Source organism: Oncorhynchus mykiss, chromosome 13 (assembly GCF_057628025.1).
Source record: "Oncorhynchus mykiss isolate SJ-2025 chromosome 13, ASM5762802v1, whole genome shotgun sequence".
NCBI classification, from domain to species: domain Eukaryota; kingdom Metazoa; phylum Chordata; class Actinopteri; order Salmoniformes; family Salmonidae; genus Oncorhynchus; species Oncorhynchus mykiss.
This window is the reverse complement of record NC_143034.1, coordinates 32,626,810-32,698,898: the sequence shown is the minus strand read 5'-3', so window position 1 is coordinate 32,698,898 and position 72,089 is coordinate 32,626,810. Positions and strand designations below refer to the sequence as shown.

Below are 72,089 nucleotides of genomic sequence, written 5' to 3'. Positions count from 1 at the left end.
GGTTGCCATTTAAGACGCGGCCTAAGTATTACTGCCATGTAAACACATGCAGACGCCAAACAACCCCAATCCAACTCACCAATTGTTGACTTGTAGGATCGTTAACCCTGTGTCCTGGGCCAGTTGTTTCTTCTGCTCTTCCGAAGGGTAAGGATGCTGTTTCAACGAGAAAAAGAAAAAGAAAGACCATATGAATATAAAGGAAATAGTAACTGAAAGAAAACCCAAAAATGCCTTTTGTGTTGTTTGTGTCGTTGTGGCTGTGCTAGCAGCGGCAGCTGCTAATTAGCGTGGACAAATGGAGGTGTGGCTCCAAAGACTCATTAGGGCAATATGAAATGGAATCATAATTAATGGTGTGTGTGTGTGTGTGTGTGTGTGTGTGTGTGTGTGTGTGTGTGTGTGTGTGTGTGTGTGTGTGTGTGTGTGTGTGTGTGTGTGTGTGTGTGTGTGTGCGTGCGTGTGTGCGTGCGTGCGTGCGTGCGTGCGTGTGTGTGTGTGTGCGCGTGCGTGTGTGAGCCAATTAAAGAGTTTACCAAAGTGGAGAAACAGCTATATTAATTAGGGGTGATACTAGTGCTTTGCACACACACACACACACACACACACACACACAAGCACACACACACAAGCTCCTGATACGCCCTAGAGTAGGTTGAGCTGGCTCTCTTAGCAGTGGGGGGGACATAGATACAGGCGTGTGGAGTGCTTGTGTGTGTGTGTGTGTGTGTGTGTGTGTGTGTGTGTGTGTGTGTGAGCCAATTAAAGAGTTCACCAGAGTGGAGAAACAGCTATATTAATTAGGGGTGATACTAGTGCTTTGCACATACACACACACACACACACGCACACACACACACACACACACACACACACACACACACACACACACACACACACACACACACACACACAAGCACACACACCTGATACACCCTAGAGTAGGTTGAGCTGGCTCTCTTAGCAGTGGGGGGATATAGATACAGGCATGTGGAGTGTGTGTGTGTGTGTGTGTGTGTGTGTGTGTGTGTGTGTGTGTGTGTGTGTGTGTGTGTGTGTGTGTGTGTGTGTGTGTGTGCACGTACGCAGGTGTGTAGAGATGGGAGTGTAAGTCACACGGGAAGAATCCCAATGCATTTAACAGCGCTCCCTTTTCTATTTACTTTCCCCTCCTACTCCCTAATCTGACAGAACTGGATAGGGGAGCACTATGTCAGTAACTAAACCAAGCCTATGGCTTTCAACCACCTCCAGACCTGTCAAGTCAGTGAGAATAAGGGAGCTACGATATAGGAAAGTAGGTCAAACTATGGGTTGACCAGAAGAGGAAAACATCTACTGTCCCAGCCCTTCATAGGCTGCATCTACATCCGACCGTGATTGGGAGTCCCATAGGGCAGCGCACAATTGTCCCCAGCATCGTCTGGGTTTGGCCGGTGTAGGCAGTCATTGTAAATAAGAATTTGTTCTTAACTGACTTGCCTAGCTAAATATAGGTTCCATTTAAAAAATGTAAACAATTAGATCTACTGCTATTTAACATCAAATCAGAAATCAGACCTCCACTGTGACCAGTTCCAACCATCTGAGATGCCAAACACCCGCAGGCCAATTCCACATAGGCACAAAGCTAGAAATGACACACTTTACACCTGGAGAATATTTATCTACCACATCCTTTTTTTTGTGGCGACAGGGAGAGGGTCTTTGATGTTACTGAGTTTTTTCCCCATTGACACTGAATCAATTGGTAATGGATGCCTTTCCCTCTTGTTTCCATGTGATTTGATTGTAGGTCATTGGCCTAAACGGAGTCTAATTCGCCACAGAAAGTGATAATCTCAGTGTCGCCTCATCAAATTGTCCCTCGCTGTCTGTCGGCCATGTTCCATGTTCCTCCAAGTGGCCTTTGTTCCTGAATAACGTGGATAATTCTATCAACTCAGAGAAGGAAAAATAGCAGCAAAACATGTTTGAGAAAATGTGAATTAAAAACTTGCCTTGAACCAATCTCTACAATGACATTCATAAGGAAAAACAAGTTAAGATACCATAACATCTTCCCAGAACACAGTCACACACATGCACACGCACGTACACACACTCCCGCACACACACACACTCCCGCACACACACACACACACACACACACACACACACACACACACACACACATGGGAAAGGCTGGTAACCTCAGGCCTAATTTCAGAGTCTCCACTCTGGGCCCCAATCCCGACCCACCCGCTCATTATGAATTATAATCCTGTTAGCAAGGACTAGCGGCTCTAACCGCCCCAGAGTTAAGGCCGGGCCATCCCCAACCCTGTAATCAGCACTGAGGCCTGGGTCCCGTTCAGTAGGGTACCCTGTGGAAAAACGCATTGTAACCGAAAATGTAAAATATGTGTCCATATTGGACGAGTTCAGTATCTCCCCTTTTTGCTCTGTTTCAAAAGCTTTCTCCCTACTGGACATGGCCCTTGGCTCTGACACAAGGAAGATGAAGTTGCCTCTCAACGCTGATCCAAGGTCAGTTTGTGATTTTTCCCTATAACGGTTACCGTTAGGATTATAGCATTTAAAGCTGATCCTAGATTTGGGCCTATAGGGACATTATACTCGGAGCACTCTGGCATGAATGGCGACACAGGTCTGCCGCCAGCTAGCAGCCACTCCATGCTCAGGCAAGAACTGCTCTCTAGCATGCTGGGACAGAATGAAACCATGTCCTCCAGGTGAATGGCTAATAGACACCAAATCTCCAAGGAGACAGAAGACACCAACAGCAGAAAAAGTAGTGTAGAGCAACACTAATACTCAGGGACAACAGAGCTGAGCTAAGGCTTAGCTGAAACAACTAACCTGAAAATAAATGTAACTTGGCTTAGCTTCCAAACAACTAACTTGAAAATGAGCCTAACTTGGCTTAGAATTCCAAACAACTGACTCTACCGGAAACTGAAAGCAACTTGTCTTATCTTCCAAGCAACTAGATTTGTACAAACAACTAACTCTACCTTATAATTAATATAACTTGGCTTAGTATCCAAAATAACGGACTCTACCTGAAAATTTAACGTAGCTTGTCTTAGCTTCTAACACTATTGACTCTACCTCAAAATGAATGTCACTTCTTTTCAACTGTTAGCATGGGATACCGAGACTACCAACAGTCAACAGGCCTCTATTTCCCTCCCTCTCCCTCTCCCTCTCCACTTACAGCCAGCCTGACCACTCCGAGGGGAACACCTCGTCACCATGCCTTTCAGCACCACATTAACAGCAACAGAGGGAAGCGTCGTCAACCAGGCCGATCCTAGCAGGCAGGTCTAAACACATCAAATGGAAAGGGGGCCTCTACTGTCAAACTGGCGAGAGAGTCAGTGTTGGAGGGGTGTTGGTCAGAGGGGTTTGTAAACACACACATGCACATGTGCGAGAATGCACGCATGCCCGCACGCACTCACACATACACACGTGGGCATAATGTACACATATACGCACACACACACACAAACACATCATACACTCTTCCACCCTTCTGCAACACACTACACCACAACTCACATAGTGGGCCCTGACTTGCCTGGTGTCGACCACTAAGTGGCTGCCGCTGGGCTGTGGGTTGTGAGGCAGCCTAGGTGGTGACAGGCCAGCTGTACCAGTCTCCCACCTAGCAGCCATTCATCCAGCCAGGCAGGCAGGCCAATGTAGGCCTTAAACAGGGCCCAAAGCCCCAGGCTACATTCCTCTGCTGCTAGCCCCAGCAATGGAGCACGTCAACCAACCCCATCCCCCCCCCAAACAAGGGCCTCTAATGAGTGGGAGTACCTACTACTGACCAATCTCATTAGTAAACGGCAGTAACAGAATACGTGGCATTTCACGGCTATGGGGTAAAAGAGGGTAGGCAAGGGGGCTTGCCACTCTGTTCCACACCTGCTGTGTGGAGGGAAGGGTTGCTGTGAGCAAATGGGGGTTTGAGCTGCGAGCTCTTTGAGTTCACGACTGAACGATCAGCCCGGGCCAATTCAGGGGACGTTTTGGGAGGGTGATTATGTTGTTTACTGGACCAGTAAACCTGTTAGGAGGTTGTAATTACTCCTCATTTGGAGTGAGGAGCCGCTAACCAAGGGGCGGTCGGCCCAGCGCGCCCACAACCGGACACAGCTGAGTAGGACGGGGGCGAGAGGTGTGAGGTGAGAGGAGCGGCGAAAATAGGGGAGGGTAAACGTACTGTATATGAACCATCATCTCGGTCTGCAGAGTTCACCCATCTTTATTTAACACTACATCCCGAGAGAGAGCACTAGCTTTAGACGGGGTGTAATTGAACTACAGTCAGGCCAAATTCTAAACTTCACAAAAAATTCAAAATCTTAACAAACTCAGATTTGTTAGCATTTTGCCATTTGCGGCATTTTGGCAAGGGCAAAATAAAGATGGGTAAGGAGAGGGACACTCCCCCCAAAAAATATATCCAATGTGTGTCCAGCTGCTGTAGGGGAAAGCAATCAAGACAAAACATCAATTGCGGAGCAACACCAACGAGTCAGGTTTAACTGCTGAACTCGTCTCTAGTGCACCCCCAATCAAACTAAAGCTTCCCCCTGTTCACTGTGTACTGCCATCTGCCAATCTCCTCCAACGTCCTCGGTCCATTGGCCCTCTTCTCCTCACTTCATTATCCTTTCCGGGACTAAACACTGTCCATTTACCTTGTCAGAGAAAAAGGCCCCAGCCAGTGATGTATGTGACCACATGCTGGATTTCTGGGGAGGTCAATAAAGGCGACCCCCGCTGGGCGCTGAGTCCCAAGCCACTGGAGGTCCCTGGGGGCCTGTCAAAAAGGTAATGGATGATGTTTTCACTGCAGGGTGAGGGACCCAGAGAAAGAGCGAAGACCGTCCCCTGACACAATGGGGCGCCAGCATTGGATAAATGAACTCAGATGCCCCACAGGTCTCCTAAAAATACCCTGTTTGGCTGCCCCATCTTTCTGCTCCTCCCTTCTTTGTATGTGTCTCAAATGGTACCCTATTCCCTACATAGTGCACTACTTTTGACCAAAGCCATATAGGCTAGTAGTGCACTATGTAGGGAATTTGATTGCCACTGACTCCAATAATCGTCTTCTCATTACTTCCAAATATTTCCCTGGAACTCAAATAACTCAAATAACTCAAATAACTCAAATGGGCATCGAGAACAAAAATGATCTAAAAGAAAGGTTTAAAAACAGTGGCAAGAAGAACTTCAACTACCCCAACAAAGAGGCGCATTCAGCTAAAAAGGGAGGGTCATATTTTTAGTCTGAGAAGCCAAGACGTGATTATACACCATGTGTAATGTTCTTTATTCTTTAATTGGGTGGCGCCAACGATTCTGAGTGCTTGCTTGGATAGAATTAAGGTATAATCAGGAACCGTAGGTCCCGGGACTAAATTGAATTTACAAATATGAATATGGATAGATGGATTCGTCACACGTACATGAGTGGTGCTAGTCGGGGTGGTTTGGGGTTGGGGGGGGGGGGGGGGGGGCAGGAGAGACCAGTCAGGCTATAGTCAATATTTAATTTGTATAATTTCATGTCCCAGATCTAATGACATCAGGGCAAGACCGCATTATAAATGAGCCTCTGTGTAGACGGGGGGAGGGGGAACGGGGATGGGTATGGCTGGCTGCCGTTGGCATGGGACAGGGATTCCCAGCCAGCGTATATATAGGCTGCTGTGTGGCACACCATAGTTTGCCATGGGTGATTGGCACGTCAACATCCAAGGGGGCTCTGGCAATAAACAACCAATGACGAATGGGTTCAAATGACCTGTCGAACTTTGACCTTTGACGATCCCGGGGCGAGAGAGGATGAGGTCATTCCAGGGGCTTCCTGTGAAACGCTAGCCAGACTCCACTTTTTTCTGCTTAGGAGGGCATTCCTTTTTTTCAGGAAAGCAGGATAGAAAATGTTTCTGCATTGCATGGGTTACGAACTCTAAGGTTCGGGAATTAGGCCATCTCCACCCCACTTCAGATGTTCTCTTCACCTCTGTGTAACCAGAGCATTCCATAACTCACAGATGTGGGTGTTTTTTAATTACAGGTAACTTGACATTTATTCAAACCCAACTTCAATTAACAAAGTTACCGTACGCTTAGCGACCCAGTACAACTTCTTTCCCACCCGTTTCTGCTCAGGTTTGGGTAGAATGTGCTTTCAGGGTTGGAGCACGCGTTATTATTACAGCACATCTGTGAGCAAGAGGGTGGCAAATTAGCCTCTAATTGCATTAACAGGGATTATGCCTTCCACTTGGTTTTTGCTTTTTACATGAAACACTTTGTAAAAAGAGAAGCAAAAACATGTGAAGAAAACAGCACGTTCTGCGGTGGTTTCTCTTTTACAAGCTGTGGCTCCCCTCTCTCTCGCAGGCTTAAATATTCTGTTCACAACTAAGAGAAATTTTTTAAATCTCAAATGAAAAAAAATAATAATAATATTAATAAAAAATGAGGGAACTTGCTAACCCCTCCCTCACTCCTCACCCCGCCTCAGATCCCCCTCACCGTGGTAACGACACGCCAAATCCCAGTGGATCCTCCCACAATGTAGTGGGCATGGCAACAATCTGAACGCCTGGGTTTCGTCCCATTACCCTATCACATAATTACCTTTTCTTTGGGGAGCCCCGTGTGCAGAAAAAAAGCAGAGGGGGCTGTTTCCTAAATGGCACCATATTCCCTACATAGTGCACGACTTTTGATCAGAGCTCGATGGGCCCTGGTTATAGGTAGCGCACTGTATAGGGAATGGGGTGCCATTTGGGACGCAGTCAGGGTCTCCTTTGGGCTTTTCGGGGCAACGGCTTTCGTTTACCACTAATTTCTTGATAAATTAAAAGGAAAAATACCATTTGTGTGAGTGGGTAAAGAGAGGGAGTGGAGGAGATAGGGGTGTGAAAGGAAGAAAAGGCCTGTGGTTCCCTGCTGGAGGGGCAAGAGTGCTGCCCCATTTCTCACCAGGATTCCTGGTACACACACACACACACACGCACACACACATACACACACACACACACACACACACACACACAAACACACACACACACACACACAAACACACACACACACACACACACACACACACACACACACACACACACGCACACACACATACACACACACACACACAAACACACACACACACACACACAAACACACACACACACACACACACACACACACACACACACACACACACACACACGCACACACACATCCGCAGCCAGTTTGCTAGACCACATGCATGAACCTTTACCAAGTCGTTGAGAATCGATACGGTGGAAATGGAAGACACTGTGCTCATAGTTCTAAATCCCACTTAACTGACCATGCACACAAACACACACACACACAAACATTTTACTCTCCAGAGAACCTGGGAATGTCTATGGTCAACCCTCTCTCCCTACCTCTCTTTCCCCCCCCCTCTCTCTACCTGGGTTATCTCTCCTCCCACTCTCCCATATCCCATCTGCTGCAGGCTGCAGCCACCCAGGTTCAGTGGTAGGTCCTGGCAGCCACCTTGACCCCCATCGAGACATCCCGATTTAGCCTCTCCTTGTATGGAGCCTGGACAGAAAAAGGGGGGAAAATGCCTACATAGCAAAATCCTCTCAGTGTTTCTCTCTCAGTGCCTGCTGGCCAATTGACTAGCTTGCTAACTTTGGCCAAAGCTGTAAATCAGATATGTCTGTGTATGTCAGATATGTCTCCCTTTCCGTGAGGCTATGGACACAGATAATATTGCCTCCCTTTTTACTGCTACTACATTCTAGCTCTCACTCACGTCGGTAGCCATGAAGTGCTTTGAAAGGCTGGTCATGGCTCACATCAACAGCATCCTCCCGGATACCCTGGACCCACTCCAATTCGCATACTGCCCCAACAGATCCACAGATGATGCAATCTCAATTGCACTCCACACTGCCCTTTCCCACCTGGACAAAAGGAACACCTATGTGAGAATGCTGTTCATTGACTACAGCTCAGCGTTCAACACCATAATTGCCCACAAAGCTTATCACTAAGCAAAGGACCCTGGGACCAAACACCTCCCTCTGCAACTCGATCCTGGACTTCCTGACGGGCCGCCCCCAGGTGATAAGGGTAGGCAACAACACGTCTGCCACGCTGATCCTCAACACTGGGGCCCCTCAAGGGTGTGTACTTAGTCCCCTCCTGTACTCCCTGCGTGGCCAACACTCCAACACTATCATTAAGTTTGCTGATGACACAACAGTGATCACAGACAATGACGAGACAGCCTATAGGGAGGAGGTCAGAGAACTGGCAGTGTGGTGCCAGGACAACAGCCTCTCCCTCAATGTGAGCAAGACAAAGGAGCTGATCGTGGACTACAGGAAAAGGCGAGCCGAACAGGCCCCCATTAACGTCAACAGGGCTGTAGTGGAGCGGGTCGAGAGTTTCAAGTTCCTTGGTGTCCACATCACCAACGAACTATCATGGTCCAAACACACCAAGACAGTTGTGAAGAGGGCATGACAAAACCTTTTCCCCCTCAGGAGAGGGGATTTGGCATGGGTCCACAGATCCTCAAAATGTTCTACAGCTGTACCGCTGAGAGCATCCTGGCCAGTTGCATCACTACCTGGTATGGCAACTGCTGGGTACAGCTTCTACCCTCAAGCCATAAGACTACTGAACAATTAATCAAATGGCCACTGGACTATTACATTGACCCCCCCCCCCCCATTTGTTTTGTACACTGCTGCTACTCACTGTTTATTATCTATGCATAGTCACTTCACCCCTACCTACATGTACAAATTACCTCAACTAACCTGTACCCCCGCACACTGACTTGGTACTGGTACCCCATGTATATAGCCTCGTTATTGTTATGTTATTGTGTTACTTTTTATAAATGTTTTTATTCCATTTTTTACTTTAGTTTATTTGGTAAATATTTTCTTGACTCTTCTTGAACTGCCCTGTTGGTTAAGGGCCTGTAAGTAAGCATTTCACGGTAAGGTCTTGTTGTATTTGGCGCATGTGACAAATATAGTTTGATTTGATGTGAATGTTAACCAAAGTATTTTATCACAACTCACTTCACTCGTAGCGACTGACAGGAGAGTTAGGGAGAAGTTATCTACAAAATAATTTTCACTATAGCTTTGATATGCCTTGTCAAACAAACACACACGTACACACACCCGCATGACAACTTCGGTGGAGTCAATTCAAAAGTCATTTCAACAGCCAAATCCTTCTAAACCCGCTAGGCAGCAGTGGAAAAATCCCTCCCTCATTGCTACATTTCAGACTTGTCACAACAACCCTAAACACCCGTAAAGTATAACTGAGGCTAAAGGGCATGACTTGGAGCTCAAAATGGCCGCCGGTATTGAGGTCTCCCTGCTTGGTTTCTAAGAAGTGTAATGGTGATCCACCACTCTACTCACCGTTAAGTGCTGGAAGAGCCACGCCCTCATGATGTTGGTGGCCACTTTAGGGAAGATGCCTCGCTTCTTGTTGTGACGATCCCTCTTTTCCTTGTCAGGGTCGTCGTCGTCCCCAGTGCTGGGAGAGGCCACCCCGTTGTCCATGCAGTCACCTGTACAAACAAAGGCGACAGTTTGTGTGGGTGAGTGGTTTCGTTGGGGAGCTAAGGAGGGAGGTTTGGGACATTTCGGCTCCAACCTGGCAAACGACTATCTCCTCTTGGGCAAACAGAAAACAACTGCTAGTTTAGCTTCATAAATTGTATTTTTTTAAACAAATTTCCCCAGGTTGTGTAGGGAATAAGGACGGACCATTCTGCTACAACCTGGCTACCGACTATCTTCTCTTGGACAATAGTCAACTGCTCATTTTGCTTGTTGTGGAATGACAAACTTTATATTTTGCATGATTAGCCAGCGATCGTGCTTTCCTGGCCTTGCTTAAGCTGAATGTGTTGAGTTAGTGCATTAAAAGATAAATGTTTTCAACCAAAAGGAGAGAATTCTGCTGCAGCAATCTTGGGCAAAAGACAGCAACTGATCATGTTTTCTACGGACATTCTACCCTTTTTACACAGTTTTATCACAGCTCTGAACATATGGATTAAACTGCAGGATGCCGTAATAGAGTCACTGCTACACAGTCTTTCAGAATGCGAGGAGAAAGCTCTGAAGTTGAAATATGGATGGATCTGGGGGGGAAAATCTATTTCTCTCCACATTTCAAACGATTGACTCATCAACATCTTCATCCAAGAAACCTTCACATATTTATCAGAAGAGAGTGTCTGAACGAATAGGTTGAGTCTTCAATGTTCCATACAAAACACTCCCATGTACTGCACACGTGATGCACCAAACCTCCCCAGAACAAATATATATATATAAGGATTTATGAATATACATCTCAGAAAGCTTTTAAGCCAGGGGTTGAACTCTCTGACTCACTGTACTGTGGGGTTGAACTCTCTGACTCACTGTACTGTGGATTTGATATGACCCACCCAGAGCACCATCTATCCACCCCCAAAATCCATACAGTACACCTCCAAGATACCACAGACCTCGAGTGCGTCCCAAACGGCACCCTATTCCCTACATAGTGCACTACTTTTTGACCAGGGTCCATAGTGCTGAACTCTGTAAGGAATAGGGTGCCATTTGGGATGCACCCGCAGTCCAAAACCAGCCAATGATTTAATACCCAGTTTGTTCCTCTCGCTGTTTTTTCCTCTAAAGTCCGCCTCTTATGTTTACTTAGCTCCCATCTGGCCGAGGGAGCTACACTGCTGGCCCTGGGTTCACAATCCAAGATGTCTCATTGGAAGTGAATGCTCCTTCGATCTCGCCTGGTCTCAGATCGGTTTGTGCTGCCTTGCCAACTCCTATGGTCATTGTTTGGGGCACGCCGAGGGCTTTGCTAAAGACGAACTGGATGAAATGCTGGATTGAAGGTAGCCTGGCCCTGGATCACGCTGTACTGTCTTGCCAACTCTATCTTAGGAGTTGGCAAGACAGCACAACATATCTGGGACCAGGCTTCCTTCGATCCAACATTAAGTCCATTTCATCTTTAGCAAAGCCCCCACTAACTGCTAACCTCTCCACCCAAATGCAATTACAAATCATGTCGTACGCAGTATTCTTGTCAAGTGCCATGTAATGAGGTTAATTTTATTTAATTCCCCCCCCCCCCTTTTAACAGCAACAGGCAAGGTTAGAGACAGTCAGTTAAAGCCGAGCAGAGCAGGCATATGGCAGCAACTACCGACCACATGAGTATAATACCAGTGGTGACTTCACTAGCTGGGAGGTTGACTTCGCTTAGGCTTCTCCTGCCATTACCTTCACCGCCAAAACAGAGGTGAGATTCTACTGGGACCGACAAGAGTCTGAGAAGGTGGAAATAATCATAAAAATTATGCTGAAGTCCATAAACAAGCTCTCGGCCTCATTAGGGGGACGACGGCGGACTCCCTCAGGCTGATTTACACACCGCACTGCGCCGCGTTGCGGCAGCGTTCTCGAGCCCAAACGCCACGAGGAGAGATATGCCGCCGCTGGGGTGACTTTGGGCCCAACCTGCTAATGGTTTGTGACAGCTCCGAGCTTCACAGCGAAAACTTGGGTAGCGGGTGGAGACGGAGACGGGGGATACGCGCTCTACAGTGACTAGAGCTGCACATGTCAAATCCTCCTCCTCCTCTACATCCAGCTGTGTGTGACTGTGAAGGGGTGGGGGGGTTGTGTTAAAAGACGAAGGAAGGACCAAAGCGATGCAGTGGCTTGGGGAGGTCCGGAGAAAGTGGTAGTGGCAAAGGGAAGTCAACGCTACGCTTTGCTTTCCTGTTTGGCATCCAGTGGAGGAGTGAGGCCATACAAAGGAATGTGTTGCCCCTGGAAGAAAAAAAACTCTGAACATGAAGTCAGCTCAGCTGTGGTTATGCAGCCTTGACCATGCACACGCCAAACCAAAGGATTCATTGCTCACCCTCGCTCTCTTTCCCTCGCTCTCTTTCCCTCTCTCTCTCCCTCTTCTTTCTTTTATTCCCTTTGCCCTCATTCCATTCCCAGACTTTTTTTCTCCTTCTACCGTTCAATATCGCTGCTTGCTCCTTTCTCTTCCAGCGTCAAGGTTAAGGGGCACAAAAATCCACTTGCACTTTTCACGCAAACATTGTAAGTCAAGCTGCCGAAGCTCGGCGCTCGCAGCGGCTGCTGAGCTTTCAGAAGTGCTTGCACAACATGTTATTGGCCATGGTCTGGTGCAAGGGGCCTGGGAGGAGAGAGGACCTTTTATTTTGCACCAGGCTTCCGCCATTGGTCCTTTCTTGCAAGACGCACTTCCCTATAGGAGCAAGGTAGCCATGTGACCATTGTCCATTGACCATTGGCCAATCCAAGGGTCTGTGAAGAACGGCCTCGCTGCTCAGGCCAGGCTTGTGATAACTTCAAGCAACCATAAACAACAAAACACGGACAATGCACAAAGAAAAGATTGAGATGAATTGACTACTTGTCTTGGATGGACTTTCTCTATTGGCTACCTGCAAGCTCAAATGAACCGAAGCTAAATGTTTGACCAAACCGCAGACATCTCCATAGCGATGAACTAAGTCGTTGAAACAGTTTGCCTTCTTTGGGACATTATTTACCAGCTTTCCCTTTGTTTTCTTTCTTCCTCCTCTTTGCCCCGGCAATGACACCTCCCCTCCCTACAGGTGAGAGGTTTTTCTTTCAGTTAAAGTGGGAGATAACAAATCTCTCCTCAGGTATGTAATCAGGTTTTTCCTGAAAAGTCAGAAAACCATGACTATCCAGTGGTAGCTTCTCTGGTCCTCTAGGACTATCTACGAGATGCAAGGAACCAGTGTTAGGTTATCACTGGACGACATACCATAATAGGGATCAACCAAGAATCCACTTTCCAATAGAAGCTCAAACAATACGTTTCCGTCAAATACTACCCTTGATGGAGCCACAATTCCCCAACCATCCAAATGGGGAATAAAAAGGGCATTAGGGGTGTTTGTGTTCTGGGCCTTGTGTTCTGGGCCTTGTATTCTGGGCCTTGTGTTCTGGGTCTTGTGTTCTGGCTGTGTGACTGTATTTGTGTTTGGGAGTTAAAACACACAGATGTCCCCAAAGCAGTCCACCCGTGGCGGTGCTAAACTGAAAATGTATTCGGGAGATAACAAAACCCCTGAACGCTTGTTGCACTTGGCACACAAACAGCACTTTGCAAATGGCCCTGGTAATAGGTGATACACATCTGACTGAAACTATTTGGACAGTGTGGTGGGAGTCCACAAACCCAGAGCCCTGCTCATAAAGACGGCCAATAGCAGAGGAGAGAGAGTCCCTTTAAGTCTTCTTCTCTACCTCAACCATTAGGAGCTAGCCTAGCATTTTGTGTGTGTGTGTGTGTGTGTGTGTGTGTGTGTGTGTGTGTGTGTGTGCGTGCGTGCGTGCGTGCGTGCGTGCGTGTGTACGTGTGTGCGTGTGTGTTGCTCTCTGTTATTACTCTTTCCCCATGTCCAAATAAAAGAGGCGCAGAGGCTGGTATATAAATCGTCGCTCAGTCGACAAGAACATAATGCGCCCTTTCTTCCAGATCCAGTCCCAGGCTGAGCTCAGCACTCACATTTTTCTGTCAACCCTCATCACTCACTCTCTCTTTCTCTGTGCTGTCTCTCTTTCTGTTCAACATTACATCCAATCCAAACTCGACAACACGTGACACTCACTCATTGGCTTGACATCGGATCCGTCCCAACACTGTCTCGCTAACCGGAAAGTACTTGATAGGCCAACACGATAATGGTGGACACCTTTCTAGTATTTCTACCTGTAGGTGAATCTGATCTGTCCCAGAACTCTAAAATAGCTTCCTCGTTCCTCCCACTGATATGAAAGTATACTTGAAAGACAAAAGCAATAGTGATGGACACCTATCCTGTTATCTTACCTATCAGTGAGTCCTTACCTTCTTCACTGTTGTTGTCCCCACTGTGTGACGTGTGTCCCCCACTGGAGGGCCCGGGCGTCCCCGCCGAGCGAACTGATGCCGTGTCATCGTGGTCTCTGCTCCACGAGATCTGATTGGATGACATGACACCAACAATCAGCCAAGAAACTACCGTATGAATACGATTTACCACAGAGAGCGCGTCAATTGTCTATGCGCCATGTAGAAACCAAGGGCTTTAACAGGAGTTAGTCATAAAGAGTAATCCACGGCCGACTGATTCAAAGAGATGTGGATGGAGACCCTAGGTACGTCGGCACGAAAGCCGCATTCTTAGTTTCCTTACATATCATATCCACATTGTATGCAGTACATATCATGTGGAGGGAAAAGGAGAAACACTGTAGCCGCCTGTAGTAAACAGCCCTGTAAACAGCCCTGGCTAGCTACTCCCCTCAGTTGGCGGCGCATCGTGGCCAACTCAATGCTAACTCCAGGTCAGAATGCAAACCCTTATTACTCATAATTGTTTTTGACCAGCAAATGGATAATAATAAGTCCTCTTTGGGAAGGAAAAAAATGATAAATATATATCATGTATTACGCTGCATACCAAGAGAATGCCGTCAGGCTGTGGTAATCTAGAACATATGCTTAGAACACAAATGGTTAAAGCAGCAATGGCCAACTCCAACAAGAGGGGCTCCCAACGAAACGAGCCAGGGGGATAGAAGAGAGGGAGTGAGTACAGGACTGAAGAGATTGGTTCAGTCAGAATGGAACCGCTCCTGAGAGACCGAGGGTGGCAAGTACCGAGACACACACACACACATGTACACGAACACACACACATGCATATTCACACACCCACACCGCCAGCCACCTCCCACTATTCACCCATAATCAGTGTTAGGTACTCCCTATGCAGCCCCACTTGAGAAGAGAAACTAAGTGTGGGATTAAGTGTGAAAAGGGTACACTATTGGGCTAGAGGTGAGGGGACAAAGTGCCTGTAAGGTAGGGTGGGTGTCGGGCGGGTGCTGTACCATGTATGGACTTATGGGTGGGAGAGTAAAGGCTGGTGGGACGGGTTATTGGGTTGACCTCCACATCCAGGGGCTACACTTGAGTGTGCTGCTTCATAACATATGCCATTTAGCAGACACTTTTATCCAAAGCGACTTGCATGTTAGTATATGTAACCCCAGCGGGAATCGAGCCGACGACAGGCTTTGCTAGCGCCACACTCTTACCAACTGAGCCACACAATTTGTTAAATCAAAAGCATAAGTCAAGAGTGCTTATAAGACTCAGGGGACCTGCGCTCATCATTGATCGCGGTGTTTGATCGATCATAAAAACACTCTGGCAGGTGGCAGCACACCGTCAAAGATGACCGTCAAAGTGCAAATCAGCGGATGTGACAGAAGTACTACTGGATGGAAGTCTCCCTATCTGATGGAAATGAGAGGACTGAAGGGGATACGTGTTCATTAGTGGATATATAGTAGTGTGATTCACACTAGAATACAGCATAGACTTGGATAGAGGATCATTTTATAATACAGAGCTTGGAACCCTGTAGTACAGTGAATGGGACACTCAGAGCATCTCAACAACAGGCTGACATAGGCTAGGGAAGCCTGAGTTTATGCTCGTTGCTTTGGTAAATGAAAGGGTGAAATGGTTAACAAGTTGCTGTGTGGCTGACATGGCACTCGGAGGAAGGGATTCCATATTCTTAAAGCCTTGCTCAAAGAGTGGGTGCAACGTGACTTGAAAACTGGCTTGGTTGCATTCACACGAAAAAGGAGCAGACTTGACTCTTCACCTCTTGTCCCTTTTTTGATCAATGGCATCTTTTTTCAAGCACATGCAGCACAATGAACATAATTAACACATAAAAACACCATAAAATTGCATAATAACAATTCAAATGTTTCCCACAGTCCCCCGAAGCTTATTCAAGAAGTTATATAATATAAGCCAAGCAACTGTTTTCTGGGATCCTTACTTCAAACACGTTTTTTCCAAAACATATTAATGTTCATGTCCGAAAAAAGATGAAACAATTTATTATGCTTTGAAATGAAATGGAATAGAAACTTTGTTCTCGTGGTCATTTTGTCAAATGTTAGGCCTACATTTGATATTTGATTTATTTTAAAGTCGCTTACTAATCTATATCACTAAGAGGAGGCCAACAATTTCCTAAATGATATGTTTTCCATTGGCCTATCCATTTTGATTAAACGATCTGGACAGCATAAAACGCGTGCGACATGTTCTCTGTATAGGCCTACAATTCAAATGCACTTAATAGACGACACGTATTAATACGCACGTAATAGACAAGAGCTTACCTGATCAAGAGGCCCAGACGATCTTGTAAAATCTTCACTGTCAGATTTATTTCCACCGTCCCTGTCGTCTATGACCAAATCAATGGGCATTTTTCCTTTCAAGCAGCTGATGTATCGATGACAGAAATTATCGCATAACTCGTGTACCTGCAAACACAGAGGACAACCAAACATGTATGAAAACTGAGTGAGCACTATACCATATGGGAAAGCCCTAAAAAAATAAAATGTAGATGGTGGCAATGAATGGTAATTATAAAGAATAGCCTATCCCTGGCCTTGTGACAGGCCTAAGATACTATTCAAGCACATTGGCTTCAAAAATAGCAGAACTACATTACATCACAAGCATTTTACATTACTTGTAGAAAAACGAATGATTATTTTATTTGTCTTATTTTTTGTATATAATTGAGCGAGAACTGTAGGCTACTTTAGCAACTTCTTCTCCTCACTACTGAAAGTTGCAATACAGGCCTAACATGAGCAATATGGCGACTATTATATAAACGCCCTCGCCTAATATTCTGCAAGCGCATCCATCAATGACAACATTATCAACTCAGGGAACATGAACATTTACTTGGGCAACCAAATATACTACCACCACTATTGCACCTCTACTACGGAGTTATAGCCTAATGATATGCATCGTCGCAATCGATGGTGATAAAATATACCGTGCATGAGATGGGTATGAGTAAATATACCTTCTCCAGCTCGAGCAGATGAAACCGTAATACTTGAATTGCTTGTATCATCTAGAAGGAAAACGTTTGCATTAAAACATTTTATTCACATTTTGGAGCGTTACATTATTATTATCATTACGTGTGTGTGTGTGTGTGTGTGTGTGTGAGAGAGAGAGATCATTAGGATTAAAATAATTAGCATAAAACGCAAACAAACTTCATGACAAGAAAATCGTTTTGACAGATTACGATTACACGAGCGTGTATCTGCTATGACACCATTAATAACAAGGACTGTGATGAAGTCCAATTCACACTAAAGTGTTGGCTACTGTAAACAATTCGTGAATGTATTCATAGGTTTGATACTGTTTCTGTGAAGGGCCTAAAGCAAGTGAGTTCTTACCAAGTTATCAATTTCTGGATTTGATGAAAATATAGGCTTCTCCGATCGAATCTGAAACAAAAGTGTTAGCAGTTCACTGTTCACTGAGTGTCATACATCATTCATAACTATGGTGTTCACATGCATAGGACAGTTTGTCGCTTACAAAGTTTCCACAATGCAGAATGACAAAACATCTATATATGCACAACTGTTATCTACCCTAGAATATACTAATTTTAACTAATTTGAACTTCAACCAAAACAAGTAAATATATATATGTCCAACCTGTTTTGAAAATACTGCTATATCCTCATTAAAAGACTCGGAGGAACACACGTCGCCTCCAGCGACCCCAGTTTCTCTCGGCGTGCAAGTTGCTAATTCACATTTTTCAAAAATCAGAGCTAGAAGTGGGAAAAGAGGGTGCCTAAAAGGAAGAGAGAGGACATTAACACTGTACGCCGCCTTGGAAAGTTTGCGAGTCGGTATAGGCCCAAACTAAGAAAGTAGGTAACATCGGCTTTCACTCACATTGCCTACTGTCTTCAGTTGTAAATTGAATAAATATTGCACCAATAAAACATTCAGAAATGTATCAGCACAATAATTGCATAAAAGTAGGCCTAGTCTTACTGCGTGAAATACTGTATGGCATCCTCAGCTCTCGAGTGCCTTATTTAGAACACGATTCAACATATTAGGACAACGAAATAACGCCACATTCTTCAGTGAGATTAGCTCAGGCAAAAAAAATACTTTTCAATAGAGTTTAAGACTATTAAACTTGGCCTGAAAATAGGCCTATATTATGGCACACACATATAAACAACGCTGCCTATACATTTTTTTAAGTATAGGCACGGTAGTTTGAGAATGTGTTTGATGTACAACTTTTTAATTCTGAGAGTTGGATTTAGAAACACTTAGGGAGTTAGGTTATCTATCTCGACCACTGACTCCTGCTAAAAAATAGGATACATCGAAATCGTTAATTTTGTGAATGCAAAATAACATAATAGTTAGACTGAAAGCCAAATGCAAACATAGCCTATGCATCTTTTTCGAAAACTCAGGGGACAATGTCATAATTTAACATTTCAAAGCAGATATACGTTTTAACAAGCCTATATAGCACCATGCGTAATGACCGAACACAGAAGAGGTTATAATTAGCGAGAATTTCTCAAAGCCTCCCTCTCTCTTAAACTTCCATCGCTCACATTTGTGGTGCTTGATATCCCCAATGGTTATACACTTTATGTTGGCAGTAAAATAAACGTACCCGTAAATGGCATCTTTGTCTCTTTTTATTGCGTCGTTGACTGAGGAGCCCATACTGGGCGGTATGGCACTGGCGTGTGTTGAGTGCGGGTACTGGTGCGAGTGGAACTGGGGCCCGTGGTTCAGGTGAACCGCCTGCATGGAGCGCGCTGCATGAGGGTCCCCGTACATAGTCGAGGGCAGCCCTACTCCGTCCATTCCATAGTGGGGAAGGTCTTCATACTGTCAAAAGTGAAAGATAGAGAATATTCTAAAAGAATAACCAATGACACTGTTGTGCTACCTCTCCTGATTTTGAATGAAGGCCTGTGTTGATAATAGCTAAACTAAATGTAATAATGTAATAATACTGACAATAAAAACGAATTATAAAGACTAATAACAAGAAAAATCTATTAACAAAAATTGTAAAATAGCTTAAATTATGTTGTTGGCAGTCTATACTAATTATAGCAATTAAGTCTAGGCCTACTAAATTAGTATATAAAATAAGTGCTAATGTGTTAGGTACATGATGCTAATAGTAGCCTATCGTATGTTTAGTGGTAGGAATAATATTAGTGGCAATAAAAGCCTATGTTGATCGTCTAATTAAATATCAATGGAAAATGTTTATTGTTTGTGGGTTAGTGTTGAATCATTAACATGTTAAAACGTTGTGAAAAAGAAGTTCACTTTTATGTGTCTACAACTTTCAAACGGTTTTGGTATGCGTAATTCTTTCAGGCAATTAGAACTACAGGGTCTTGCTTAGACAAAACAATATCACAAATGTCTACACTTTTCAGTCTGTATTCTTGCTGATAAAGAAATCAAATATTGTTCTGCTTATCTTGACAAAACTAATAGCTTAAAGAAACGTTTAAAATGACAGATGCATTTTTAGATAGGCTAATTGTTCATGCATGGCTTATACGTGGCCTATCTAAACTATTTCGAGTATATTTCGAGAACGTTTTGAAGTAATCAAATATTTGTTATCCTAAATGTTGAATTGATTTATTTGTATGTCATATATCAGATAAGAATGTATAAATATTATGAAATGTTGAAAAATACAGATATCAACAAACTAAACACAAAGCGAACATTCTTTACATAATTCGCATATCTGTAAAGACTGAAATTGCATACACACAAAACATTTGTGAATTGTCGTCCATGTTCTTGTTACCAAACCTACATAATGTTTTTGTAATCTTTTAAATTGAACACTGCCCCCCCCCCCCCCCCCCCCCCCCCCCAACATTAAACATTGCCCCCCCCCCCCCCTCCAACATTAAACATTAAACACTGGCCCCCCCAAAGACGGATGCTGCGTTTATGAAATGCAGAATATCAAAACACATGTCATAATAGTACAAATGAATTATGTGATGAAGTTTGCAGTCTGCAGTCTATAGCTCTTTAGACAATATGAAAATGCAATTGTTTATTCTACTCACACACGTTCAAATGCTGAATAGTATAGGCCAGCACGTAGCAGAAGTATATTTGACAATTTATAGCTCTACCAAAGGGCCGAAACAACCTCTTATTGCATAGCTGCCTGCTTGTTTTGCCATACAAATGGAGAATTGCGCACAGTAATAAGCCACGTCTCAATTGTAGCTTTATTGCCATTGCTAAAAGTTCTGTCAATACACACCCGTTGCGCCATCGGCCTGTCACTCTCGCCGATTCCAATCGGACTCTAAACGTCTTCTACGAGGCCAGGGCTGAGGGAAAATAAACACCTAACTCCAAATGCAAGATTAAGAATATTGTGCTCGTCTCTCCAGAGAGGATGGTTGCTAGACTGCCAGCATAAATCCAGCAGTAGATAAAAACACCACAATCCAGTACAGAGCTCCTTCTCTTTCTCCTGGAGACCGTTCATAGACAAGCGACACTCGGCTACGACTTCACGCTTGAGACTGGTGTAAAATGCCCCTTACAGAAAAAGAAAAAAAACATTGATACTCTAGTCTCGCTCAACAAGCAAGCTGTCAATCAATATCGAGGTTGTCAAGTTGCTTAATTAATGATGACTCGTCGCGCTCTTCCCTCACTTGGAATTCTTCAGATATTCATGTAAAGATGTTCAAAAACAGTCCCCATCGTGTCCTCGATCACTTGCAACTCCAGTGAAGGTTTTCTTTGATGCAATACCATCCAAGTGGAGATCTGAAGAAGGAGGGGTGATATTTTCTTACTTAGTTTTTCTTAAAGGAGCCGTCGACTGTCCGTGGGTGTGTTGGTGGATCCCGATGTGCAGTGCGAATGCCGTGCTTGGGTCTCCAAATGCGCGCGCGTGTGTGTGTGTTGTTGCAGGGCGCATAACGCAGAGAGGGTAGCTTTGACCAATTTGTGCAAACCCGGAAGTAGTGGTGGCCATAACTGGTCACGTATTGGAATGGGCCACATCAAGTGGAGAACCAGGTGGGGGCGTTTGATAACTGTAAAAATAGCAGATATTCAATCGCAGATATTCAATCGCAGATAGGGGTTGCATTATCTGGTGCTCAACTGGAAGTTTTGCTGTGGCAATAACGAGCACTCCTTAGGTTATTTAAATAATACATATAAATATTAACAAAAGATAGGCTATAAATAAGCAAATAACTGACCATGAATAGAAACAGCTGTCCATTTTCCCCAAAAAATAAAAGTAGTCTAACAAATAAGCTATTCACTTATTTTTTTCTCAGGTTTATAATAGCACTCTAAAACATTTATTTTATTGGAGGTTGTGTGTCAGAATTTGAAACAACTTCGCATAATTGATTGACAGACCTTCTGTCCAATATGACAGTAGAAGTGGGAAGAGAATGGGCGCAATTAAGCGTACATCAAGCTACAGGCCTCTGTTCTCCAATACAAACATTGATGGTTTGGTGCTTTGGAGACATGGACAGCATTGTGTAATGAGAGCTTGCAAATAGATGACTGTACTTGTAAGTGTCAAAAGACAGTCACTGAACTACAGCCTATCAAGTTCAATAACTAAAGTTCCCTCGCCGACCGTGCATAAAATTAAGAAAGTCTTTATTCACTGTACGTTGTAGTCTGTAAACCCTTTGACGTTTGAGTAGGGAACCAACAGAGTATTAATGTTATCGGGTCAACTTTAAATGAAGATTGGAGGAGCAGTGATTTAAATATGGCATGAAAGCCGTATAGAGTTTGTCCAACGTGTTATCCAAAGACGCATAGCCTTGCCAAGATTCAAACTGGGAGGCTGGTCGGTGGTTGCCTTCAAAATACGGTAGCTTTACCCAGAGAGAGTGGCTACCTTGTCCATAGAAAATTAATTTGGCCTTATCTCTCTCGAGGATTTACCTATGAGTAGATGGAATCTTATCAACCTCTTAAATACTTGGAATATGTGAGGTTAAGAACATATCTCATTCATTTTAAATTAATTAGATACCTCGGCGGTAGGATATTAAAAGCTATTTTCAGATTATAAAATATATTTGATGAAGTGAAGCATAGCTGCAGGACGTGCAGGCAGGCAAAACCGCTTTGAAACCAAACTTTTGATTTATTCTGTAATTGGTTGCATGAAGAAGCTATCCAATTATGTCCTTATAATGACATATATTTCTTGAAGGTACTATTATTCATGTATTTTTCTGCCAATCTTAGACTAAACTCTGGAAGTTATGGAAGGACTTGAAGGAGCCTAAACCAAAAGTGTAAGAAAGGTAATTAACGTTTATCTGTGTCTGTAGGCTACTTTTACAGCCTTTATTAACACTCCTAACATGTTTTGATATAAGATTTACTCAGACCACAATCGGCAGGGTTATTCATGTCTAGTTAAATAACGGTTCAATAAAATATATGTATGTAATAATTTCATGTCTAGGCTAACCAAAACGTGAATTAGCTCATTTGGAAGACCCACATTTGTATTGTGGTCAAGAAAAAAACATAGCTGTAGACACTGTAAGTTCACATCATTTACAGTAGCCCGCATTTGACCGTTTGTTTAAGAATCTATCTCTCTGAATAGCTCATCAAATGTTTGTTGAACAAACTCACATTTTCTGTTGAGTGACCAGATTTTCTTTTGAAAACCATTCAAATGTTTTTACACACAGACCAAAATTAACTTACATTTCACAGAAAACGCAAACGTAGCTTATGAAATAGCCTTTCACAGCTGAAAGTAAGTACGGGAAGAAATATTTAACAGGAACTGGTATCTTCCCCTTATTCAATTACTCCATTCTTAATAATGTTATAGAACATGTTAATATCAAATGAAGCAATCTGTTACATCACAGGTCTAGCTGATTTAGGCATGCATAACCTACCATGAAATATATTCTGCGACCAAAAGATGGGTTAACAAGTTCTCACTGTTTTTCACTGATGCTGTTTGGGTATCAGTTTGTTTGGTCGTTTACTGGACCATTTGCGCCATCTAGTCTTAGGCAAGTGCAAGTTCAACTAAGATGTGTGTTGAGTTGTGGCATTTATTGTAATAGGTTTGTTATAGAGTTGTTGTAGCCACTTTGAGACGGAAAATATACATTTCAATTTATAGAAACGTATTTTATGCAGACAAAACGTATAGCAAAATAAAGGGGTTACACCTGAGTTCCACAGACAGTTATGCCAACATGGAATTGCAATGGTGGAAAAAGTACCCAATTGTCATACTTGAGTAAAAGTAAAGATACCTTTAATAGGAAATGGCTCAAGTAAAAGTGAAAGACACCCAGTAATATACTACTTGAGTAAAAGTCTAAAAGTATTTGGTTTTAAATATACTTAAGCAAAAATGTACTAAAGTATCAAAAGTAAAAGTATAAATCATTTCAAATTCGTCAAATTAAGCAAACCAAATGGCATAATTGTTCATGTTTTTTAAATGTATGGATAGCCAGGGGCACACTCCAACACTCAGTAGAGATGACCAGGGATGCTCTCTTGACAACTATGTAAATTGGTCAATTTCTGTCCTGCTAGGCATTCAAAATGTAACGAGTACTTTTGGGTGTCAGGGAAAATGTACGGAGTAAAAAGTACCACATTCTCTTTAGGAATGTAGTGAAGTCAAGGTAAAAGTAGTCAAAAATATAAATAGTAAAGTAAAGTACAGATACCTCAAAAAACTACTTAAGTAGTACCTTAAAGTACATTTACATAAGTACTTCACACCACTATGGAATTGTAATATCTTGGTGTGATGGTATGCATAGTAACTGCACTAGTTCACATTTGAAACAGAATTTGGAAAGTTCCCTTTCAAAACAATTACATAATTATTTATATACAGTTGAAGTCGGAAGTTTACATAAACCTTAGCCAAATAGATTTAAACTCAGTTTTTCACTATTCCTGACATTTAATCCTAGTTAAAAAATCTCTGTCTTAGGTCAGTTAGGATCACCACTTTATTTTAAGAATGTGAAATGTCAGAATAATAGTAGAGAGAATGATTTATTTCAGCTTTTATTTCTTTCATCACATTCCCAGTGGGTCAGAAGTTTACATACACTCAATTAGTATTTGGTACCATTGCCTTTAAATTGTTTAACTTGGTTGAAAAGTTTCGGGTAGCCTTCCACAAGCTTCCCACACTAAGTTGGATGAATTTTGGCCCATTCCTCCTGACAGAGCTGGTGTAACTTGAGTCAGGTTTGTAGGCCTCCTTGCTCGCACATGCTTTTTCAGCTCTGCCCACACATTTTCTATAGGATTGAGGTCAGGGCTTTGTGATGGCCACTCCAATACCTTGACTTTGTTGTCCTTAAGCCATTTTGCCACAACTTTGGAAATATTCTTGGGGTCATTGTCCATTTGGAAGACCCATTTGCAACAACGCTTTAACTTCCTGACTGATGTCTTGAGATGTTGCTTCAATATATCCACATCATTTTCCTCCTCGTGATGCCATCTATTTTGTGAAGTGCACCAGTCCCTCCTGCAGCAAAGCACCCCCAATACATGCTGCTGCCACCCCCGTGCTTCACGGGTGGGATGGTGTTCTTCGGCTTGCAAGCATCCCCCTTTTTCCTCCAAACATAATGATGGTCATTATGGCCAAACAGTTCTATTTTTGTTTCATTAGACCAGAGTACATTTCTCCAAAAAGTACGATCTTTGTCCCCACGTCCTGACCATAGAAAGCCTGTATTTTCTATGGTAGAGTCGTCAGGGCGTGACTAGGGGTTTTAGTCTAGTTTATTATTTCTATGTGGGGTTCTAGGTTTATTTTCTATGGGGTTTGTCTATGATTCCGATTATTGCCCGCCCTGACCATAGAAGGCCTGTATTTTCTATGGTAGAGTCGTCAGGGCATGACTAGGGGTTTTAGTCTAGTTTATTATTTCTATGTGGGGTTCTAGGTTTATTTTCTATGGGGTTTGTGTATGATTCCGATTATTGTCCGTAGCATTTCTGTAGTCACGGTTTGTTGTTTGTTTTGCTAAATTTCACTATTAAAATATTATGTGGAACTCAACATACGCTGCGCCTTGGTCCGACATTCATTATAACGAACGTGACACCATGTGCAGTTGCAAACCGTAGTCTAGCTTTTTTTATGGCGGTTTTGGAGCAGTGGCTTCTTCCTTGTTTAGCGGTCTTTCAGGTTATGTCGATATAGGACCCGTTTTTCTGTGGATATAGATACTTTGTACCTGTTTCCTCCAGCATCTTCACAACCTCCTTTGCTGTTATGGGATTGATTTGCACTTTTCGCACAAAGTACGCTCATCTCCAGGAGACTGCTCCTGGAGACCTGAGAAAACCTGAGCGGTAGTACGGCTGCGTGGTCCAATGGTGTTTATACTTGCGTACTATTGTTTGTACAGATGAACGTGGTACCTTCAGGAGTTTGGAAATTTCTCCCAAGGATGAACCAGACTTGTGGAAGTCTACAATTTTATGTTTCTGAGGTCTTGGCTGATTTCTTTTGATTTTTCCTATGATGTCAAGCAAAGAGGCAAAGTGTTTGAAGGTAAGCCTTGAAATACATCAACAGGTACACCTCCAATTGACTCAAATTATGTAAATTAGCCTATCAAAAGCTTCTAAAGTCATGACATTTTCTGGAATTTTCCAAGCTGTTTTAAAGGCACTGTCAACTTAGTGTATGTCAACTTCTGACCCACTGGAATTGTGATAGAATTCACTGTAAGTGAAATAATCTGTCTGTAAAAAATTATTGTTGGAAAAATTACTTGTGTAATGCACAAAGTAAATGCCCTAACCGACTTGCCAAAACTATAGTTTGTGAACAAGAAATTTGCGGAGTGGTTGGAAAAACGAGTTTTAATGACGCCAACCTAAGTGTATGTAAACCTCTGAATTCAACTGTATTTGCTTTCACCATGTACAGCTGCTGTGTAACTACAGGAGCTTTTACAAGAGCAACTTGCAACAAGAGCAACTTGTAAAGTGGTTTTGGGGACCCATCAAAACTGTTAAACTTTCCTCCTTCCTAAAGTTAGCATACTACATAAGAATGTCCCTGTTTTATGAGCTATGCATTTTATACATGCATGAATTCCATTTTACCACAGCATATCCTATCTCTGGTCCAAAATAATAATTTCAACAAATGGTAGGTATTGTTCTTTGTCTCTGAACATTTCAAATAAAAATAGTATTTCATCCTACATAGATAGTCAAGACCTAAACTGAACGATTTCCCATGGACTGTTCTCTGATCAAAGTTGTGAACAAAAGTGCACCATCAGAGCTAAATACAGGTGGCCTCAAGCAACACATGGTATCTGTTTCATTCTGCAATATGTCACACTAGTATTCATTTATGGAGACAGATGAGTGCCAAAATCATGTACATAAATGATCAGAATACACAATCCTCAAATGTACATCAGTCACAATCCACAGACAGATACAATTTGCCTTGTACTCATGCAGTATTATTTATGTCCTTGACTTTAAATCCTCCACCCCCCACCTCCACCCAAAAATGAGCCCCAAGGGGTGGATAATGACGGTTGGGATATTCTGGTGACAAGGTGGGTGAGTTTGCAGTGTTCTTATTATTACAACATGGGGATTCATTCCAAATGGCACCCTATTGTCTATGTAGGGCACTACCTTTTACCAGATCCCTATGGTCAAAAGTAGTGCACTACATAGGGAACAGGGGTGCCATTTTGGACGCAAGCCGTGGGACAATTCCGATTGCCCTGGAATGTGAAAAGAGTGAGTTAAGGGCCACAGAAAAAGGTCACAGCCACAATTATCTCTGGCCTTGGCCTGACAGGGACAGCTGAGCAGGCCTGGTATTCTTCCTGTTGTCGTTTGCTGTTGCTGTTTTAGGGGCCAAATGGACAATGTTTCTTTACCCCCATGGGCTGACTTGGTAGCTATTCTCGTACTTTTAAAGAATCATAAAAATGTGTAAAGATACGAATAGGCTACCCGGAAAAGGCTTCTGCTGAGGATAAACCTGAATGGGGACAGTTGGTGCATATATTTTATGAAACATCGCGTGCACATACAGACAAATACACCCAGACATACAGTGCCTTCAGAAAGTATTCACACCCCATTACTTTTTCCACATTTTGTTGTGTTGCAAAGTGGGATTAAAAAGGATTCAATTGTCATTGTGCCAACAATCTACACAAAATACTCTGTAATGTCAAAGTGGAAGAATATTCTAACATTTAAAAAAAAAAAAAACACTGAGTTAACAAAACATTAAGGACACCTGCTCATTCCTTGACATAGAATGACCAGGTGAAAGCTATGATCCCTCATCACCTGTTAAATCCACGTCAATCTGTGTAGATGAAGGGGAGGAGACAGGTTAGATGGATTTTAAGCATTGAGACAATTGAGACACCGAATATGTATGTGTGCCATTCGGAAGGTGAATGGGCAAGACAAAATATTTAAGTGCTTTTGAACAGGGTATGGTAGTGGATGTCAGGCGCACCGGTTTGAGTGTTGCTGCTGGGGTTTTCACTCAGTGTATATCTTGATTAGAATAGTGTTCAGCTCCCTGAGTCAATACAGGTTAGAATCACCTTTGGCAGTGATTTTAAAGAGTGTTTCTGGGTAAGTCTGAAAGAGCTTTCCACACCTGGATTGTGCAACGTTTGCCCATTATTCTTTTCAAGCTTTGTCAAATTGTTTGTTGATCATTGCTAGACAACCATTTTCAGGTCTTGTCGTAGAGTTTCAAGCAGGTTTACAGTGCATTCGGGAAGTATTCAGACCCCTTGACTTTTTCCACATTTTTCCTTATTCTAAAATGTATTAAATTGTTTTTTTCCCCCCTCGTCAATCAACACAAAATATCCGATAATGACAAAGCAAAAACAGGTTTTTAGAAATTTTAGCAAATAATAAATACAAAAAACTGAAATATCACATTTACATAAATATTCAGATCCTTTACTCTGTACTTTGTTGAAGCACCTCTGGCTGAGCCACTCAAAGACATTTAGAGACTTGGCCCAAAGCCATTCCTGCATTGTCTTGTTGTCCTGTTGGAAGGTGACCCTATGCCCCAGTGAGGTCCTAAGCACTCTGGAGCAGGTTTTCATCAATGATCTCTCTGTACTTTGCTCTGTTAATCTTTCCCTCGATCCTGACTAGTCTTCCAGTCACTGCCACTGAAAAATATCCCCACAGCATGATGCTGCCACCACCATGCTTCACCGTAGGCATGGTGCCAGGTTTTATCAGTCTGTAGTATTTACTATAGTATTCTACAGTACACTACAAAATTATATAGTAGGTACTACACATGATTGAGGGATACTACAATGTATAGTATTCTACAGTTTGCTACAGAATTCTATAGTAAGTACCGTAGTATTCTATAGTACACTAGTATGTTACACTTCGGGAGAAGGGTAGAGAATCTGAATGTTGCCAGCACTAACCATTGATTGAGGCATCCAACAGACTGGCTCCCTCTACTGAATTGTGCCATAACATGCAATTTGCTGTGGTATTGTAAATCATTTTTATAGCCCTCACTTTGTTTGTGTTATCTGTTTTAAAAAAAACAACGAATAATATCATTTACAGAAATATATAAAGCAAAGTGGTGTATAACAAAACATATGTTCTAGCTACGTTGATGTCAAACTAAAAGTATTACTACCAACATGGGGCGGCAGGGTAGCCTAGTGGTTAGAGCGTTGGACTAGTAACCGGAAGGTTGCAAGTTCAAACCCCCGAGCTGACAAGGTACAAATCTGTCGTTCTGCCCCTGAACAGGCAGTTAACCCACTGTTCCTAGGCCGTCATTGAAAATAAGAATTTGTTCTTAACTGACTTGCCTGGTTAAATAAAGGTAAAATAAAAATAAAATAAACATGTGACACAAGGCAATAATGTTAAAGTACAATGCAAGAGTAGCATACCATGCAAGGTCATTTTACACAAATGTAATATATCGGATCTAAATTGCAGTGGTGTAAAGTACTTAAGTACAAATACTTTAAAGTACTACTTAAGTTTTGGGGGGGTATCTGTACTTTACTATATACATTTTTTTGACAACTTTTACTTTTAGTCTTCTACATTCCTACAGAAAATATGTACTTTTTTTTGGGGGGGGGGGGGGGGGGGGGGGGATGCTCAGGCAGGACAGAATTATGGTCCAATTCACACATCTATTATATGGCACGATGTCCTCCTTACTGCCTCTGATCTAGTAGACTCACTAAACACAAATACTGCATTTGTAAATAATGTCTGAGTGTGCCCCTGTCTGTCCGTAAATAAAAAGGAAAACCTGCCGTCTGGTTTGATTAATATAAGGAATTTGATGTATAGCAATTACATTTTTTACTTTTACCCTCGTAAAACTGACTATCCTACCGATCCTTGACTTCAGCGATGTCATTTACAAACTGCTCAGCAAATTGGATGCAGTCTATCACAGTGCCATCCGTTTTGTCACCAAAGCCCCATATACTACCCACCACTGTGACCTGTATGCTCTCGTTGGCTGGCCCTTGCTTCATATTCGTCATCAAACCCACTGGCTCCAGGTCATTTATAAGTCTTTGCTAGGTAAAGCCCCGCCTTATCTCAGCTCACTGGTCACCATAGCAGCACCCACCCGTAGCACGCGCTCCAGCAGGTATATTTCACTGGTCACCCCCAAAGCCAATTCCTTCTTCGGCCACCTTTCCTTCCAGTTCTCTGCTGCCAATGACTGGAACCAACTGCAGAAACCACTGCAGCTGGAGACTAATATCTCCCTTACTAGCTTTAAGCACCAGCTGTCAGAGCAGCTCACTGCACCTGTACGTAGCTCATCTGTAAATAGCCCATCCAACTACCTCATCCCCATACTGTTATTTATTTTGCTCCTTTGCACCCCAGTATCTCTACTTGCACACTCATCTTCTGCACATCTATCACTCCAGTGTTTAATTGATATATTTGTAATTATTTTTGCCACTGTGGCCTATTTATTACCATACCTCCCTTATCCTACCTCATTTGCACACATTGTATATAGATTGTGTTATTGACCGTACGCTTGTTTATTCCATGCGTAACTCTATTGTTTGTGTCGCACTGCTTTGCTTTATCTTGGCCAGGTCGCACTTGTAAATGAGAACTTGTTCTCAACTAGCCTACCTGGTTAAATAAAAAATAAAAAGTATGACTTGAGTACTTTTTCCACCACTGTACTTAAGTAGGCTACATTTAATACCAGATAGTATATTACTGGGTGACTTTCACTTTTTCTTGAGTAATTTTTTTATTAAGGTATATTTACTTTTATTCAGTTTGACATTATTTGTACTTTTTTCACCACTGCTAAAATTTCATCTGGACAGTTGTGAACGGCAAATGAATGTAACGCATATGTTGACCACTAGGTGGTGGTAGAAGACAACTATTGAGGTTTGGACCATGGTTCGTTGAGCCTTCTATGTGTGAGAAATGGAACAATAGTTTATTGACAATATAAAAAAATATATTTTCATTGTCACTAAGGCTGAAACAGCGGTAATGTGATACAATGACCTTAATTGAAAACTATCTACAGCTGTTCTACACAAGACCCCTCAAATATATATTTTCTTTCTTTTTCTCATCACCTATTGTGTCAGTGAATGACAGATGTGTTTGGCAAATAATTGATGGTGCAATCAAAAATATGTTGCATTCCAGTAACTTCAGCTGTTATGAATGCATGATAATCATGATTGAGGTATTCGGGTTACTCACTAGTTCATAAATAGGCTACATTAGGTATCATTAACCCTGTATACAAATCTTCATAACATACCAACCAGCACTATTTATAAATGTAACTAGGACGCACCTATGATAAAGTACAGTCCAAACTGTGATGTAAATGCAATGTCCTGAGAGTGACCTTATTGTGTGGAACAGTAGAAATAGGGAAACTCATACATCATAGTTTGATATAGCCAATTAGTCCACTGTTGGCTTTTGGACATCCCAAAAAATCCTATACGGTCTGCAGTCCTTCGGGTCTGACGTCATCACTTCCGCAAGCCCCCCCCTCCTCCTCCACTTCCAGTGTCGGCGGCGTTGGCTTCTACCGACAGAATCCAACATGGAGTAACCAGAGATGGGGCTCGTACGGGGCCATCCTCACCGACATCAACGCACGATTTCAATTACCGCATTTCAGCATGGGGCGCGACGGGATTAAATCGGTGGAGGTATTCCAAAGGGATTTACACTCTCGTGGATGCACTCGAATAATTGTAGTGAAGCGCTGAGAGACGAAGAAGAGAAGCAAGAAATAACGCAAACAAACAGAAAAAAAACACTCGGAAAACTAGGCTGCTACTGTTACGGGTGTGTGATCGAGGTGTTGGACGAGAAGGGCAAGACAAAATGAAGACACCACACAATGTACCCTCGGGTGGGATATTATTGTAGGTGAAACGAAAAAAAATGACCGAGGAAACACACCCAGACGAGTGAGTAGCCTATAACATTAGCTACTTGACAAAAGTAGCCTTAATTCTTATTTTGCATGTGATACGTTCTCTAATTATACCCATGTTATGCATAATGAGAGTGGTGGACCTGAAGTTTTTCCCCAAAGTTGAAAATGCTTTGTTACAATGTAACGTTAGTGGGCAGAGGAGCGGGATGGTTAGCCCCCCTCGCCCTCCTGAACGACTTCAGTCTCGAACGAGGGAGAAGAGAGGGGGGGGGGGGGGGGGGGGTTGGATCAGAAACATTTTGTAAAGGGTTTACAGTGAAAAGTTTCAAAACTGCACATCATGTTACCATTTGCCATGCCAATAACACGGCAGACGTATAACAACTTTGTATGTTGACCGCTATGTAAAATGGTCCGGGTGCACGGTCACGGAAAAGTAGCTTTCTTTTGCATTGTGACGCTGTTGGCTAGAAAGTCTTTCTTTGTGGAGGACTGATATGCCATATCCGCCATTTCTTTTCGGAATCGCTCTCATTTGCATACTGTCCTTCATTCATAAAAATACCGACCGCAAAGGCCGAGGGGGTGCGCTCTGCGTTGGCAGAGTCTACGCGAATATTTAATCATTTTCTAAGTAGGATCAAAAATGAATGTCTAGTTGGAAAGTTAATCCTGTTGATTCAGTCTAATGATTACATCGCATTTTACTGCAGTTACCACATTTCCGCCCTAAAGCTTTTTGATTTTATTATAAGGACCTTGTACATTACGTTAGGCTATTATTCATAAGTTCTGCTGCAATAATAATACATCGGAATTCTTTCTAATGCACAGATTGTTTAATTTCTCTCTATTTCTACTGGGAAACCCATTTTCACACGAGCCATTTTCTCATGTAAAGTCCATTCCAACTGGAAAAATGTATGTGCGCATTTATCTATATGCCAACGATACATCATTTATCATAACCATTACAAATAACAAATCCTAATAGCTAAAATAATCCAGTCGCCAATTTTTTTAAAAAAAGTGCAGTTTTATAAGAATTCATTGAAACGGTAATTTCACCTGGTTATATTATATTGTGGGACACAATCTTCAAAAAGTTAGTAACCTCAGCAGTGGCATTTGCTTGTAGAATCCTATCCTATGCCATAGCGTTGTTTAAAAAATATATAGAATTGCACCTAAGACTCTCTTTTATTTCCCAAGCCGTTACCACAGTCAAGATACACCTAAATTATAGTAAAAAAAACATTATTTAATAGAACAGAATAAAATAGAACAGAATAGTGTGAAGTGATGTACATCTCCAAGTCTGGAACAATTATTATCAGAGTGATTCTTTTTTACCAGGCTCAATTTGGTGAGTTGAAATACCATTTTTTTAGGGTTACAAACCAAAATCTGTCTTTTCGATATACGTGCATTCAATGTAGTTGGCCTAGGCTTAATGATTCTCAAGAAAATATGCCATTTCTATTTATCAAACTAATGTTTTGCATATTTTCAGTGTGGAACCTGTCTATGCTTAGGGCATAGGCTAACCAATTATAGCACGGGCTAACCAATTCTAAACGGCACTAGAGTTTGCAAAGTAGTGTGGCCATAGTCATAAACCCTGCCTATTTGTACAATTTCTCTTCTTAATATCAGATTTAAACCTAACCCTTAACCCTAACCTTATGCCTAATCTTAAATTATGTCCAAAAGTTTTAGTTTTCATACATTTTTACAATATAGACCATCTTGACTTTGTGGCTGTGGTAACTAGTAGCCTGAGCGGAAATTAGACTGGGTGCAATTATTCCAAAACTACAGCTTGTTGTTGGAACACATTTCTTTACTTCAGTCAACCAGTCCATTTTTAATTTTTGATAAAACTGTTGTTATTTGGCAAGGAACGTAGCTTGTGTATCCCATCAGTTAGATACATTTTTATAGGCATTTGTTTCAGAAGGCCGAGCGGGAGGTTGTGTGTGGCACTTAGCATGTGTAGAGGGAGTGGTCGGAACGCAATTGAGTGAGACACTGTGGGAAAGGACATTTGGGGAGAAGAACGGTTTGATACATACATTTGACATTATAGTCATTTAGCAGACGCTCTTATCCAGAGCGACTTACCGTAGTTAATAGGCCTACATACTTTTTCATACTCGTCCCCTTTGGGAATCGAACCGATAACCCTAGCATTGCAAGCGCCATGCTCTACCAACTGAACCACACGGGACCCACTTGGTTTCATTTTTGTTTGCCCCGCAAATGCATATGTACAAATTGAACACGAGTTGAAGCAAATTAACGTTGTCTTCAAAGATGAGAGTTTCGACCAAATGTTTTTCCAGTATTTGAAAAACGTGATCTCTGGTTAAAGATAGTTAGGATGTCCGTTCCTGTACTCAAATTACTCACACCCATCCCTACCAAATAACCGATTAAAATGCACTGTTTGCAATGGTCTGCAGTAGCCTCAACAGCACCCTCTAGGGCAGCACCTTGGGGTAGCCAGAGGACAGCTATTTTCTGTCCACCTCTGAGTACATTGACTTCAATACAAAACATAGGAGGCTCATGGTTCTCACTCTTCCATATACTTATACATTAACCCTAACCATATGTATACTTGTTGTATTTTTTCTTCTTCTTAGTTTACCTTTCACTTACTTAGCTAATGTAGCAAATTTAGCCTTCTCAACAACATGACTCAGAGGTGGCTTAAGCTTTCCAACACTTCAACTCTTCCAAGTCAAGATGCGCTTTTGGTTTAATTCATTTATTGCCACTGTGGCCCACCAACTGCTTGCTATACACTACTGTTTGATTGTACACCATGGATTGCATTTTGGGTTTACTAACATGTTAGTTCTAGTTTGTTGACTATAATGTTAATATGGTGACAGCGATGTAGGCTGTGTAGCGGTTAGAAGTTACGGCTTGTTAGAGGTTTATTGTGCCTGGTCACAGGCATCTGTTCTGTTGTGCACTGAATTCCACAAGCGAAGGGGAAAGGAGCGAGGAGTAGCGTAGATCGAAGGAATTAAGTGATGATTCTGTGTGTGGCTGCTATGAAAGTGAACTGTGGGTGATAAGATCAGCTAGTTGCAGGCAAGCATGTGCAAGGCGGTATTGAATGTGTCAGTCACTTTGATTACTCCAATTGTCTCTCGACCGGTGCGCCTACGATATAAACTTTCATTTGTAGGCTAGGTTGTTGCAACCTCATGATGGGTATAGGGCAATTTCGATTATCGTGTAGTAGCCAAAACCTGTTACACTGAGCTGGGCGAATGGAATATGAATGACACTCATCCATGCTGTAGGCCAGGGTGAATTCAGAAAAAGTGGGACATTTTTTGCATTTCGGTCTTCTGTAATGTCTTTTTGATGTCTAGCCAACATGTTAGCCCAACAAATGATACAATGGTCATCCCTAATATTAAATGGCACTCACCACAACTGGCCTACACGTTCTATAAGGCATATGTTTCTGGGTGTAGAGTACACCTTGGAGGTTTGGCAATAAAGGTTCTGTTGCTCATAGCTTTATGTCCTTTGTCTTGCGTGTAGAGATTTGGCAATAGCCTACACCTTCAGGTCATGGGTTATCTTTTTTTACAATGATTTCTGGTACACTCACACACACCTATAGGTAAACACATGACTCGGATGGTAATGTAAAGGGAAATCGAATAGTTTGAGCTTGGGAAATATTTACCCAAGCTGAAAGTGCTAAAAGAAGCAGGTTACTTCAATCCATAACCATTGGCGTTGACATTTCTTAAGCAATTGAACATGATTGAATGGTGGGAATGTTGGAACAAAGTGGCCTTGGCAACATTTCATGTGTGCACAAAAGGATACGTGGGATGCTCAAGTTCTCTAATGATATCACAGGTTTTAAAACCCTCGAGCAACAGGCCAGAGTAGTTACACAACAGTGTTCCTGCAAATTCCAGCTACATACAGTACACAACTGTTAAGACTGTTTTATTATATCTATCCAAATGGCTAAATGTGGTCCAGTTTTATTGGTCTAAGTGCAATAAAACTCAGCTGTACTATTCTAGACAGCAAATTTGTGAGGCGTTGCCTTGCATGCCGCCCCCCCCCCCCCCCCCCCCCCCCCGTTTCCGGAGGTTTGGTTGGCTATTGATCACAGTAATGACGCCACAGAACCAACAATTTCTGAGCTGTCAATAATGCCACCGAGGGGAGAAAATGACATTGAGGAAAGGTCAACACAACTGTCCCCAGCTTCCCAGCCCCATTACTGCCCTGGATCGAGTTCATATCAACCCTCCCCCTCCATGAGCTGGGCCGGCAGAGTTCAGCTCAACAACGGCAGAGATGAAACTATTGGAGCCAAATTGTTGCTGTTGTCATTTTCCCCCCTACCGAAAGGTTGTTTTGAACGTCAACTAAAAAGATGCCTCATTGCCCATAGGCTTATTGTCTATCACCAATGATACAAAGCTTGTTATTACATGAATAATACTGTACTTCATTCATGTGCTTTACTTGTAGACTGTCTCTTTCATTCTAAGGTCTTGATCCTGACTTAAACTGTCCCAAACTTTGAGGGACTCAAAGGTGGCCAACCTCTACACTACAAAAACTGTTGGGCTTTTTTCTGAGTGATTGGGAAGTCATTCTCCATGTTTGCCATTTGGGCTACAGGCCATGTGACATGACTAATGGAAGATGGATTTCCTTTACTTCAGTTCAATAGTGGCATCGCACATGTCCACATTCTGCCTCTATCGACCTGCTCGCGTTTTGGATATCTGTTGACGGGGGAGCTCATGTGAAAGCGCTGCACCAAGGTCACAGAGTGCCCTTTTCCCCCCGGTTTGGTTGACTTGGTTAAAGAGCATAGTCACTCTCTTTGTGATGGCGAGGGAACTCATTCTCAGTGTTTGGCAGTGACCAAGTGAAAACACCATCTGCCCCATCTCTCCGCTGATAGGGGAACTGAGATCTTGACCATTTTGTATGGGGGTGATGTCATAAGCATGTGTGGAGTTTGCATTAGTTTTCCCCGGTGTCAGTGGACCACCTGAGGCAACAGTGTGCTGGAATGGCTGAACCTGTACATCCAGCCGGTGGGACTTTGGCGCAAAGTTCGCTTTAGCAGCGTCAATGGCAAGGCCCCACGTGAACGGTTTGACATGACTAGTTTAGCAGATATTAGTTTTGGGCAGGTAACAGGCAGTTCAGTTTACTGTAGTAAAGAACTAGTTATATTCCTAGTTATTCCCATCCCAATGTACAGTACATTTGCCCCAATAGAGGTTTGAAAAGACTGTCCCCAAAAAAAATCACACACAAAAAAACTCAAAGCTTCTTTTAGAAGTGTAGTCTACAACTTCAAGACAATAACTTATCCAGTAGAACATTGTCACGAACATACTCAGTCTTGATGCCCCATTGAGGACCAATCAACACTACCAACAGGCTTCTTCGCTAATAGATTATTGGATTTTATGCGATTGTGTGTGTTTTGGGGGTTAAAGGCAGATGAGGTAAGATTAGGGAGGCCGTATCACATCCTTTTCTTATCAGCGAAAGGGTGCAGAGGTTGGAACAATTTGAGTTTAATTATTTTTTTTTTATCCCTGTGTGTCAGTTTGTTTTATTTTCTTTGTTTATTTTGGCAGTAGGTTTGACAGTGTGGTTAGGGAACAGCTGTTTAGGTAACAATTACATTTCTGTACGCAAATACCTTTCGGTATGCAAAATGAAAAGTGCTGTTAAACTACAGTACCAGTCACAAGTTTGGACACCTACTTATTCAAGGGTTTTTCCTTTATTTTCTAAAACTATTTTCTACATTCTAGAATAATAGCAAAGACATCAACTGAAATAACACACATGGAATCTTCTAGTAAAGAAGTATCTCCTTTCCTGTAGTAGTAGTGGTGTTGTGTGTCTGGAGTATATTAATCAAGTGTGTTGCTGATCTCTGTCTGCAGTGCCACCCACCAGGCATGTGGTCTGTTAGCCACAGATGACATGCCTCTCATTTTCTATCCAATTTCAGCTGCCAGCCATACTATGACATCTTCATTCTGAATTTAGTATACCTTCCATATCAAGGTCCTGTAAATACTAGAGCGTGCTATACTAATTGGAGATGTCTAGGGAGAGGGATGTTGTATAGTAAAGGGGCGAAACTGTGGTGTAGATATTGGAGGAGGCGAACAGTCGACGTGGAGTCATGCATGCATACGTATTTATATTAAGAAAAAAGATGACCACTGAGTTTTATTATAGAGTTCACCTACCTTATGCCCAATCCACATTTTTTATATATATCAGTCAGATGTTTACATACACTTCGGTTGGAGTCATTAAAACTAGTTTTTCAACCACTCCACTAATTTGTTAACAAACTATAGTTTTGGCAAGTCGGTTAAGGACATCTACTTTGTGCATGACACAAGTAATTTTTCCAACAATTGTTTACAAATGATTTCATTTACATTTCACTGTATCACAATTCCAGTGGGTCAGAAGTTTACATACACTAAGTTGACAGGAAAATTCCAGAAAATGTCATGGCTTTAGAAGCTTCTGATTGACTCAAATGATGTCAGTTAGCCTATTGGAGGTGTACCTGTGGATGTATTTCAAGGCCTACCTTCAAACTCAGTGCCTCTTTGCTTGACATCATGGGAAAATCAAAAGAAATCATCCAAGACCTCAGAAACAAATTTGTAGACCTCCACAAGTCTGGTTCATCATTGGGAGCAATTTTCAAATGCCTGAAGGTACCATGTTCATCTGTACAAACAATCGTACGCAAGTATAAACACCATGGGACCACACCGCCGTCACACCACTCAGGAAAGAGACACCTTCTGTCTCCTAGAGATGAACGTACTTTGGTGCGAAAAGTGCAAATCAATCCCAGAACAACAGCAAAGGACCTTGTGAAGATGCTTCCTAGGCCGTCATTGAAAATAAGAATGTGTTCTTAACTGACTTGTCTAGTTAAATAAAGGTATAAAAAAAATGGCGCCCAAAAATACAGATTTCTGATTGTTATTTGAACTTGAAATCGGCCCTAATTAATCGGCCGACCTCTAATGGAGAGTAAAGAGAAGATCCCACCATTAGCATACAATAACTCCATTGGTTTCAGTTCTGGTGGGACTGGCCTATTTTGGGCTAGAATATGAATATTTAGGCCTTAACCCTACTTGTTTGTTGGAATCGTTTATCCCAATCAAAAATTGACCTATTTCATGTACAGTTGTCTATGAACCTCTGAGCCTCGATGGACCCATTTCTGCGCTGCTTTGCTTTGTCTGGTTCATCAAGTAACAGAACAGCCTCTTCTCCACACCTCAAACTCAAGGAAAGTATCCCATGACGTTAACTTCGTTACCGGCTGGCACCTTGTACAAAATCCTCATCACTAGGTATGCTTGGGCCGTTTATGATGGCCTGTGATAGAGAAACAAGAGCTTGGAGGGGAAACCGATGAGCTGTCCTGGATGGGAGCTGCCAGAGAGGGAAAAAGGATAGGGAGAGGAAAGAAAGGGGACTATCGATCACCTATGTTCCTCTATTCTGAGCCATGGATGACATCACCCCGGGTCTTTCACACCTACCCGTGGGTTGGGTTTGTACATTGTAAACCTTTTAACCTCCTGTTATGAGCCTGACAAAGTTAGGACACCGGGCAAACACTCCTGATAGAAGTCCAGTCAGAGCTGAGTAATATTCAACCCACATTCTTCTGACCTGCTTGCTAGCAAGAGCCATGGAATGTACATGCTCTTTGCTCTCTGTTTTTCAGTTGCTTCAAATTCCTTTAGTGCTCAGTGAGGATCCTGTGTGTGAGAATAAGCCCACTCCTCATGTGTGTTTAGGTAGTGGTGGACTTAGGCCATGTTTCTCCCCTCACCCCTCCTTGACGGATGAGGATGGAGTGTGCTGTGTGCCACTGCCGGCAAATGCGGAATGGCTGCCGGGCGATGACTCATGCTCAACACACACACACTCCACTCTCTCGCTCCCTCTGTCTCTCGCACACACACACACACACACACACACAAGCGCCATCTGCTTGTCAAGGAGACTGAATCATACGGTACATGGGGAAGCACTTTTGAGCAAACAGCCTGGAAATTAGGCACGGCCGCTGCTGCTTCCACCATGGTCAGACTGGTGATTGGGATGTTGCGTCGTTTCGCACACCGCGACCGTCTACCGATGGAGACCACGAGGAATTTGTGACCGTGGCCGCGGGGTGTAGGAGAGATGTCCGATAACAAAAGGCAAGCCGCCCGGGTTTTGTATTTCTGCTGCTTCCCTGGTTTCTGCTAGCCATGTCTTTCTGTGTCTACTCTGCAGTGTTCTCCTCCTCGCTCATATTCTGGGTGGCTGTTGCTGGAGGGGCTGCTGCTCGTGACTACTGCTTGGTTAGGATACGGTTTTGTTTTGGCTGTGGCAGAATAGGTTAGATGAGCGAAGCAATGCTGCCACCTTTTTACAGAGGAGATTTGGTGTTTCCGTAAACGCCCGGGGCTCTCTCTGGCTTGTGCTCTCAGGGCTTTAGATGTGTAATCATAGGTGAGTACATTCGTTGGCACTCTGCGAGATTGTTATGAATCATCCATGTGGGCTCCATGTTCATGGATCTCAGGGAGACGGATCGTCTGCCTTGTTTGCAAAGACGAGCTTTATTCAGACATTCTCTTCCTTTTTCCCAGGTTATTGGTCAAAACTCAATAAATATTAATTGTGTTTGTAAGTGCCGCCAGGGTATCTGGGATAATCATATGGCGTGTGTGTGTGACAGAGAAGATGTGGGAGAGAGGGGTGACCTCTGCAGAGGGAGAGGAATTACTCCCCTCTTTAGTATGTACTATTATGGCCGCTGCATTCCAGGGGTGTCAACAAAACCCGAGCTTATCGTGCTCTGGGGGTGGGCGGGCTGTGGAGTCATCATCCCTCATATGATATCAAAACTGCCTGTCCCTCAGTATTTGACAAAGAATTGACCGTATCTAGTGTCACATACACCCAATTCATAAGCACTGGTGTATTTCTCTGGGATGATATATATGTGTATATATATGGATTGCTGTTGATTTTAATTCATTTGTAACCCTTTTGCATTTTCCCTTCTAGTTAGGTGTCCTTATATCTCTGGTGTGCATTTCTCATGCGTCTTGGCATGGTAGGTACATGTCTGAGTTGGGCCTAGCTTGTCTGAGGGTGTATGTGTGGGAGTGTTAGTGGAGGTGTACTATCACCCATGCTCTCTTCAAATGCCAGATGGACAGTAAGTTTACCATATTAAAACCCATGGGCACATAGACATCTTTCAACTGCTATGGGCGTAAAATTCCTGCCCAATATATCGCCAAATAGCTTGATCTGAGGTAGTGTCATGCGCACAATTGTGCTGTACCCATGGTATAGCAACACTGATTCTTACAGGACTAGGCTTGCCTCAGTATCCCTTTGAGAGGCTGTGATGACTAGAAAGACAAATGTAAACGTGCATGAGGAGTAGTGTGAGGGTGCGATTAGGGAGGTGACAGGTTGAGAATCAATGGAGATTTCGATGGCCATGACTTTTTGTAAATCTGCGTTTTTCATATCTGGTTTCGGGGCAGCTGCTTGAATAGCTGATATTTGGTACCCTTTTTCAGCAGCTTGGTGATATCATTTGAAATACTATGTCATGCAAAGCCATACCACTGCTAATGGGAGTTCTTAATAGCTGTGTTTAATTGGTGCTAGTTTGTGTCTGTTCAAATATGGCAGAAGGTGGGGGGGTGATGCAGAGTACGTTCGCGGACCAATTTCACAGCGCAGATGTACGCGTGACTCATAATTTTCAGGGGGGGGGGGGGTTGTTCACGAAAAAGGGGTTTCGTCCTGTGGCTGTATACAAATATGTAGGTTTCATTTGTATCAGTAGTTTTGTTTTGTTGTGTTTGCACTGCAAAGCAGGTCCACGATTGTGACCTCGTGTCACCTCATGTTTCAGCGTGATAATCCACGGCCCCATGTTGCAATTATCTTTACACAAGTCCTGGAAGCTAAAAATGTCCCAGTTATTCCATGTCCTGCATAGTCACCAGACATGTCACCCATTGAGCATGTTTGGGATGCTCTGGATCGACGCGTACGATAGCGTGTTCCAGTTCACGCCAATATTCAGCAACTTCGCACAGCCATTGAAGAGGAGCGCGACAACATTCCACAGGCCACAACAGCCTGATCAACTCTATGCGAAGTAGATGTGTCTCGCTGCGTGAGGCAAATAGTGGTCACACCAAATACTGACTGGTTTTCTGATCCACACCCCTACTTTTTTCTAAGGTGCAGTATCTGTTAACAGATGCAGTCATGTGAAATCCATAGATTAGGGCCTAATGAATTTATTTCAGTTGACTGATTTATTTATATGAACTGCAACTCAGTAAACATTTTGAAATGGTTGTATTTATATTTTTGTTCAAAAATATAAATGCAACAATTATAACTATTTTAGTGAGTTACAGTTCCTATAAGGAAATTAGTCAATTGAAAAAAATTCATTAGGCCCTAATCTATGGATTTTACGTTAATGGGCAGGGGCGCAGCCATGGGGGGGCCTGGGAGGGCATAGACCCACCCACTTGGGCACCAGGCATGTCAGATTCTTTTTTTCCCCACAAAGGGATTTATTACAGATAAATACTCCTCAGTTTCATCAGCTGTCTGGGTGGCTGGACACAAATGATCCCGCAGGTGAAGAAGCAGAGTGTGGAGGTCCTGGTCTGGCTTGGTTACACATGGTCTGTGGTTGTGAGGCCGGTTGGACGTACTGCCAAATTTTCTAAAACAACTTTGGCTTATGGTAGAGAAATTAATATTCAATGAATCAGCTTTGGTGGGCATTCCTGCCAATTGCACGCTCTCTCAGCTTGAGATATCTGTGGTATTGTTGTGTGACAAAACGGCACATTTTAGTGGTCTTTTATTTCCCCCAGCACAAGGTCCACCTGTGTAATGATCATGCTGTTTAATCAGCTTAAATGCCACACTTGTCAGGTGGATGGATTATCTTGGCAAAGGATAATGCTCACTAACAGGGATGTAAACCAATTTGTGCACAACATTTGAGAGAAATAAGCTTTTTGTGCATAACTAACATTTCTAGGATCTTTTATTTCAGCTCATGAAACATGGGACCAACACTTTACATGCTGCGTTTATATTTTTGTTCAATGTAGTATATTCAGTGTATAACACACATCCAGGCTGCGTAAGGGCTATTTGACCAAGGAGAGTGATGGAGTGCTGTATCAGATGACCTGGCCTCCACTATCACCCGACCTCAACCCAATTGAGATGTTTTGGGATGAGTTGGACCGCAGAGTGAAGGAAAAGCATTCCTCATGAAGCTGGTTGAGAGAATGCCAAGAGTGCAAAGCTGTCATCAAGGCAAAGGGTGGCTACTTTAAAGAATCTAAAATATATTTAGATTTGTATAACACTTTTTTGTTACTACGTGATTCCATATGTTATTTCATATTTTTGATGTCTTCAAATGTAGAATGTACAATGTAGAAAATAGTCCAAATAGGTGTGTCCAAACCTTTGACTGGTACTGTGTGTGTGTGTGTGTGTGTGTGTGTGTGTGTGTGTATATGTCCAGTTGAAGTCGGAAGTTTACATACACCTTAGCCAAATACATTTAAACTCAGTTTTTCACAATTCCTGACATTAAATCCTCATAAAAATGTTTTAGGTCAGGTAGGATTACCACTTTATTATAAGAATATGAAATGTCAGAATAATAGTAGTGATTTATTTCAGCTTTTATTTCTTTCATCACATTCCCAGTGGGTCAGAAGTTTACATACACTCAATTAGTATTTGGTAGCATTGTTTTTTTAAATTGTTTAACTTCGGTCAAATGTTTTGGGTAGCCTTCCACAAGCTTCTCACAATACGTTGGGTGAATTCTGACCCATTCCTCCCGGCAGAGCTGGTGTAACTGAGTCAGGTTTGTACCCCTCCTTGCTCGCACACACGCCTTTTCAGTTCTGCCCACAAATTTTCTATAGGATTGAGGTCAGGGCTTTGTGATGGCCACTCCAATACCTTGACTTTGTTGTCCGTAAGCCATTTTGTCACAACTTTGGAAGTATGCTTGGGGTCATTGTCCATTTGGAAGAACCATTTGTGACCAAGCTTTAACTTCCTGACTGATGTTGCTTCAATATATCCACATCATTTTCCTTTCTCATGAAGCCATCTATTTTGTGAAGTGCACCAGTCCCTCCTACAGCAAAGCACCCCCACAACATGATGCTGCCACCCCCATGCTTCATGGTTGAGATGGTGTTCTTCGGCTTGCAAGCCTCCCCCTTTTTCCTCCTAACATAACGATGGTCATTATGGCCAAAGGGTCATCAGACCAGAGGACATTTCTCCAAAAAGTACTATCTTTGTCCCCATGTGCAGTTGCAAACCGTAGTCTGGCTTTTTTAATGGCGGTTTTGGAGCAGTGGCTTCATGCTGAGTGGCCTTTCAGGTTATGTCGATATAGGACCCGTTTTTTTATTATTTTTTTTATTTTTTTTTTACCTTTATTTAACTAGGCAAATCAGTTAACTTATTTTCAATGACTGCCTAGGAACAGTGGGTTAACTGCCTTGTTTAGGGACAGAACAACAGATTTTTACCTTGTCAGCTCGGGGATTCAATCTTGCAACCTTTCGGTTACAAGTCCAATGCTCTAACCACTAGGCTACCTGCCGTTTTACTGTGGATTGGATACTTTTGTACCTGTTTACTCCAGCATCTTCACAAGGTCCTTTGTTGCTGTTCTGGGATTGATTTGCACTTTTAACACCAAAGTACTTTCATCTCTAGGAGACAGAACGCGTCTTCTTTCTGAGCGGTATGACGGCTGCATGGTCCCATGGTGTTTATACTCGCGTACTATTGTTTGTACAGATGAACGTGGTACCTTCAGGCATTTGGAAATTGCTCCCAAGGATGAACCAGACTTGTGGAAGTCTACCATTTTCTTTCTAAGGTCTTGGCTGATTTCTTTTGATTTTCCCATGATGTCATCAGAGAGGCACTGAGTTGGAAGGTAGGCCTTGAAATACATCCACAGGTACACCTCCAATAGGCTAATTGACATCATTTGAGTCAATCAGAAGCTTCTAAAGCCATGACATTTTCTGTAATTTTCCAAGCTGTTTAAAAAGGCACAGCCAACTTAGTGTATGTAAACTTCTGGCCCTCTGGAATTGTGATACAGTGAAATAATCTGTCTGTAAACAATTGTTGGAAAAATGACTTGTCATGCACAAAGTAGATGTCCTAACCGACTTGCCAAAACTATAGTTTGTTAACAAGAAATTGGTGGAGTGGTTAAAAAACAAGTTTTAATGACTCTAACCTAAGTGTGTGTGTGTGTGTACTGTTCAAAAGTTTGGGGCCACTTAGAAATGTCCTTGTTTTGAAAGAAAAGCAAAAACAATTGTCCAGTAAAATGACATCAAATTGATCAGAAATACAGTGTAGACATTGTTAATATTGTAAATGACTGTAGCTGGAAACGGCAGATGATCTTTTAATGGAATATCTCCATAGGCGTACGGAGGCCCATTTATCAACAACCATCACTCCTGTGTTCCAATGGCACACTGTGTTAGCTAATCCAAGTTTATAATTTTAAAAGGCTAATTGATCATTAGAAAACCCTTTTGCAATTATGTTAGCACAGCTGAAATCTGTTGTGCTGATTAAAGAAGCAATAAAACCGGCCTTCTAGTCAGAGTTGCAAAGCAAAAGCCATATCTCAGACTGGCCAATAAAAATAAAATATTAAGATGGGCAAAAGAACAGACTGAACAGAAGAACTTCCGGGGTCGCCTCTTCACTGTTGATGTTGAGACCGGTGTTTTGCCGGTACTATTTAATGAAGCTGCCAGTTGAGGACTTGTGAGGCATCTGTTTCTCAAACTAGACACTCCAATGTACTTGTCCTCTTGCTCAGTTGTGCACCGGGGCCTCCCACTCCTCTTTTTATTCTGGTTAGTGCCAGTTTGCGCTGTTCTGTGAAGGGAGTAGTACACAGCGTTGTATGAGAACTTCAGTTTCTTGGCAATTTCTCGCATGGAATAGCCTTCATTTTGCAGAACAAGAATAGACTGACGAGTTTCGGAAGAAAGTTCTTTGTTTCTGGCCATTTTGAGCCTGTAATCGAACCCATAAAATGCTGATGCTCCAGATACTCAACTAGTCTAAAGAAGGCCAGTTTTATTGCTTCTTTAATCAGAACAACAGTTTTCAGCTGTGCTAACATAATTGCAAAAGGGTTTTCTAATTATCCTTTATAAGTTAGCCTTTTTTTAAATTATAAACCTGGATTAGCGAACACAAACTGCCATTTGAACACAGGAGCGATGGTTTCTGATAATGGGCCTCGTACGCCTATGTAGATATTCCATTTTAAAAAATCAGCCGTTTCCAGCTACAGTAGTCATTTACAACATTAACAATGTCTACACTGTATTTCTGATCAATTTGATGTTATTTTACTGGACAAACATTTATGCTTTTCTTTCAAAAACAAAGACATTTCTAAGTGACCCCAAACTTTTGAACGGTTGTGTGTGTATGTGTGAGCACCTGCTCTACAATTTCACTGTCCCTCTTTCCCATGCTAACTGACTGACCCCAACTTTCTCCCTCTGGCAACCATAGTGACAGCTACATTGTGCGTGTCAAAGCGGTGGTCATGACCCGGGACGACTCGAGTGGCGGTTGGCTGGCCCAGGACGGTGGGTGCCTCAGCCGTGTGGGCGTGTGCAAGGTGCTGTCGGCCGAGCTGCTGGGCCGAAGCAGCTTCCTTATCCACGGCGAGCGCCTCAAAGACAAACAGGTGAAGACCCAGCTAGCACTCAGACCCAAATCCTGAGTTGTTACAGTAACAATTAGCTCACTAGCTTCCGAAGTAAGAAGTGTCGTTGGTAAAGTGGGATCGAATCCCGTCCAGGGCAGACGAGGGTCGATTCTGTCACACACATTTTAGAATGTATTCACAAATCCTTTATTGTCACCAGTTAACGTTTTTTCGGGAATGTTCATGTCACCCAAATGTGTTTGTCAGATATCGGTCCTCAGCTTTTTTTCTCTGTTGCTCTTTGTTCCTTTTATAGATAATTCAGGTAGTAGAATCAGTGTGGGCTTGATGTAAAGAGGATTGTAGTTTGATCATACTTTGTTAGGAGCATGGTTTAGTTTATAGTCCATTCAAACGTGTGCCTCCTGCCAGGTGATTTTGGAATGCTTCCTGAAGAAGGATCTGGTGTACACCAAGGCCACGCCCACATTTCACCACTGGAAAGTGGACAACAAGAAGTGTGGCTTGACGTTCCAGAGCCCGGCCGACGCACGCGCCTTCGACCGTGGGGTCAGGAAAGCCATGGAGGATCTGACGGAAGGTACGGAAGAGGAAGGCGAGGACTATGAGGGCTGTGTCTCAATGCTCTTGAATGGTATACATCTTTTAATAGCCACTGATAGGTGGAAGAGGTGGATTGGTAACCACCATGTTGGTTTAACTTATCAAATGTGTTCAGATCATCATAGTAAGAAAAGGAAGATGTTTGATCCTATGGGGATGTGGCAGTCCAGCTGAAGTTTTTCAGCCTCCTGCGCTGCAGGTTACTGACTATTGGCTCGTTCTGCCATCTTTGTTTTCCAGGATCTACCACCTCTTCTTCGACCATCCAGAACGAGGCCGAGTTGGGTGACGACGATGTTTTCACTGTGAGTTCCTCTATTGTAGTTTTAAACACCAGCAAGTTCAGGGACATTATGAACACTTGAGAGAATCCAAGTTTGTCTTTTTTGGTTAGGGTCAGGATTTTAGTCCCACCCAAAACTCTGGGCTTCATATCAATGGAGACTAGATGGTATGGTTCCCATCTATGGTCATGGCTGTCCACTTGCATGTTGGACTCCATATTGTTTCCGTCTGCAAGATCACCTCTAGTCTGTGCTTGGTCGGACTTTTCTCTCGCCTTCACTTATAGTCCTTTTTATTTTTGGAAGTACGTGTGAACATTTCCCCCAAAAGCGGGGAAGGCAGCTATTTTTATTTGGCCCATTTCGGGAAGAGATGGCCCTTTGTTTTTGAGTAAGAGATGGCTGGTGTGATATTAACAGGCGGGTGGGGGGGGGGGGGGAGGAAGGAAGGAAGGAAGGAGGGGTAGGTATCCTGTAGTGTTTTGACCAGACTCCGCCGCCGCTTGGCATTTTGGTTTGTCGCCGTCACAGGAGATAAGGTGCAGCAGGCGGGGGTCGCGAGGTCTCTTCCTGCCCCCCCACTCCCCCTCCTCTAAAACTGTCATTAGCAGCTGCTTCCTAGCAAACTGCCTCTGTGATTTAACACCAGGGGAGGGGGAAGGAGGGGAGGACTGAGAGAAGGGAACGCCTTGTGTTTCTCTCTCTCATGTTGAACAGTCTGGAGAGAGCTGGGGGTTTTTGGCCAGCCTTATTGGAAGAGGGAGTTGCTGTGCGTGTGCGCACACTGATTCTTCCTTCAGCTGTGTTTTGACTTGCCTCCGTTGTGGATTTCTGCAGATGGATGTTTTTGTTAGCCAGCAATTGGGCATGTTGAAAGAGCACGTTACGAAGCAAACGTCTAAATAACTTCATTGCGAATGCTCGAGCTGGTTAAACATGCTAATTTACTCAAGTGTAGAAGCTGTGAAACGGCATGTGGCTAGCATAGTTCAGGTTCCCAAGCTACCAGCTTTGACACATTAGACAAGATGGGCCACTTCCATCTATTTAAGATCTCTTTAAGGGCTCCCGAGTGGCGCAGCGGTCTAAGGCACTGCATATCAGTGCTAGAGGCGTCACCTACAGACAGACCCTGGTTCGATTCCAGGCTGTATCACAACAGACCGTGATTGGGAGTCCCAGGGTGGCGCACAATTGGCCCATCATCGTTAGGGTTTGGCCGGGGTAGGCCGTCATTGTTATTTACAATCTGTTCTTAACGGACTTGTCTATTTAAATACAGGTTAAAAGAACAAGAAAGCCCACACACTCTTCAAGCTCCCAATTCACTGCTTTATTGACAACGCTTCAATCTGAAATGGATCTTCGTCAGTTCAAACTAACAAACGGAGTGCTCACTTCCCAAAATATACCCATTTTACATCACATGACCATTACGCACATGACACATGGTGGGTGCGGAAACAATTCAATTCACCTTTGTGCACAATCAATCATAATTAATCACAGAGGTACATAAAGGATTATATACAAATGGTTTCAAGTTAAAAACCTAGGCAACTATAAAAAAGATTGTTGGAATACCCGCCCATATGTCCATTACTCGCAAGAGGCTTGGTGGCCGTAGAAATAATTCCAGTGACCTATTTCAAAAACAACTTGTGTATCTCTAATAATTTGATATCAATGAGATGAGCACATAAAGTACTTACAGAATCTAACAATACAGTGCGTTCAGAAAGTATTCAGACCCCTTTGAGTTTTCCACATTTTGTTACGTTACAGCCGTATTCTAAAATGGATTAAAATGTTAGTTTTTTTCCCCGCTTATCAATCTACACACAATACCCCATAATGAATACTTTCCGAATGCACTGTAGATAAATGCGCAAAACATTTTCCCCCGTGCATTGTGTTCTTAAAAATTGATTTTTATTTCCATACAAGTACTGAAAAGAAATCATGTGAATACTCAAACAGTCAAAACATTTCTAGAATGTGGCCACCTCCGGTAGTTCACTAGATCACTGCCCTGAATGCCAGTTCCGTTCCTGGCATGAATAACATGAAAACCTCACACAAGGCATCAAAAGCATCAGTCCAGTAAGGCATACATTCCTGCACAGCTATAACTGCAGTGTGTGTTGCTGTTATATCACAGGGTTTTGAATAGCCCTAATTTCCAGGGAGAGGAGATTGTACATGAGTCATCTGCAGTGGAGGCCTCTGCCTGGCAGCCTCCATCCCAACTGCTGCTAGCTGCTGCCTGACCCACTGTAATGTACCCAGCCTACACGCAGTTAGCTATCCTAGCAGACATGCTAACCCTTTACTACCACTGTACTCTGACTACACACTGTTAGCTAGCCTAGCGGACATGCTTAATATGTTACTTATTTATCAAGCAGACACACTCACACTTAAAGGGTCACTGAAATGTTGAGATTTGGGTTTTTTCTACTTACCCAAAGTCACTGCGTGCAGTTTGGAGATTATTGACGTAAGCACATCGTTAGTTTAGGGCAAAGTCGAAGGTGCATAAAGATGTCGGAATTCCGATATGACGTCATGGTTTTTAACACTACCCGTGGAGCTTTTAAACTACGGTAAGCAACATGGTTCAATGTGTCAATAAATCGGCACTGTGAACTTTTTTCAAGTTTTTGATATTGCTAGTGTCTTGGAGCTTAAATTGGGATCATGTATACTGTGCTTCTGACGATACAAAAAAAAAAGTAGGCCTAACACAGAGCAAACTTGGTCAACAAGGCATTTGTGGTAAGTGCATCGATCTTTTATACACCTTCGCCATTCCTGGAAGTCTCCCATTACAGTAGCCAGCTCCTCTCAAAAGCATGGAAATAGACTTTTACAACTGAACCAAAGCTGGGTGGTTGGTCATTTTAGTCTTACAAAAATCTATACATAGTAAACAATATTTTATACATTTTATTATTTTACTGATAATCATAAGAAACGTGATTCTATCCACTTCTCTGTCCCCCGTTGTCACATAGAGATGTATAGATATCAGAACATTGTATGATTACCATTGTGGTGCCTGTGAGCGCCATTGAGACCGATAAAACTTTGCGATCGCTATAGATCTTTGTGACGACGGGAAAGAGAACGACGTGGATAGAAGATCAGTCAAAGTAACACATGTGCTATGTTTAGCTTTGTAAGACTATACGTTTTGGAATAGTTGGAAGATCTATTTCCCTGCTTTTGATCGGCGCTGGCTACTGTACCCGGGAGACTTCCAGAAATTGCTCTAAGCTAACGATATGCTAACTTGAATCTTCTCCAAACGGCACACAGAGACATAAAACATGGTTTTCAATGAGCTCGTCTTACTCTGGGTAAGTAGAAAGATGACCTAAATCTAGAAATCTCGCAGTGTCCCTTTACGCTAGCAGACATGCTAACACATTACTAAACATGCTCAAAAGTGATGCTGACAATACTACCAAGCTCAAGAGAAAAGACGCCACTTAAGAACACAACTAAGAAATGGTTAAGTACTACACTACTACTAAAATAAACTGAGATGGCCCTTCACTGCTACACAACTTTATTCCCTCAACGTTAATAATAGCAACCTAGGCTAATGAATCCGTCCATTGTAACTAATTTGCTTTCCTCTTGTCTGGCGTACCTAGCCTTTATCCTAAATCTGATGGTGATGGGAAGTCCAGGTCCTTACACTCGCTTAACCCTCTTTCTCTTCCTTTTTTCCTCCTTCTCCCTTCCGATGGCATCAAAGCGGAAAAGGGCCTAGCGTGTCGTTTCCACAGGATGTCCAGTCGGAGGGAAGAGGGCCCGTCAGTAATCCGTCACTGCCTCCCTGTTTACATAGCTGGCCCTACTTAGAAAAAGCAGGCCCGCTCAAGGGAACGCTTCAATTCGCCTCGGTTGCAGCCCCCCTGTTTTTTTAATTTTTATTTTGGAATCTAGCCTCATTCCCCTGTGGCCCAGAGAGCTAGCCTGAAGGAGGGGGAAGGTCACATTGTATTCGATAGGATCTGTCTTTTTTGAAAAGCCTGAGGGAACTGAAGTCCGGGCACAGATGGAGGAGAGAGGACAATGACAAATGACCTTTACCCCCTCCAGGCGCTAGAACAATATTAGTCAAGAGTAAATAAGACACTCCCTGGGATGATGCAATACTTCCTCCTCTTTTTGGAAGGTCTGGTGTGACTGGTGAGATTTGGACAGACTGTTGGAATGTGTCCCGTTGGGGCTTGTGGGGGGATGTTTAACAAGGGTGCAGGAGGCTCAAACTTCTCACACTGTGTGTGTGTGTGTGTAGTCTTACCCTTTTGGACATCAGGGTCTTTTTGAATGGGCTGCTGGTGAGTAGACTGTCCACTCTGTAGTGTCGATGAGGCCGAGGGTAGTTTTAGAATCGCCAGCTGCCGCGAGTTCCATTCCTGTGTCTGGTCTGGAGGCTAAATTGATAATTAGCTCAGCCACAAATACACCCCTCCCCAACCACAGAAATCATTCCAAGCACAGGAACACACACTTACAAATGCGCGCACACACAAACACACTCACAAGTAGACCCTGTCGCACACATCCCCCAACCTGCCCCACAGTAATTACACTTAGCACAACACACACACAGCTCCTACCATTTGACTTTTCCTGTGTTCTAGGGCACAGTGGCTAGAAGCTGGCTTGTGCGTTTGTTACTCTGTAAATACATCAAAGCCCCCCCCCCCCCCCCCACCAGATGCAGCCCCTTGCCTTAATCTCCCATCTTTATTCACCTCCATTCACGCCCAAACCAAGAGATGATGAAAATCAGCCTCTCACATCTCTCCCCAAGCAACACGCCTGGTGGACTTCCGTGGCTTTTGTGATGAACATGGGCAATTTAGCCCTTTCACATTCCAAAGGTCTTGCGCTATTAGTGCTCTAGAGCATTTCTTTCTCCCTCTATAATTTTTTTCCCCTCGAAAGCCCCGCTGTCGGAGTAAATATCTGAACAGGGTCTGTGTTTGTAATCATCTCCATCAGACGGGCCCCGGTTCGCCTCCTAAAGAACCTTTCTCAACCTTAACCAAGCTCTTGGCATCGCCCGGGGAAGGGATACCACTTTTAGCTTTGGCCGGGGCTCGCCGAAAGCCCTCTATAGCAAGAGAGTCTGTCTGTCCTATAAACTTGGAACTAAGAAACCAGAAACCGTCCAAAGTGAATGAGAGTGTACGAGAGAGGTGGTGCTCTCATTTTGAGATCATATGCCGTGGCCTGATTCCCTCGTCTGATTACCGCAGTCTAGTGGTCCTCTGGCACGCAGTGTTGCGGTGAGGCGAACGAGGGAACCGAGTTAGCTCAAAAGCATGTCCCCCCCACATGAAAGAGGTGCCTCGTGCCGGCCTCAACTGGTGACGCAATCGACCACACTTCTGGTCTTGCTCGATGCTAAAGGGGCTGTAAGTCGTAACTCTCCGAGCTGGAATTAATTTAACCTACACTCCATATTAAAAAAGGGGGAGTCTTCAAGACCATTTTTTACCACTCTTTTGTTCTTGGGAAGTGTGGGGGGTTGTTGGTTAATTGCATACAGAAGTAGAGAGATTTAGACTGAGCCATGACACACTTTTACCTTAGCAATGGCCAACTGAGCATGTGCAGGTCGGTTTGTTGGTCTTTGTGTAAAGGGCCAATGGGAGTCTGCCTCCCGCACGGGTTCTCGTGCCCAATCGAGGGTGTCGTTATCTCCCCATCTCCAAAATTAGTGGTATCGTTCATTACATCGCTAAGCGTAACCAAACACAATGTTCCAGAAAGCATGTTTTCTATTGTGAAGCTTGGCCGGATATTCCTTGTGTAGTCGTGGGTCATGTTCATTAGACATCAAGCGGAAGAAATTGGGCAAACGGGAGGGGCGATCTAAAGCTGTCCAATAAGACATGCAAAATGTCTGTTGCTTGCCCTAATGAACAGGACCCTGTCCTGACTCATGTTCGGTTTGGTCTTGTCTCTCAGAATGCCACCGACAGCTCGTCCAACTCCTCCCACTCCCAGAAGAAGGAGCCCCTGCAGCTGCAGACCCTGGCCCCGCCCAGCTTCTGCGAGCCGCGCCGCCACCACTGCATCCTGGGCCACTTCTACGACCAGCACAGACCCTCGGACCACTACTTCCTGGATCAGGTGGGTGGCTGGGGGACGACAGTGGCGAAGGTGGGTCACCAAAACTTTGTTAGTTGAAAAAAATAAATAATGTGTTGGAACTAGGGGGTTGCGGCTATATTCTTTATTACAATGGGTAGGTTGGCGGGACAGAGGGAATGAGTGTTCTTGAAGCCTAAACTATGGTGCTAGTGTGATGTATTTCAAGTTGGGTATTTCAAGTTACCTGCTTGTTGGAAGACATGTTTAGATGCCTGATGTTAGTTTTGTAGTTTTATAGACTGGTCTGTGTAGTTCTCATCTTTTTTTGCTCTCCTTCATGTCTACAGTCGGTTCCCATGTTCCCACGCCACGTCAGCTTCCAGGTGGAGGAGGAGGAGATCGTGCGCATCAACCCTCGCGAGCGGACCTGGCTGACTGGGTACGAGGACTACCGGCACGCCACCGCCACGCGCGACAAGCTCATCCAGCACCCCGAGGACGCCGACGCCTACGTGCACTTCGCCAAGAGCGAGCCGCCTAAGCACGACTACACCTACCCTTACCCCCTGGGCCTTGATCCCCACCAGCATGCAAGGGACCCCAAGATAGGCTGCGTGGACCGACTTGGTGGGGGCGGCCTTATCGGGGGACACAGGGCGGTGGTCACAGCCCAGCCCCGCACCCTCCAGCTCAAGGGCAAGCGGCGGAAGGAAGACGGCGAGCGCTCGCGCTGCGTCTACTGCCGGGACATGTTCAACCACGAGGAGAACAGGCGCGGGCGGTGCCAGGAGGCCCCGGACCCAATCCAGACGTGCATCCACCGGGTCAGCTTCATGTGGTGCGCGGACAGCCTGCTCTACCACTGCATGTCAGACCCGGAGGGCGACTACTCGGACCCGTGCTCGTGCGACACCAGCGATGAGCGCTTCTGCCTGCGCTGGCTGGCCCTGGTTGGGCTGTCGCTGCTGGCCCCCTGCATGTGCTGCTATGCCCCCCTGCGCGCCTGCTACCGCTGCGGGGTGGCCTGCCACTGCTGCGGGGGCAAGCACAAAGCTGTGGGCTGAGTGCCAGGAGGGAGAGTAGAACAGAGACCCATGGAAGGGACTGGACCGGAAGAGTGTGGCCCCGCTATTCTTTTGTTTTGTGTTTTTGTTTTCGCTGTTGAGTCTCTCGGCCAAGTTCCAGATGGGAAAACAATTGGCTTGTCCCGATTCTTTTCGATTTGGAAATTTCTCTCGGTGGAAAGAAAGAAAAAATACGTTTCCTTTTGTTGTTTTTTTATAGGGGTACCCTGCCTACGGCTTCCACGTCCTTGCATTACAAAGACTAAAACAATGAATATTCATATATAAATATTATATAAACAGGTACTTTATATTTTTACACTCATGTTTTAAAGGCTTGAATGTTTTTACCAGTGTTTTGTGTGAGGTCAGTGTGAGCGTTGTTTTCTGAGGGGGGGCTCTCACTTTGTGTTCCCCTCGCATGGCTCACCACCAATCACAGATCAAGCTGGTTCCCGCCTGTAAAGCAGAGGCACTTAAGTCAAGGGTGTGTCCTTAATGGTACCTTATTGCTTATGAAGTGCACTACTTTTGATCATAGCCCTATGGGCCCTTGTCTAATGTAGTGCAATATATAGGTAATAGAGTGCCATGTGGGATGCAGCCCAACTGTGATCACGTCTGCCCCTCCCAGCCAATGAAACAAAAGAAAAGGCAAACATTTAACCAGTGTTTCCTCATTCTGCACCTTGACTACTCCTGACCTAGCCTGTTCCCAGATCAATTAGACCTACTCCTGACCTAGCCTGTTCCCAGATCAATTAGACCTGGGGCCAGGCTTACCCCTGGCTATACAGATTTTTAAAAACCAAATTAAACCTAATATCAATGAATGTCAGTGGAGAGACACCTGGAAAAAAAACATTCTACTGCTTGGTCAAATTAGACTGACTGTATTGTGGATTCGACCCAGAACCAAATCTAAAATGGGTCAGGGGTACTTGAGTATTGGATGGGGAAACTCTGCTTTAGACACTTCATCTGTAGGGTTGTGTGTGTGTCTGTGTGACTTCCTATGTGCAAAAGTCTGGAAAATGGAATGAGCAACAATGTATCCCTGATTGCTATTGTTGTGACTTCAACTAAAAGCCTAAATGGCAAAATAAGCTGCAGCATTTATATAGAGTATCTAAATTCGTCTTTTTTTTTTCAACCGTTTATTACAGTGGAGGAGAACTCAAGCCTTAGGTAACTTTTTATTCAGTTGATGTTTTGATGATAATCTTTTGATATAGTTATTTATTTGCCTTGCTAAATTTAGACACCAGCCTAGGGGGTTAAGAGGAAGGGAACAGTCCCATTTGTAAACTAAACACAGCCAAGAGGGGAAGAGGAGGGATTTTTGTCACCTTTTTGAGATGGATGGTGACCCTTGTCCACACTACAGTGTCATTGGTGCTCTCTTATGCGTGTCTTTTTCTTTTGTCTTTCAAAAGGATACTCAACGAGGCTAACTGTCAGGGAATCGCGATCTATAGAGTTTTGCTAAACTTTAGCTCGAGAGACAGACAAACCGCTTTGATCTGGTTGTTCATGGTTCCCCACAAGGGTATAAGATAGTGGGTTCTCCAACAAAGGGACGTGCTGGCACACCCGAATCAACTAATCACCTAATCGTGTTTTTCAGTCTATACCACGATTAGCTGATACAGGTGAGTTACTGCAGGGCTGGAACGAAAGGCTGCACACCCAGTAGCTCTCCCAAGACCTGAGTTGGAGACAAGTGGAGAAGTGTTGAATCTATTCTTCTGTAGTCCAATAACTCCCTCTCCCTGGTCTTTTACTCAGTATTACATTACATTACAGCCAGGGAGGAGGCTGTCTGTCAGCCAATCGCATCAGTCAAGATGGTGTCAAAATATGTACACAAATAAAATGGACGCTACAGCATGAATATACATCAACATATGTACAGTTGAAGTCGGAAGTTTACATACACTTATGTTGGAGTCATTAAAACTCGTTTTTCAACCACTCCACTAATTTCTTGTTAACTATAATTTTGGCAAGTCGGTTAGGACATCTACTTTGTGCATGACAAGTCATTTCCCAACAATTGTTTACAGACAGATTATTTCACTTATTCACTGTATCACAATTTGTGGGTCAGAAGTTGACATGCACTAAGTGCCTTTAAACGGCTTGGAAAATTCCAGAAAATTATGTCATGGCTTTAGAAGCTTCTGATAGGCTAATTGACATTTGAGTCAATTGGAGGTGTACCTGTGGATGTATTTCAAGGCCTACCTTCAAACTCAGTGCGTCTTTGCTTGACATCATGGGAAAATCAAAAGAAATCAGCCAAGACCTCAGAAAAAAAATATTGTAGACCTCCACAAGTCTGATCCATGCTTGGGAGCAATTTCCAAATGCCTGAAGGTACCACATTCATGTGTACAAACAATAGTACGCAAGTATAAACACCATGGGACCACGCTGCCGCATACCGCTCAGGAAGGAGACACTTTCTGTCTCCTAGAGATGAACGTGCGAAAAGTGCGAATCAATCCCAAAACAACAGCAAAGGACCTTCTGAAGATGCTGGAGGAAACGGGTATCTATATCCACAGCAGAACTAGTCCTATATCGAAATAACCTGAAAGGCCGCTCAGCAAGGAAGAAGCCACCACTACAAAACCGCCACAAAAATGCCAGACTACAGTTTGCAACTGCACATGGAGACAAGGATCGTGCTTTTTGGAGAAATGTCCTCTGGTCTGATGAAACAAAAATAGTACTGTTTGGCTATAATGACCATCGTTATGTTTGGAGGAAAAAGGGGGAGGCTTGCAAGCCAAAGAACACCATCCCAACCGTGAAGCACGGGGGTGGCAGCATCATGTTGTGGGGGGAGCTTTGCTGCAGGACGGACTGGTGCACTTCACAAAATAGATGGCATCATGAGGGAGGGAAAATTGTGGATATATCGAAGCAACATCTCAAGACATCAGTCAGGAAGTTAAAGCTTGGTCGCAAATGGGTCTTCCAAATGAACAATGACCCCAAGCATACCTCCAAAGTAATGGCAAAATGGCTTTAGGTTGGGAAAACTCCTTGTGTCATGCACAAAGTAGATGTTCTAACCAGCTTGCCAAAACTATAATTTGTTAACAAGACATTTGTGGAGTGGTTGAAAAACGAGTTTTAATGACTCCAACCTTAGTGTATGTTAACTTCCGACTTCAACTGTATATATGTATTGAAACAACAAAAACTAGCCTCACATTTAAAACCACCCTGTAAATTCACCTCGTGGGAGGAACATTGTTTGATTTTTTTCCCTGTAGGAAGCACAACACTAATCAGAAAAAACCTTATGAACAATATGCGCAAATTCCTGTGAAGTACCCGGTCTCGAGTCGTATCAACGTGGCAGAAAATACATCTTATGCGATCGATCGCAATCATACATTAACTAATCGTCATAAGCATTCGAGTTCCGAGCCATGTCTGGAGTTAAATGGGCGATAGCATCATGGCGTTGCGGGTTCTGTACAGAAGCTGTCGTTGTGTCCGTCTTTCTCTTTACCCTCTCTCTCGCTGCCTTTCTTCCTTTCCTTTTTCTGCTGTGTGTCCCTGTTTGTCAGCTTTGCAATACTGTTGCCATTCATTGTAGAGAAGATCCCAGTTTTTATTTTTCTATCTGTGGTAAAAGAAAAGTTAACCAAAAGCAGTTTGTCTGTTTTGGTGCAGTGTCTAATTCCTGCACACATTTAACTATTAAAGGAAAGTGCCTGAAGCATCCTCTTCATCTATCTCATGTATACTTAGTAATATTTTTTTTTATGTTTAAAGAAACAGTTAAATTGATTGTTTTCTGTTTTTTTTTTACAATCTAAGTTTTTACCTCTGTAAAAAAAAAAAAAGCTAAAATATATATAGATAGATATATCTATCAAGTGTATGATGTACATTTTAAGTTCTATTTTTGTATCGTTTCCAATATGATCATCACGACTCTTTGCTTTTAAAAAGAAAAAATGAGAAAAGAGAAATTAACATCTGTATAAATGCCAATACATCATATGGAAACTAACAGAAGCATGGCCTGGATAGTAAGTACTTTTCCGTGTGTGTGTGCGTGTGTTCATTTCCACTGTGTTTTACAGAGATGTGGTTTTGAGAGATTTAACCATGTTACAGTGGCATCTCGTACAGCCTGTACATTTTATCCCATATACATAGCTTGTAGCCCAGCACATCCCTGTGTTGCATCTTTTAGGAGCATTGCTGAGGGGGGCTGCTGATCGACCTCATGCTACTCGGCACTGTCCCATCCTGCTGCAACACGGTAATCCATACATGGGCCAGGGCATGGCCTGAGGGGGTGTGTGAGCGTTTGTTTGAGTGCACGCATGTTCTCGATTTAAAACACACATCTCTATCGTGTGTGTGTGTGTGTGTGTATCATAAAGAAGGAATGACTGCAGCAGTCAGATCCTTTCTTTGCTCCAGAGTATTTTTTTCCCCCTCTTTGTCTGTCCAGACGGAAATATACGCGTTGGGCGCTAGACAGGTTCACAGAGCTGTACCATGCTCTGCAGGTCTCTAAAATAATCTAAAGAAGTACACCAATGTTTTGCTCTGTGGGTCTCGAGAAATGCATATGGAAGACAGTCAGCGAGCGAGAGGAAAAAAAGGTCCCTGAAGGCCCTGGCCGGCTACGGAACTCGACTGCAAATAGTATCAAACTTCAACATGTGCAAACCATTTAAGGCATACTTTATTCTAATGAGGTCACTTTTTTTTTTTTCCCTCTTTTGAATCAGGGTTTGAAAGAAGAAAAAAACAGCACTAAAAATGCCATCTTCGCCTTTCTTATTTAAGTGCACTGTGATTGTCTTAGCCTGCCCCCTTAAAATAGTTTTATAGATGTATATTAACCTCATCCTAAAACACAGATGAATGTGTTTTGAAATACAACATGTTACAGTATGATGATGGAATGGAAATGAGTAGGCCTTTCACTTGGTTCCACGCAGAGAGATTTTCAGCACTGTTGAGCATATGGATGTTTCTGGGTGTCAAAATGGCACCTTTTTTTTTGTTGTCAAGGTATACGCAAGCCCATGCAAGCAAGTATACCGGTAAGCTTAGATGACTAATTAATATAGGCTTAAATAAATGGTTTATAACAAACACTAAAATGTCTGCCAATTAACACTGGAAGTGGTCTCTGACTCAATTGGACCACATCACCATTATTCTTTGAGGTGAGCGTTTTATAAAGGTTTGTCAGTGTGACTGCTAACAAGTTGACTAGCAAGCTAGCTGTGAGTGGACGTCAAGAATAACAGCACACGTTTTGCCAAATGTGTGCTGTGCATTACTAGCTAGCTAGCTCGGCACACGTCAGCTACAGCCATTCAGTCCAAAAAACATTTTAAGTGTCTTATTTTAGAGGGGAAAACAGGAGACATTTTGAGAAGTCAAGCTAGCTTACTATTCCTCAGCAAAAGCTAGCCTATTTCATAGGGTTGAGAGTGAGACTTATCACGGAACTTATTGTAGTCCACTACCTGGTTGTTGCTCTCAGTATCATAGCACTGGATATGCCTAATAATTATTGCAAATGCATTAGTGTCATTCAAATATTTCTAAATAACCCAGTCCAAGATGGGCGCCACCATACCATACACCACATACATTTTTACCACCCTGACCTGAGCCTAGGAGTTCACAACAGAGACTGGTGAGAACCAACGATGTCGTCCATCATATGACCCCAGACGAGTGGTGTCGGGCTCTAATTCTGCCCTGCTAGGCCTTGGTAAACAGACCTCGCCATGTGAAACTGGACACGACCTCAGCACGGTATGTCATGTATCTACAATCACCATTAATAAATCAAATGTATTTATAAAGCCCTTTTTACATGTATTTTTTATTTGACCTAACTAGGCAAGTCAGTTAAGAACAAATTCTTATTTTCAATGACTGCCTAGGAACAGTGGGTTAACTGCCTGTTCAGGGGCAGAACAACAGATTTGTACCTTGTCAGCTCGGGGGTTTGAACTTGCAACCTTCCGGTTACTAGTCTAGTCCAACGCTCTAACCACTAGGCTACTCTGCCGCCCCGTACATAAGCGCATGTACAGAAACCCAGCCTAAAACCTCAAACAACAAACGATGTGGGTGTAGAGGCACGGTGGCTAGGGAAAACTCCCTAGAAAGGCCGGGACCTAGGAAGAAACCTAGAGAGGAACCAGGCTATGAGGGGTGGCCACTCCTCCTCTGGCTGTGCCGGGTGGAGATTATAACAGAACATGGCCAAGATGTTAAAATGTTCATAGATGACCAGCAGGGTCATCTAGGAGTAAATGTCAGTTGGCTTTTCATAGCCGATTGAACCATAGCCATTGGACCTGTTCTGTGTGAATGTGTGTAAGGCCACAGCCTGCGACCGATGGCCAAGAATCCATGTGGTCTTAGGTTAACACTAAGCGCTGCATCCACCATCCACTACCAGCTCCCTCCATGATATCCCCCCCCACAACCTTTTATAAAACATGGTTAAACTGTGGCATCCGTCATTAAAGTGATGCTCCTGTTTACCACCACGGTACAGTTGGACACCCTCTTGGCAGTCCTTATCTGTCCAGTTGGCCTACTTTTACATGGACGATGCATGCTTTAGTCGTATTAGGGATTAAAAACTTGCTGTTCATTTCCCACTGATCCATCCTCCCACCAGTAGTGTGCTCGTTGCCAGAGCCCGAATGGTGGACACACCCCTGGCTCCAATCCCATCCCGTGCTTAGCCAGAGAACCTCAGGGCTTTGTTTGTGTACCGTTTCCTCACCGGTGGGAACATTGCAGGACATTTATCAGGATGTTATTGTGCACATATCACAACAGAGAGGGAGCTTCTCCATCCTCCAATGGACAGAGGCGAGGGAGGTGCTTTCCCACACTGCTCAGGGGCCGTGGGGGGGGTAGAGTCGGAGGAAAGCAATGGGCGCGGTGGCATTGTCTCCACAAGTGTCTTTTTTGTTTACCATCTCCAGCTATCTGGCAGCAAAAGTCATTGACGGCCAGGGAGAGTGAACTCCAAAAGAAGTGGTTCTCGATTTCGTCCTTTCAGGAGCGCTTGTTGTTGATAGTTGGCTTCTCTCTGAACAATAAAGTCTGTACCGTGCATATCGCTATACCTGTATAAATGGCTTCTCCCAGTTATGACGACTGTTCTATGATGAGTTAGTTCAATCATTGTGTGCAAGCAGGAGGTTTCAGGGGTTGCTTGATTAGGATCTGAAAAGATTCAATGAAAATTATTCTCAGGTGAGCCTAGCCAACTCAGCAAAAAAAAAGAAGTGTTTATTTTCAGCAAACTTAACATGTGTAAATATTTGTACAAACATAACAAGATTTAACAACTGAGACATAAACTGAACAAGTTCCACAGACATGTGACGAACAGACACGGAATAATGTGTCCCTGAACAAAGTGGGGGTCAAAATCAAAAGTAACAGTCCTGCAGTGCATCTCCTCCTCATGGACTGCACCAGATTTGCCCGTTCTTGCTGTGAGATGTTACCCCACTCTTCCACCAAGGCACCTGCAAGTTCCAGGACATTTCTGTAGGGAATGGCCCTAGCCCTCACCCTCCGATCCAACAGGTCCCAGACGTGCTCAATGGGATTAAGTTCCGGGCTCTTCGCTGGCCATAGCTGAACACTGACATTCCTGTCTTGCAGGAAATCACGCACAGAACAAGCAGTATGGCTAGTGACATTGTCATGCTGGAGGGTCATGTCAGGATGAGCCTGCAGGAAGGGTACCACATGAGGGAGAAGGATGTCTTCCCTGTAACGCACAGCGTTGAGATTCACTGCAATGACAACAAGATCAGTCCGATGATGCTGTGACACACCGCTCCAGACCATGATGGATCCTCCACCTCCAAATCGATCCCGCTCCAGAGTACAGGCCTCTGTAATTCCTTCAACAATAAACGCGAATCAGACCATCACCCCTGGTGAGACCAAACCGCAACTCGTCAGTGAAGAGCACTTTGCCAGTCCTGTCTGGTCCAGCAACGTTGGGTTTTGTGCCCATAGGTGACGTTGTTGCCGGTGATGTCTGGTGAGGACCTGCCTTAACAGGCCAACAAGCCCCCAGTCCAGCCTCTCTCAGCCTATTGCGGACAGTGGAGGGATCGTGCGTTCCTGGTGTAACTCGGGCAGTTGTTGTTGCCATCCTGTACCTGTCCCGCAGGTGTGATGTTCGGATGTACCGATCCTGTGCAGGTGTTTGTTACACGTGGTTTGCCACTGCGAGGATGATCAGCTGTCCGTCCTGTCTCCCCTTAGCGCCGTCTTAGGCGTCTCACAGTACGGATATTGCAATTTATTTCCCTGGCCACATCTGCAGTCCTCATGGCTCCTTGCAGCATGCCTAAGGCACGTTCATGCAGATGAGCAGGGACCCTGGGCATCTCTCTTTTGGTGTTTTTCAGAGTCAGTAAAAAGGCCTCTAGTGTCTTAAGTTTTCATAACTGACCTTAATTGCCTACCGTCTGTAAGCTGTTAGTGTCTTAACGACCGTTCCACAGGTGCATGTTCATTAATTGTTTATGGTTCATTGAACAAGCATGGGAACAGTGTTTAAACTCTTTACAATGAAGATCTGTGAAGCTATTTGGATTTTTACTAATTATCTTAGAAAGACAGGGTCCTGAAAAGGGGACGTTTCTTTTTTTTACTGAGTTTAGTATTCAGAAAATGTAGTCTCTTCCAGACATAGTAGTCGTTCCCCAATTTGTTCAACAATGCCCATGCATACTCCACGAACCAAGCAACAACCTGTGTGCAGTGGACACAAAATATAGGATCTGAGGTTATTTGCATTGGCCAGTCCAAGCAAGACCAACACACACAAATCCTGGGGCGGCAGGGTAGCCTAGTGGTTAGAGCGTTGGACTAGTAACCGGAAGGTTGTGAGTTCAAACCCCCGAGCTGACAAGGTACAAATCTGTCGTTCTGCCCCTGAACAGGCAGTTAACCCACTGTTCCCAGGCCGTCATTGAAAATAAGAATTTGTTCTTAACTGACTTGCCTGGTTAAATAAAGATAAAACAAATCAGGCGGAATTGGATACCTGTTTTTTTTGTACAAACTGCCGATCTCCCAGTCTAAACCTGGGTTTTCTATATACGTGCCCCATGCCAGTTCAACTCATGTGGCCAACATGGACACAGAGTTATTTCCAAAAAAGACCAAACCCTGGTGTGTGTCTGTTGGTGCGACTGGGTGTAGCTAGTGTTAAATCAAACCAACAGGAAAAGTGCAGTGAAAATAATACGACCAGTGTTTATTTTTGTGGACGCCTGTATCGAGAGTTTGTCTGCCGTTCCGGCCACATTTGGGGTTAACTCCGGAGGCACAGAAAGGCTTCAGTTCCCAATGCTTCGCTTTGGGCCGGTAGGAGGAAGGAAGTGGACTTTAACTGTTAACTTTATTCCATCTGAACCCTGCCCCCACTCACCTCAGTTACTTGAATGTTCCACCCTAGTTACAAATTAATGCTCCACTGCCAGAATGGCCTTGGTGGTCATTTTCATACAGCTGGAGCTAGTTGAGTTGTACAGGCTGTGTATGCACACTACATCAACAGCCAATGGGGGAAGCTGTAGCCTGGATCTAGATGAACCCAAATGCTTACCAAATTGACGTCAAATTTGCCAACAAGCCCCCCAGGCCTTTTTGAGAGATTGTACTGGTCTACTTATTCTCCGTCAGTGCTGTACATGAACTGTGTAGACTCCAACAGGGCTGAAACAAAAGCAAAAGAGAGAGCATTACACACACACACACACACACACACACACACACACACACACACACACACACACACACACACACACACCAAGAAGCCTCTCATCCACTGTAATAAACAGGGGGAAAATTACATCAAAAAACTAAATAACTAGTTTTACCCCCGCCACAAGAGCACTGAGTGATCTCATCAAAGCCGTAGCGAGTCAGAAAGTGCTGATGGCCTAGCATGCGCGGGGCGTGAGGCAGGAACTTCTGACGGGATGTTAGTCTGGGCCTAATTTAAATAGGCCCCAGCGTGTCTGCCTGCCTCCCTTTGTTTACATGGATGAAATCTGAAACAAATGTGAACACGATACCCCTCTTGTCCCCCAACCCTCCCCTCGAGCTGCCTCCCTCGTATCTCAAACGGAGCCATGTGTAGATTTTCTTGGACCGAAATTAACGCACAGTGGGTTCCTGGTTAACTCCCCACCAGGCTCCTTACAGCATTAACTTTTTATAAGCTTCCCTTTTTTGCTAATTGCCTATTCACCTCTCTCTATGGTTTCTGGTATTGGTGGCCATTAGTTGTTTGCTCAGGAAAGCCAGAGGAGGAAGATGACCCTCTCCCATCCTGGAAGAGAGCTACTGTACTACACTGAACAAAAATATGAATGCAATGGGTTGGTTCCATGTTGCATGAGCTGAAATAAAATATCAGAAATTTTCAATAAGTGCAAAAAAGCTTAGTTCACTCTTCTTTTGCACAAATTTGTTTATATCCCTGTTAGTGAGAATTCTGCTTTGCTAAGATGATCCATCCACCTGACAGGTGTGGCATATCAAGAAGCTGAATAAACGGCATGATCATTACACAGGTGAACCTTGTGCTGGGGACAATAAAAGGCCACCAAAATGTTTTGTCACACAACACAATGCCACAGCTGTCTCAAGTTTTGAGGGAGCGTGCAATTTGTATGCTGACTGCAGGAATGTCCACCAGAGCTGTTGCCAGAGAATGTCATGTACATTTTCCTACCATAAGGCGCCTCCGACGTCAATTTAGAGAATTTGGCAGTACGTCCAACCGGCCTCACAACCGTAAACACCACCAGCCAAGGACCTCCACATCCGGCTTCTTCACCTGTGGGATCGTCTGAGACCAGCCACCCGGAGAGCTGATGAAATTGTGGGTTTGCACAACCAAATAATTTCTGAACAATTTGTCAGGGGGGGACAAAATGTCTCAGGGAAGCTCATCTGCATGCTCGTCATCTTCACCAGTCTTGATCTGACTGCAGTTTGGCGTCGTAACCGTCTTGTGGGCAAATGCTCACTGGAGAAGTGAGCTCTTCATTGATGAATCCCTCAACTGTAGGGGGCAGAAGGCAGACCGCATATACAGTGCCTTGCGAAAGTATTCGGCCCCCTTGAACTTTGCGACCTTTTGCCACATTTCAGGCTTCAAACATAAAGATATAAAACTGTATTTTTTTTTGTGAAGAATCAACAACGTGGGACACAATCATGAAGTGGAACGACATTTATTGGATATTTCAAACTTTTTTAACAAATCAAAAACGGAAAAATTGGGCGTGCAAAATTATTCAGCCCCGTTAAGTTAATACTTTGTAGCGCCACCTTTTGCTGCGATTACAGCTGTAAGTCGCTTGGGGTATGTCTCTATCAGTTTTGCACATCGAGAGACTGAATTTTTTTCCCATTCCTCCTTGCAAAACAGCTCGAGCTCAGTGAGGTTGGATGGAGAGCATTTGTGAACAGCAGTTTTCAGTTCTTTCCACAGATTCTCGATTGGATTCAGGTCTGGACTTTGACTTGGCCATTCTAACACCTGGATATGTTTATTTTTGAACCATTCCATTGTAGATTTTGCTTTATGTTTTGGATCATTGTCTTGTTGGAAGACAAATCTCCGTCCCAGTCTCAGGTCTTTTGCAGACTCCATCAGTTTTTTTTTCCAGAATGGTCCTGTATTTGGCTCCATCCATCTTCCCATCAATTTTAACCATCTTCCCTGTCCCTGCTAAAGAAAAGCAGGCCCAAACCATGATGCTGCCACCACCATGTTTGACAGTGGGGATGGTGTGTTCAGCTGTGTTGCTTTTACGCCAAACATAACGTTTTGCATTGTTGCCAAAAAGTTCAATTTTGGTTTCATCTGACCAGAGCACCTTCTTCCACATGTTTGGTGTGTCTCCCAGGTGGCTTGTGGCAAACTTTAAACAACACTTTTTATGGATATCTTAAAGAAATGGCTTTCTTCTTGCCACTCTTCCATAAAGGCCAGATTTGTGCAATATATACGACTGATTGTTGTCCTATGGACAGAGTCTCCCACCTCAGCTGTAGATCTCTGCAGTTCATCCAGAGTGATCATGGGCCTCTTGGCTGCATCTCTGATCAGTCTTCTCCTTGTATGAGCTGGGACGGCCAGGTCTTGGTAGATTTGCAGTGGTCTGATACTCCTTCCATTTCAATATTATCACTTGCACAGTGCTCCTTGGGATGTTTAAAGCTTGGGAAATCTTTTTGTATCCAAATCCGGCTTTAAACTTCTTCACAACAGTATCTCGGACCTGCCTGGTGTGTTCCTTGTTCTTCATGATGCTCTTTGCGCTTTTAACGGACCTCTGAGACTATCACAGTGCAGGTGCATTTATACGGAGACTTGATTACACACAGGTGGATTGTATTTATCATCATTAGTCATTTAGGTCAACATTGGATCATTCAGAGATCCTCACTGAACTTCTGGAGAGAGTTTGCTGCACTGAAAGTAAAGGGGCTGAATAATTTTGCACACCCAATTTTTCAGTTTTTGATTTGTTAAAAAAGTTTGAAATATCCAATAAATGTCGTTCCACTTCATGATTGTGTCCCACTTGTTGTTGATTCTTCACAAAAAAATACAGTTTTATATCTTTATGTTTGAAGCCTGAAATGTGGCAAAAGGTCGCAAAGTTCAAGGGGGCCGAATACTTTCGCAAGGCACTGTATGGCATCATGTGGGCAAGCGGTTTGCTGATGTCAACGTTGTGAACAGAGTTCCCCATGATGGTGGTGGGGTTATGATATGGGCAGGCATAAGCTACCGACAAGGAATACAATCGCATTTTATCAATGGCAATTTGTATGCATAGGGACACTGTGACTAGATCTTGAGGCCCATTGTGTTGCCATTCATCTGCCGCCATCACCTCATGTTTCAGCATGATAAGGCACGGCCCCATGTCACAAGCCTCTGAACACAATTCCTGGAAGCTGAAAATGGCCCAGGCATTCCATGTCCTGCATACTCACTAGACATGTCACCCATTGAGCATGTTTGGGATGCTCTGGATTGACGTGTACGACAGCATGTCCCAGTTCCTGCCGATATCCAGCATCTTCGCACAGCCATTGAAGAGGAGTGGGACAACATTCCACAGACCACAATCAACAGCCTGATCAACTCAATGTGAAGTAGATTTGTTGTGCTGCATGAGGCAAATTCTGATCCACGCCCCCTACTTAAAAAAAAAAAAGTATCTGTGGCCAACCGATGCATATCTGTATTACCAGTCATGTGAAATCCATAGATTAGGGCCTAATGAATGTATTTAAGTTGTCTGATTTCCTTTTGTGAACTGTAACTCAGTAAACTCTTTGAAATTGTTGCATGTTGTGTTTAATATTTGTTTCAGTATAACTGCAGTTGCAATCTTAACTGCTCCTCCTTCTTTTGGACATGCACCATCTTGGTCCAAACCTCCTTATACTCACTGAACTTGTTGCTTTCTTGCTACATTGTTTAAAAGACATGCAAACCCTTTTTTAGTTTCCCCCTTTGTGTTAGAAAACAACCATCTGTACCAAGAGGCATATATGAGAAGTCAGGCAATGTGTTTTTTCTCAGAATTACAATTATCCAAATAATCTTTGTTGCGGGATTTAGTATGTGGTTTTCTTACTAAGTGCCATTTTCAAGCCTGGTTGGTTGGCTTGAGCCCATGAGGCAAATGCTCTAACGATTAAAGAATCATTGTGGGTTCAGAGGGGATTTTGGGGCCTCTGTTAATCCCTGACAAAGTGTTCCCTAAGTGGAGGAGCATGGTGGGAAAGGTGTGTTTTGGGTGCATGATCACCCCCTCCAGAGGAAATTAGCTAATTCTCCCGCCTAAAAATAATTAAATGAGCCTCACCCTTTCAAATGTGATGCCATGCAAAAAAAACAAAAAAAAAGCGCTGGTAGACAGAGGGATGCCATGCATGTTCTTCCATCCAGCTTCCGAGAACAGTCAGCCTCCCCTTCTAACCTCCCTGCGGTGTCTAGAGACCCTCAGAGTTCAAAGGGTCCTCCACTAACACTGTGCCACACCCCTTGGCTTCAGCTTGTCCTGGCTGTCTTTTCTCTTTGGTGCTCTTATCATATCTCTGATTTGGAGATAAGAACCACTCTTGTCCAAACCGTCAGGTAAACGTCCTGTGGGTTTTAGCGTGATGCTATTTAGCCTAATGCTAAACACCACCAACCATGAGAAAGAAACTGAGGTGGGACGGTTCCATACCGAACTGCCAGCGGATTCAGTCTTGTTTGCGAAGGCCATCGTCTTGGAGACCTTGGGTGGGAATTCCTTGTGTAGTGCCACGGCAACAGTGCCACATCAAAGAGAGCGGCAGAACGGTTTGGGTCTGCAACAGTGCCCCTCCAAAGGGGTGTTTTCAACCTACAGACCCCGACACACCCCCAAATATCTTAGCAGAATCTCCCTCTCCTATATACTTAGACACACACACACACCTGTATTACCTAGAATGCCTTCAGAAAGTAAACCCCTCGGCTAAATTGAGATTGTGTCACTGGCCTACACACAATACCCCATAATATATCAAAGTGGAATGATGTTTTTAGAAATATTTACAAATAAAAAGCTGAAATATCTCGAGTCAATAAGTACTCAACCCCTTTGTTATGGCAAGCCTAAATAAATTAAGCAGTAAAAATGTGCTTTATAAGTTGCATGGACTCACAGTGTGCAATAAGTGTTTAACGTGATTTTTTAATGACTACCTCGTCACTGTACCCCACACATGCAATTATTTGTAAGGTCCCTCAGTCGAGCTGTGAATTACAAACACATAGACCAGGGTTTTCCAATGCCTTGCAAAAGAAGGGCACCTATTGGTAGATTCAACTTTTTTTTTTTTTAAACAGACATTGAATATCCATTTGAGCATAGTGAAGTTATTAATTACACTTTGGATGGTGTATCAATGCAGCCAGTCACTACTAAGATATAGGCGTCCTTCCTAACTCAGTTGCCACAGCTGAAGGAAACCGCTCAGGGATTTCACCATGAGGCCAATGGTGACTTCAACGGAGTTTAATGGCTGTGATAGGAGAAAACTGAGGATGGATCAACAGTTACTCCTCAATATGATCCTAAATGACAGTAAAAAGGAACTAAATAAAAATATTCCTAAACATGCATCCTGATTGCAAAAGGGCACAAGTAGAACTGCAAGAAATATGGCAAAGAAATTAACTTCATTTCCTGAATACAAAGTTGCGTTTGCAGCAAATCCAACAACACATCGAGTACCACTTCATATTTTCAAGCATGGGGGTGGCTTCATCATGTTATTGGTATGCTTGTCATCAGCAAGGACTAAGGATAAACATTTTTTTTTAAATGGAATAGAGATCAATAGGCAAAATCCTAGAGGAAAACCTGGTTCACTCTGCTCTCCAACAGATACTGGGAGACAACCTCATCTTTCAGAAGGATAACCTAAAACAAGGCCAAATTACAATGTGTACAAAACATTAGGAACACCTTCCTAATATTGAGTTACACCCCCTTTTGCCCTCTGAACAGCCTCAATTCATCGGGGCATGGACTACAAGATGTTGAAAGCGTCCCACAGGGATGATGGCCCATGTTGACTCCCACAGTTGCGTCAAGTTGGCTGGATGTCCTTTGGGTGGTGCACCATTCTTGATACACACGGGAAACTATTGAGTGTGAAAAATCTAGCAGCGTTGCAGTTCTTGACACACCCAAACCGATGCGCCTGGCACCTACCACCATACCCTGTCCAAAAGGCACGAAAATCTTTGGTATTACCCTCTGAATGGCACACACACAATCCATGTCTCAAGGTTTAAAAATCCTTCTTTAGCACGTCTCCTCCCATCCATCTACGCTGATTGAAGTGGATTTAACAGGTGACATCAATTAGGGATCATCACTTTCAACTGGTCATTCTGTCATGGAAAGGTGTTCCTAATGTTTTGTACACAGTGTATATACTGGAGTTGCTTGCCAAAACAATATGAAATGTTCTTGAGTGGCTAAGTTACCATTTTGCCTTAAATTGGACTGAAAATCTATGGTAAGACTTTAAAATGGCTGTCTAGCAATGACCAACCAACTTGACAATGCTTGAAGAATTTAAAAGAATTAGTCACATTTTGTACAATCCAAGTGTGCAAAGCTCTTAGATACTTACCCAGAAAGACTCACAGCTGTAATCACTGCCAAAGGTGATTCTAATGTATTGACTCAGAGGTGTGAACACTTATGTAAATTAAATCTACTTTTTTTCCCCTCTTTGGCATTATGGTGTATTGTGTGTAAATGGATGAAAAACTGTTTAATCCATTTTGATTTCAGGCTGTAACAAGAAAAAATGTGGAATATTAATACTTTCTGGGGTATGAATACTTTCTGAAGGCACTGTAATTTCTACCAGCATGTCACGTGCAACTGAAGGCAAAGAAAACCTCTAGATCACCTTTACTCCACACACAGAAATGCATACAAAGCTCTCCCTCGCCATTGATTTGGCAAAATCTCACCATAACTCTATACTCCTGATTCCTGCTTACAAGCAAAAGCTCAAAACAGGAAGTACCAGTGATGTGCTACAGGACAGTTTTGCTAGGACAGATTGGAATGTGTTCAGGGGTTCATCAGATGGCATTGAGGAGTTTACCACATCAGTCACCAGCTTCATTAATAGGGGCATCGACGACATCGTACCCAGTGACCGTACACAAATATCCCAACCAGAAGCCATGTATTATGGACAACATCCGCACTGAGCTAAAGGCTAGACCTGGAGACTAGTCCGCAAGCTTATAAGAAATCCTGCTACACCCACCGACAAACCATCAAAGAGGCAAAGCATCAATATATGACTAAGATCGAATCCTACTACACCGCCTCTGACGCTGGTCGGATGTGGCAGGGCTTGCAAACTATCACAGATGACAAAAGGGAAACAGCAAGCTTCCCAGTGACGCGAGCCTACCCGATGAGCTAAATGCCTTACATGCTTGCGTCAAGGCAAGCAAAACTGAACCATGCATAAGAGCACCAGCTTTCCTGGATGACTGCGTGATCACCCTCTCCATAGTGGATGTGAGTAAGACCTTAAAACAGGTTAACATTCACAAGGCCAGACGGATTGCCATGACGCATACTCAAGAGCATGCGCTGACCAGCTGGCAAATGGCTTCACTGCACATTTTCAACCTCTCGCGGACTCTCTGTAATACCAACATGTTTCAAGTAGACCACCATAGTCCCTGTGCCCAAGAACGCCAAGGTAACCTGTCTAAATGACTATCGCCCTGTAGCGGTCTCTTCTGTAGCCATGAAATGCTTTGAAAGGCTGATCATGGTCCATACACACAGTCGTGAAGAGGGCACGACAATGCCTCTTCCCCCTCAGGAGGTTGAAAAGAT

General features: G+C 43.5%; 2 protein-coding genes and 1 long non-coding RNA gene across 9 annotated transcripts in view; 1 reads left to right on the top strand and 2 right to left on the bottom strand.

Annotated features, from left to right (window-relative positions):
* LOC110486019 (homeobox protein Meis1) overlaps window positions 1-21,251 on the bottom strand; it is a 39,776-nt gene extending 18,525 nt beyond the window's left edge. The window contains exons 1-9 of one of the 2 annotated variants that reach the window (XM_036940673.2): window positions 20,372-21,251; window positions 18,725-18,945; window positions 17,728-17,869; window positions 17,460-17,510; window positions 17,072-17,122; window positions 16,362-16,508; window positions 14,017-14,128; window positions 9,492-9,643; window positions 80-156 (exon numbers count right to left, since the gene is read on the bottom strand). In XM_036940673.2, coding sequence (XP_036796568.1) covers window positions 80-156; window positions 9,492-9,643; window positions 14,017-14,128; window positions 16,362-16,508; window positions 17,072-17,122; window positions 17,460-17,510; window positions 17,728-17,869; window positions 18,725-18,945; window positions 20,372-20,383 — 965 coding nt within the window. In that variant the 5' untranslated portion in view covers window positions 20,384-21,251. The remainder of the gene's footprint in view (window positions 1-79; window positions 157-9,491; window positions 9,644-14,016; window positions 14,129-16,361; window positions 16,509-17,071; window positions 17,123-17,459; window positions 17,511-17,727; window positions 17,870-18,724; window positions 18,946-20,371) is intronic. The other variant, XM_036940674.2, reaches the window with a different exon arrangement.
* Window positions 21,252-31,186: 9,935 nt separating this feature from the next.
* spred2a (sprouty related EVH1 domain containing 2a) lies at window positions 31,187-58,617 on the top strand. 6 transcript variants are annotated; one of them, XM_021557313.3, is made up of 6 exons: window positions 31,187-31,637; window positions 46,343-46,520; window positions 46,914-47,082; window positions 47,346-47,410; window positions 53,387-53,551; window positions 53,860-58,617. In XM_021557313.3, the coding sequence occupies exons 1-6, from the start codon at window positions 31,612-31,614 to the stop codon at window positions 54,574-54,576; spliced, it is 1,320 nt and encodes a 439-aa protein (XP_021412988.2). In that variant the 5' UTR covers window positions 31,187-31,611; the 3' UTR covers window positions 54,577-58,617. The 6 variants fall into 6 exon arrangements, with proteins under 6 accessions (XP_021412988.2, XP_021412987.2, XP_021412986.3 ...); XM_021557312.3 differs by having other exon boundaries at window positions 53,387-53,581; XM_021557311.3 differs by having other exon boundaries at window positions 31,221-31,637; window positions 46,914-47,136.
* LOC149978831 (uncharacterized) lies at window positions 54,850-61,727 on the bottom strand. Its single transcript, XR_016485826.1, has 2 exons — window positions 55,344-61,727; window positions 54,850-55,306 (listed from the first exon to the last, which is right to left on the bottom strand). It is a non-coding gene; the product is annotated as an uncharacterized LOC149978831 (long non-coding RNA).
* Between the last annotated feature and the right edge of the window lie 10,362 nt (window positions 61,728-72,089).

Bases quoted from the DNA above. Each gene is read 5' to 3' on its own strand.
- spred2a (XM_021557310.3), top strand. From the start codon at position 31,612: ATGACCGAGGAAACACACCCAGACGA. The intron at 31,638-46,342 runs GTGAGTAGCCTA...TGGCAACCATAG, and splicing joins GAGGAAACACACCCAGACGA to TGACAGCTACATTGTGCGTG. The intron at 47,137-47,345 runs GTATACATCTTT...TTTGTTTTCCAG, and splicing joins TGTCTCAATGCTCTTGAATG to GATCTACCACCTCTTCTTCG.